Below are 61625 nucleotides of genomic sequence, written 5' to 3'. Positions count from 1 at the left end.
AAAAAAAAAAAATGCACTTGCCTGGAGGACCTTGTACATGAAGAGCAATGATTGACACGATTGAATCCCTTATATATAATAAAGGCACATGCCAAAGGATACCATATCCTGCGTAGGATTTCTAGATTTCAGTTGTCTTTTTTATACCAAGAAGGATATTTTCTTAACATGCTTTTCCCTCGTTGCTGTTACCATAGACTAGAATTACATATTGTAGACTATGAGGAAGATTTAAAGACTCCGTCTGTACTAAGCAGCGTTCCTACGTCCACTGTTATTATTATTATTATTATTATTATTATTATTACTAGCTAAGCTAAAATCCTAGTTGAAAAAGCAAGGTGCTATAACCTCTAGGGCTCCAACAGAGAAGATAGCCTAGTGAGGAAACTAAATAAGGAAGTAAATAAAAGATCCGAGAAATAATGAACAATTAAAATAAAATATATATCTTAAAAACTGTGACAACATTAAAACAGATATTTCATATATAAACTGCAAAAAGACTCATGTCAGCCTGTTCAATTTAAAAACATTTGCAGAAAATTTTAACTTTTTAAGTTCAATCGATTCAACTACCCGGTTAGGAAGATCATTCCACAACTTGGTCACAGATGGAATAAAACTTCTAAAATAGGATCCTTCTGCTTTACCTACATTCCTCAAGTTGCAACTATGGTAGCAATGCCTTACCTGGTCACAACATATGATGCAAAATCCATAAATCAAATCTAGTCTGTCCTGAAATACTCATCTTTCAGGGAAACATGGTCGTTGTTTTAACCTATTTGTTTTTACTTTAAATACGATAGATTAATAATACCCCGGTATTAAGGGTCAAAATCCAGATGTCGGGTTAATTGGAACAGGTATGCTTATACGTTGAAGGCCTTTGTCTAGAGAAATGGATTGAGTTTCAAGTCCCACGTGTTCTAGAAACAAGGGAGTTTTTTTTTTTTTTATTCCTAGAGCATTGAGGGTTTTCATTGTCACTTATCCCATACCGGATATAATTAGTATGTATTTCATCATGTGGAAATAATGAAAGAAATTATGTTTACAAGTGGTTCAGATAAAGTAAAAAAAAAAATGTATAATGGAGGTAAAAGGCACGATTCACCTATATGTGGAATGTGTCACAGAATTAAGGCCATTGCGTCCCAGTGGTCAAGGTCAACATCATCCTCACAGGCTCAGTATATAAACCGTTATATCTACACCTTCCAGTTAGAAAACCCTTGGGCCTCGTTTATATCCTAAGAGATGAAACAGTAAATTCAAGTACAACTTACCAGTAGGAGATTAACAAAAGAACTCTGGAATGTTGGGTACAACGAGGTGTGGCCAGCCAGACATTGTGAACCAGGTTCACAATGTTGGAATGGACAAGAACTTTCAAACGTCTGGAAGTAATAGTGGTGACTGGATCAATCTGGCCACTTGAGGTAAAAAAGGGGAAGGGTGGAGATTGAATATATATATATATATATATATATATATATATATATATATATATATATATATATATATATATATATATATATATGTATATATATATATATATATATATATATATATATATATATATATATATATATATATATATATATGTGTGTGTGTGTGTGTGTGTGTATGTAGGTATGTATAGTAAAGCTCACATGAACACGTGATGCTCAGGTGAAAAATTGAAAAAAAAAAAAAAAAAAAAAAACGAAAATTAAAATGTTAAGTGAATCCTTACTAGTTTCGTCTCTGATTTCCTTTTGGAGAAAAGTTGTTAGGACTTACGATTTCAATTTTCTCTGGTTTTTTTGGCATTCTCTCTCTCTCTCTCTCTCTCTCTCTCTCTCTCTCTCTCTCTCTCTCTCTCTCTCTCTCTCTCTCTCTCTCTCTCTCTCTCTTTACACGTAGTATTAGATACACCTTACTCTGTTATGCATATCTATACAAATACTGAGCATCATGATATATATATGTATATATATATATATATATATATATATATATATATATATATATATATATATATATATATATATATATATATATATGTGTGTGTGTGTGTGTGGCTGTTAAAGCAACTTGGGAATCCCTCTAAATGAAGTCACAGTTTTGAGAGCCTAACGAAGTTATAATTATTAATGCCAAAAAAAAAAGAAAAGTTTCTTTTTACCACAAACGCATTTTAAGACCTATTGTAATTAAACATTCGTAGACTGCATAGCCAATATCCGTGGACCAATAAGCATTAGTCGTAAATACATAACCTATAGGCCTAAGCAGTCTGTTGAAAATTGCTTTTAAGATATAAGACTTTTGTATCTAAGAACTTTGATATTTGCAACACGTCAATTGATAGCGAGGTCACTTTACTGCTAAAACCTTGCCCAGTAATGACATTGCCACAGGACTTAACACGTGCAGTCAAAAGAGAAGGTATACCACCGTCCTTCAAATGAAGTTCCTAATTCAGGGCATACTTAATTGGCTGTGTGTCAGTCCTTGAAGGATTGATAACCTCATTACGTCATTGCTCCAGCTGCCTTTTAAATAAGGTATTCATTAATTTAATCCCACACCTGTTGTGTCATAAATTATCATATTTTTTTTTTTTCGTTTTTTTTTTTGCAAGTTATCGAAGTCCGTTTGATCTATTAGAACATCCGGATATATAAAAAAAAATAATATTTTCAATCTTGGATTAATGCTCAGATTTTTTATTGCTATCATAGATTGTTTTGACAACGTATTTTAACATATTTCATAGTAAGGTAATTTCCTAGTATACACTATTTGACGCATTGATGTTATCAGAGATTGTTTCAGGAAAAAAAATATATACCAAAAGAAAGAGGGGGTGATTGTTTTCAAGGCTATATCATGAGTTTTTTTTTTTTTAATCACGTTGAAATAAAAAAAATAATCTTAACGTCACACCAGGATATCATGATATGTTATGACTTGCACATTCTCTCTCTCTCTCTCTCTCTCTCTCTCTCTCTCTCTCTCTCTCTCTCTCTCTCTCTCTCTCTCTCTCTCTCTCTCTCTCTCAACCTTATCTTATGATTACTTATAGTATGCAGAGAGGATAACAACGCAGTAAATAATTTCATTGATTAGATAAGCATTACAACGAAGGCTGCCATTGATCTCTGATATATGATGGGGCACTAGTACGAGATAGAGCCAAAAAATCTCTATATATTTTGCAAGTCAATTGCTTAAGGAAAACATGACTTGAATTATTGGGTAGAAATAATTATATTTTTTAACACATTACCTTTTATTTTACTATTTATTTAATTCCGAATAATTCATGATTTGACGCAGTCCGAAATTAATTACCTTGCCGAGTACTGTTCCGCTGAGATGAGCCTAACTGATCACGTGATTGATCTTGGCCAATGAGAATTCATTTGCATCTAAACAAATCATGACGTCATAAATCAAGATGCCATCTCCATTGCTGAATAAGGTAATTGATAATCTAAAATTCCTATGATTGATTATTAATTGTAGTGATGTATGTTGAAAATTATGTATAATTTATTTTATATATATTAATTTTTTCATCACTGTTATTGAAATTCTCATAAATTGATGTTTTTCAGGCCACTTATTATTCGCTTAGGTTGGCTACTCTGACCAGTATGGGACAAACCCCCTTCTGGTGTTGATGATCATCTGTTGGTACTTCGTGGCTTCAAATCACCGGATACGTAGTCGGATGAAGTGGAATCGATCAAGATTTTCTTACCCTTTTTGGTTCCCTCGCTCATTTAGGGCCATTAAGCAACTCCGCCTATTATAATTGATGTAAGTTGGACCCCTATTTTTTTTTCTTGCCTGTGTTCTGGCCAAGGCGAACGGCTACCGTAAGTCGCCTTCGCAAACCCTGAACTTTGAGCATTTGATTACGGTATTGCAGGAGCCTTGCTTATCTTGGTTTTATCAGCTGCATATTAGGTATTTATCTAGCTTGTGAGTAACAACTTGTATGGTTAAGTTACGCTGCGGAAAGTTGGTTGGTCGGTCAGTTCGTCCCTTGAGATTAGCCAGAGCTGGGTTGCTGTGTATCGAAGGAAGATGATCGTGAGTTTTTGAAGAAGTTTATTAGGTATTATCCAATCCGTGCATCAATAGGATACATTTTAAGCTTTAGTGAAGGCCATTGCAAGCTATATACATAGCTTTATTAGCTTGTACTTGGCCGTTCTGTTATCCTCCCACCTCTCCTCATAGGCAAGACTTCGAGTAATATAAGCCAAGTTTATGTGCTTAGGTTACATTGCCCTGTAATACAGTAAAATAATAACAGTTTATGTGGTAGATTTAGGCTCCAAGTTTCTGAGGCATAGGTTAAAACCTGGTAGGATCATCTGATTAAATACTCTAATTGGTTAATATATACCTTAATTTCTAGGAAAATGCACGAACCATATATTTTTCCTACCCGCTATCTGGTTTTATGCATTTCTGACCATGATTATTGGGACAAACTACCCATTCACTAGTTTTTATACCCCCTTAATAAAGAAAATTGTGGAGGACCCCAGTGGGAAACTATTTTTTTTGGGGGGGGGTTTGGGAAAGACCAAAAACGAGTGATTTGCAGCATTAATACTGGTCAGAAATGCAAAATAACTAGTTGCAAGAATGTAAAATTCATGTAAGTGGATGAAAATTAAAATATTACAATTCTCTATGGTTCACTTAACGTCCTAATGGTTTTTGTTCACCGTGGCTTGCTTCGCTCGCAAAAAGTATAATCTCACTCCTCTGTTCTGGCAAGCGGTACAAGAATGTGCTCTGCACGCCAGCCTCATGGGTAATTTCTGGGTATTATACTTTTACATGAGCAACAATAGCTATACACTGAACTGAGAAGGTTTTCATCATAATTAAGTGCCAATATAGATTAATTTACAATAAATGAGGTGTATGTATGATAGGGGCCACCTGCATATATGATTATGGCTAGCTTAGAATACGGCAGTTTAAGGGGGGTCTAGGGGCTGCACCCCCCCCCCCCCCCCTCATTAGGTAAGTGGGTAAGGACACGGCTTGTAGGATAGGTTATGGGGGAAAGTTGAGGTTAGTTGATGTCCATTTTTAAGCCTCAAGGGAGGAACTGGCCGCTGACATACAAAGGCTCCCAATAAATTTTGAACTAGATTTTACTTCTCTCTTGGAGACGTCTTTTTGTGATAGTAATGAAGTTGAAACTAAAGGGGAGGAGGGAAAAAAATGGCTGCTGTAGAACAACATCCGTGATCTTGTGCGTAAATATTTGGAACTTTATAATTGGTTAAAAAAGCCAGGTAATGATTACATCATACAAAAAACATGACACCTTGCATAAGAGAATGCATGCATAATGCCAATAACTTTCTATCAGTCTCCCAAATGTAAACAAACAATGAAGTTAGGGTGAGAAATACTTTACAGTTTAATCGACCGATCTATAAGTTATCATTCCCATTGAATATATAGAGAAAAATGCCAAACTAGCCAGCACTCGTCCATTTCTTTTAGCGAATTCCAGTTTTTCTAGTAATTAAAGTATGATATATTAACCCTTTAAGGTTTTAGAGAAACTGGCTCTTTACATTTCATAAGGTCTCCTATGCTTAAGAGCATGGATATTATGTACATTGTTCTCACCAAATTTTGTCCAAAATGCCTACCAATGTGGCTATCGAGCTTACCACAATATGTATCGATTGCTAAAAGTGAACAAGGAAATTACAGTATGATAAATTGTTTGTGAAGCCAGCCATTGCCAAACAAAGACCATTAAGTGAATAATTAGTGTTCATTTGTTGGACCAATGCATTTAAGTGTTTAATTATCTGTTGGTGATGGCAGACATAGTTCGGAAGATTTTTCGTTTTACATGTGAGCGTAAGGGCATGAGACAAAACAATTTGCACACATATCTAGCACTATCTTACAGCAGGTCACTTTACGTAGGCTACACAGAATGCAAACCTCGCCTGGTGTATTTATGTGTTGTCATATCTGAAATTTGTACTTCTCAAGGGAAATGAACACAGCTACAACATAACCTAAGGTTCCCCACCTAGCCTAACCTAAGGTTCCCCACCTAGCCTAACCTAAGGTTCCCCACCTAGCCTAACCTAAACTAAAATGCCTGTCTACATACTCGAGTGGTTATGCCCAACCTGTGAGCCCCCTCTCCACTGTCTTTCAGGGTAGGTCATATTCCCTTGTTGGCTTCCCTTCTGAAATAGGGAGAGATCATGTGACGACTGAAACCCTACCAAAGTGCAGGCCCACCAGTCTAACCAGGAGGACACGTAAACCAAGTCTTGAGCCATGGAAGCCTCCGTAGGGGAAAAGTACTCTGGGGCCGTCCTCAGCGGCACCCTGGTTCAATGTGGTAATAGCTGACTCCACTGCTCGGGGCCCTCCACGACGACCTTCTTGCACGTAGAACCTCTTCTGCGTCCTTAGCCCCGGGAGCAGCTTCAAGGAACTTTGGCTCCTAGGGGCGTCTGCCAGGCCGGCCAAGAATTTATCTATGTGCTCCATACCAAGCTTGACGTCAGGAGCTAGGGGTAGAGCTAAGGAGGGCTTCTGTTGCACCGGATTCTCTACAAGCCTACTGAGTCCGGAGAGCCAGGTCTGTTCCGCCGCGGGCTTGGGCTCATCTAGCCGATGGTGCCGTCTTATGAGGGCCAACACTTTCTGATAGGAGGAGATGTCATCCGATGAGCACTCTCCTCCTTCTACCAGGGCCTCCGTACGAAGTATCTTCGGTGACCGTGTCACGGGCGGATCCGCAGAGGCGAAGGTATCCATCATGGGATTACCTTGCCCTGCAGGGTTTCTCGTGTCAGTGGGATTATCCCGGGCGCCCTTGGTGTTTAATGTAGTCAGCCAAGGTGCCCGCGGCTGGCGCCACGCCTTCCATCTGGTGGAGCGCCTCCCTCCGCAGGGTTGATGTAGCGGAGGCCTTCGTGGACTTGGGCGCGTCACGGGGGCTTGGTTCGACCTCCCCTGACGGGACTCTGGTCTGTAGGAGGAGAAGGAAGGGCAAGGCGGTGGAGATGAGGCTCTAGGGAGCCACCCGGAAGCGGCCGCGGCTGTGGTAACCTTAAACAGCGCGCTCCGGGGCACCGTGATGTTCACCCACTCCTTCGATCTACTCCATTTAGCCTTCTTCTTGGAGGGTCTGGACTCTTTCTTGTTTTGTCTGGAATGGGAGCGGGACTTCTTCTTTTTCCGGGACCTCTCCCGCTTCCTCTTCGTGGACTTGGTTCCGTCTTCCGATGAATCCGAGGAGGAGGAGAGGGAATCCGCCGAACCGCCTGAGACGTCCAACGCTGCAGGGGGAACTCCATGTCGAATCTCTGGTGTCGCGGGCGGGAGCGTTGACGAGGGCGCTGGGGGAGACCGAGGCACCTTCTTACGGGCGAACCAATGATCAAACTCCTCCTCTAGTCTAAAGGGTGACCTGAAGGGCGCCCTAGGGGGATCCCAAACGGCGGGGTCCGAATTAGACGAATTTTCTTTCTCAGCATCTCCCCCGGCGGCCGAAGCACCTGAAACACATACCCGTGACGCTGGGGAAGAGGTAGCACCCAACTTCCCTCACATAGGGTCTTCAGTAGAGACAGGCCCTGCGGGCACCAGGACCTCGTCTCCCGCACACACTCCCGCACCTCCCTCAGGCCCCACACATGCTTGAATCACACTAGAATCTTCCCCCACAGACAATTCAGACTCCTTGGGAAGGGCAATGGGCCGCTTCCCCGCAACGGACTTACCTCGTCCCCTACTCTGGGTAGGGGAAGATGGAAGGGAGCCTCGTTCCGACGAGGCATCTGGCGACACCAAAGAAGAAGACACGTTGGCTTTCTTGGGTGACTTCTTGGCCGTCTTCTTCTTCGTGCCATAAAGGACCCATTGGATCTCGCTCCAGGTTTCGCACTCCGAACACGTGGTGGTAGGGGAGCACACCTTGCCCCTACATGACGAACACAGCGAGTGGGGGTCAACCTCGGGCTTGGAAAGGAAAGCCCCACAAGACTTACCGGTCACAGGCCCAGGGCAACGGCGGGGATGCTCTATAACGAAACACTAACACACCAAGAGACACAGGGACACAGAGGAAAGGATAAGGATATGGACACGTGGGAACCGCATGGTAGACACAAAGGGTAAGAGAGAGCGCGGCGAGATGGTAATCACATCGCGACCAGAAACTTACTGAGGAGCACGACCTGAGCTAGCACGCTCTCCGACCCCGGGTCGCCTCAGGGCGCGTATTACTCCGCCTGAGGTTACCCCCATAGAAAACGGGAATAGGGTAAACTACACAAAATTCTGGTCTGTTTGGAAAGAGTTACCAGTAACTCCTAAGAAAGTAGTTCTAGGTAAGTATGGTAGGAAAAATACAAATTACTTCGAAATTTGTGATTTTTTCAGGCATATCTACTTATCAGTTGTCATCATAACTTGAAAGTTAATGTTTCCAACAGTTATAGACGTCAAAATTGTTCAAAACACTAATAAATACAACCAGTTACACCTTATTTTCTCCAAAGGGGGAAATGGCCATTTATTTGGAATGATTGCAACAGCGACTTCCTTTCCAAACAAGAAACACAAAAGTTTTAAAATGCCAGAGGTAGTATCTCTTTAGAAGTGATTCCCCCTCCCCCAAAAAAAGAAATTTCAAGTTTCTATATCCTAAATATTACTGTATTTTCTTCTTAAGCACTACAGTAATACCATTTCTAGAACTGCGGACGCTCCCACCAATAGCAATTGACCCAGCCGAGGTAACCGAGGGGTCGTATATAGATTTACTGTAAAATTTATGGTGACAAGTGAGGATATTACTGCTGCATGAAAAATCAAATTGCTTAGGCCCAAACTTTGAGTGTAGGCCTAGCATACTGTAGTACTTCTATTGATTGCCCTAATTTTTTCAAGAGTACAGTATAGTGCAACTACTGTATAATACTAAAGTACTGCTACACATAAAATTCATTCAAGACATTTGATATGATATGTCAGTGTGATATTACTACTGTTGTGGACAATTTGGTAAACTTGAAAAATTCACAAGAAAGTTTGATACTATTCAGTCCCTCGACTTGTCTGATGTTGATGACGCAGACTTTAATTTTCATGTCATGGAAGAAACTATTTATTATGTTAGGATACCTATTACCATCTAATTCAAAGTCAGAAGTAATAATTAAAGTCATGTTGGAGTTCAGTACATGAGTAATTGACCACTTGAAAGAAAGGCCTCAGTTACTGGGAGATGGGCTTAAGCATTTGAGAAGCTTTATACTACAGTACTTGTACAGGTTATTATTAAAAAGTGGTACAGTATACAGCTACTGTTATTTTATATATATATATATATATATATATATATATATATATATATATATATATATATATATATATATATATATATATATATATATTTATATATATATATATATATATAGATATATATATTGATGGTTTGTTTGAGATGAGTCGTCATTTCTTAATGGTTTCACCATAAACTGCTTTACTGAATACCTGCATTGTATATCTAGAGTTCTGCCCGAAAAAGTAAAAAATTCTGCTTTCATATGACAAATTGCTGATTTAATATCTTTAGTCTCGATCAGATTTGAATTTTACTAAATGTTGTATGACCATAAAATCAAAGCCAAATGCTTATGGTTCATTCAATTTATGTCTTCCACTAACTGTTTTTACTCTAGTAGCCAAATAGTGATACATTTGTTGAATTTCTCAATTGATTGGTGATCCTTCAGTGCTCTGCTCTCGGATTTTTGTGATACCTAGTGTTAAACAGCTGTTGAAATCATGTTCCTATGCAAATTCGTAGTTCTTTAGTAAGGGTATTATTGTGGCAAACGCTGGAAATGGTCGATGAAGAATTATCGAGGTTCTGCCAACCGCCACTTGGTATCTGCTGGTGGTACTGGTCTGACAGCACTCGGAGCCTTCATTCTGATTCTGGCTATTAAGCTGCACAGCCATATTCTCAATGCTTTTCAGGTGGCCTGAATACTTTGAGGGTAGGCTTGGCATACTAATACTTTTCAGTATTAGTGTGAATCAACTTAGTAAAAGACAAACTTGGGGACACTTTTTTTTGGTATCGATGTCAACTTAATTCATTGAAAGATGAATAAACCTCTGTGACGAGAGCACTTAACGATCTTGAGAACCAGACTTCTCCTATGATCCTTATGTTTGTCAGCAACATATCTCTCAACACTCACCCTCACCTGAGTGCGCTTGCTCCCCAGTATCATTTTATGACCCTGACTCCTGCGAGAGTAGAAGAAAGCGGTGTTTTGAAATCCTCTGGAGGACTTGTTTGGTGATGGCACTCTTTAGCCTTGCATGCCTCTGGGAGATTCGTAATAAGATCTCTTGGAATAGAACCCCAAGGATATATAGGAGCACTCTTCTCTGGTTTAAAAGCCACCAGTATTCTCATCTGGGCTATAGCCTGAAATACTGCTTACATCCCTTTCAGAGAAGTAGGCAGAGGGAGACAAAGTCTTTGTCATAGGAGTCAATGTTGAAGGGTGGTGAAGCATGTGATGGAGCTTCTTATCCGGAACTCAGAGAGCTTCAGCCAAAACAAGCTCAACTGGGTATCATCTACAAGGTTAGATCTTCCTGTTCCTCTTGGGGAAGCAGGGACATCTACCACCTTCGGAGCTTGCCTTCAAATCAAAGGTCGTCAGTCTTCATCAGTCTGCACTCTAAAGAGTTAACCGAAGAAGGGCTGGAGCAAGTTTCAGTAGTTGGATCTCTCCAATTTTGCACTATTATATAGTCTAGGCATGGCATACTATTATAATTGCCCTATGTACTAACTAGGCTTGACTATATGAATTCAATATTTCCTGTAGCTATGCTTGCTTATTAATAGCTTGCCATAATTTGAACTTTAAATGTTTCTGAAATCAGTAAGCTATTGAAATGTACAGTACTTATTTGTTGTTTTCACTTTTTGTTGGTCTTTGTTTCTTCATTCATTAAGTGTGGTGTACATTGTATTTATTACCTTAGTATGAAAAGTATGAGGAGATTTACTACCGATGGATGTTCATATCCAAAAGATTCTTGTTGTTGAATCATCACACTAATAGCTTCCCTGTCTGGGACTGTAATTGTTATTCATTGCTTTGTACATTTGTTGCAAGTCCTGCATAAAGAATTAGCTCATTTGATTTTTCCCTGATAGTTGCATGAGATGTATTGATGGGATATCATGTCAAGGAAATTTGGGTGACCAGTTTTCTAATCCTTTTCTTAACCTTTTCCTTAAGTAATTCTGGTATATTAAATAGCTTACATGACTTAAGCAACCTGCATGAGGTTAACAGTTAGAAGAGGGTCATTAGAGGACAAGTATTGTTTTAGTAATGCTCTAATGAGGAAAATTTGTACCACAGTTTACTTCCCATCTTACTGATTTTCACCCTTTTAATACATATTCGTAGCTTCTTAACAATGACATCTGCTATGAGGATGTGGTTTGCTTTTTGTTTTATGTTTTCTTTTTGAGCTACTTGGTATGCTAGATAGGTTATTGGGTTGTCAATCTCCAATTTCATTATATTTAATGCCTGTGCCAGCTTTCTTAGGTAATGACCTGTCATATCCTCATCAGGCATAGTGTGTTTTGCAATTTTTTTAAATATGTCTTTTATAAGTGTGAGATTTTGATTAATTCATAAGATCTGTACCATTACATATTTTTTTATATACAAGTACAGTATATATCTTTAATTTCCCAAAAGTGTATATAGTTAGATTTTGTTGGGTAAAGTGCTTTTGTGAGGACACTTTGTTTTCTCTACATTGACAACTGTGTTACTGATTTTCAGAAAATGCCTGTTGAAAAGTCCGACTCAGGGAATGCTGCAAATCAGCCGTCATGCAGTGGCCAGTCTTTGAATGGACAATCTGATTCACATTCCAAAAACAGACTGGTGACAGAAGTTAATGGTAGCAATGGTCACCAAAACTCCCATGACTGTATTCCACGTAAGTACACACAAGAGACTCCTTTATATGAGAAGGAAATAGAAAATCTTGTAGAATTATTTATATATATCAAGAATTATTTTATAGGATCACTTTTAGAGCCCATGACTTTTATTTACCACACTCGAGTCTAGTTTGCTCTAACCTCATAATCATCTTCAGAAAATTTAAAAGTTTCGTTTTAATATTTATGAGTAATTTGCATCTCGCATATGGGTGACCTAAAAGATTAAGTGTATGACTTGGTACACGTTTTATTTTTATGTTAATTTATACGATTTCATCGTTTGAACACTAAAGCCAACCTATATATAAATGTCAGTGTACATGTTTTGTGAGGAGTAAGTTTTTAATTATTTGTTGAAGAGTGACCTTACGGATCCTTTATTTCTGTGAAAACTACTTAAGCTGCAAGTAATTTTAGCAATAATTACTGGGGCTGCTTACAAGTTTTACACTTTATAACCTAATAAAAAGGAAAGTTACTTGTGAATGTTAGTTGGGGGACTAGCAATGAATTAATATATATTATGTTATCAGCAATGCCGTGGTTTGGAATGGACATCGGAGGAACCTTAACAAAACTTGTTTACTTTGAGCCTACTGATTTAAGCGAGGCTGAAGAAGAAAGTGAAGTGGAGACTGTTAAGAACATTCGAAAATATTTGAAAAGTAATTCTGCCTATGGAGATGCTGGCCATAGAGATGCACATCTTCAGGTAAGTAAAGAACAGAAAAATCTGACTTTGATGGTACTGTATTATAGTACTGTACTGTATGTAAAATGAAAAGAGATAGTAAGAAGTTTATGTGAAATTCTGATTGTATTATATATTTTTCCCACTTCACAGATGGAGAAAGTTCGTGTGGGAAACCACCTTGGAACACTGCATTTCATTCGATTTCCTACCTCCGAGATGCCACAATTTTTAGAGCTGTCCAAGAGTAAGGGGATGGCTACTTTGGCATCAACAATTTGTGCCACTGGCGGTGGAGCGTACAAATTTGAAAAAGATTTTCAACGCGTGGGTATTAATATTAACTCTCACCACTCCTGCCATCCTGCAGCGGACGGGCAACCTCCTTGTGTGGGTAGAGACAGGCCGGGGTACCACAGTAATTGGCTGGTGGCGGTGACCGTGTCTTGCAACTGCACTGGTGGTGGTCTGGTTGTGGTGATGTGCGGATGTGGTGTTCTTAGTTGTAAGGGATTGGTCTTATTAATTTTGTCATTTGATGCCAGCATCTTTCACTATTTTTTTTTTTTTTTTCAAGTTCATTTTGTGTTTGGTTTAGCTTGAATATTCTTTAACCCATCAAGTCTGAAATATGTGTTGTAGTACAAGTATATTTAATATCTAGGTAGTTTTTGACAAACATTTCTCTCACCCTTAACCCCTATTAACTGACATTTATGTTCAGATATACAGTTAACCATTTCCTAATTAAGGATTCATTAGCTAACTTATTTCAAGCTGGATAGAACTTAATTTATTATGGTTTTATGGAAATGATACAGCCATTTAACATGTAGAAAGTTGAAATTTTTTAATTTTTGGCAATAACAGAAGTGATCAAAATGCCTAATTCAGTATCCCCTTAGGCTCAGCTATGTTTTTTATATTTTTGTATTTTTCCTTCTGCTCCATTTTCTCTCATCTCTAATTTGTCATGTTCAATTGTCACTGCTTAATTGACAGACTTCTTGTCAAGCTGTAATTTTTACTTCTTAAGTGAAACCTCATTTATATGATTGGTCCCATAAGGGTCCTAAAATTAAACTTGGTGGTCTGCTTAAGATGCAAAGTAATAATAATGGTAATGAGAGGGATTCTAAGGACAAGTATTTCCTCTAGTCCAGAACATACTTTCCAGTATGAGATTGACAGGTAAGAAAAGCATTTCTGCTAGTTCTCCATATGATTAGAAGAGAAGCTGAAAGATCTTAGCGTTGTCCTTTCGTCCCCTAGGTGCTCTCTATTTTTAGTCTTTTACCATCCTGTACTTCCATTCCAGTTTCCTTTCTTTAATCTTTCTTTTTAACCTCTTGACATTTAGTTCCTAATGCAACTTTGAGGTTCCCCCCACTTGTATTTCGTTGCTGAATAGCCCCAAAGGTTATTTGATTTAGTCTAAAACAATATACGTTAAAAGTGACATTTACAGGAAGTGAGATGTTTAGACTGGTAAAGTGGATGTAATTTTATGTTGGAAATTCATAAAGGGAGAGGTTTTATTAATTTGTTTTTTGCCTTAAACCGAGACCTCTGTAAACGTAGAAAATCTCCCAGAAAATTATACTATATACAGTATTGCTCACTTCACTCTTGGAGCTAAAGAAACTGCTCAAAAGAGTAGGTCTTGCTGTACCATGACATACATTAATATTTGTAAGTCAGATTTCCCAATATGCTGAAGTTTATTTTTTATTTGTACTATAGCTAGTTAAGTAAAATGGTCAAAACTTATTACAAAAGCTATTTTGTTTGATGATAAACATTAGATATAATTATAGAGCAAAAGTAAAATGATCTGGTATCCAGGCGTGAAGAAATTTGTTCTCAAACAAATGGTGATAATGTAAGCCAAAGGCTTTATTCCAGTGCAAGCAGTGAAGATTGCAGCTAAGTGAATTCAAAGTAGGTGAAGAGATTGGCAGAGATCAAAGGGAATGGATGCAAACTGGCTGAGACTGAAGGTGTCCTGTAAAGAACATTTAGTAGTAGTAGGTCAAGTTTACATGGTTAGCAGTAGGTAGTTGCACTGTATGTCCAACACTGTTTGGTTCACCAAAATATAAATCAACATGGTTGAACTTGAGATATTTTCCATTTCTATGTATAATGTAACCGTTTCACTGGTGTTATATTTCAGGAAGTGAACTTAACACTGCACAAGTTTGATGAGCTGGATTGTCTGATACGAGGTATTGAATATATAGAGGATAACAATATGGACAGGGAATGTTATTACTTCATCAATCCTCGGAATGAAGAATCCTGCCAAAAGATCATGTATGATTTCAGTGACCCTTATCCTTTTTTGGTGAGCATCACTCCTACTTTTATGATTTTCTAGTAAAAACCAGAAATTTTACACTACAGTAATTGTAAAGATGCCTGTGGAATGTTTTTTTTTTTTAGTTATTTTAATGTATCTACCCCCATTTCAATAGCTATGTGCATTTGAAGTACAGTAAATTAGTTGTAAGACTCTTTAGAGGAGAGAAATATTATTATTATTATTATTTTGTTCCGACGTAGATTCAAACCCTCCGCTATTTATAGGGTATACTTTCGGCGCAGCTGAAAGATGAGCCATGATAATTTTAGTGAGGGATAACTACCCCATCCGCTAGTTAGCGGGTGGGGGTTGGGGTAGACTGGCTACCCTGCTCACTCACACCTCTAGGCTGAGTAACCACTTTACTTTATGGCTCGGTAGAGGATGGACATCCTGCCCTTCTCTCTCACAAAGACTTGCCTTGATTGTTTTTGTTTATTTTTTTTTCTTGTGTGTTTTCATTTATCTTTCATATATATGAGTGTATATATGTATAAATGGAAATATACGTTGTTAGATATGTGTAATTTTAATTACTGTTGACAACGTATCCGACTGCCTCCGCCGTAAGGGAGTTGTCATTGCCACCCTACCCTTCGAGGCTGCGACTGATGGTCGGCAAGTTCTCAACACTGCCATGTGTTTGTTTCATTACTGAATTAAAGTGTATAACAGTTCAGCTCCCTTTCGAGGAATTATCTTACAAGGAAGGTGACTTATTCCCCGAATAGTGTATTTTGTGCAACGGAGCATGAATTGTAGTTGATAAAAACTTCTTTTTTTCACAGGTAACAGCGACGTAGAACACGAGGCTGAGTGCTATGGCCGCCCTGTTCGTTATCCTCCGCTCCATGTGGTAGCTCGTGAGCTGCCCTCATTACGAGGTAGCATTCGCTGTCAACCTTCAACTTGATGTTCCTCCTTCGAGGGGAATCTCTCTCTCTCTCTCTCTCTCTCTCTCTCTCTCTCTCGAGTGATTTTTGTTTACTCCTATGCTTTTTTCCCTTAGAGCTGGGAGAAAGCTTTACTTAGGCTATGTCTTCTTGTGGGAGGACTTCTCTCTCGTTCGCAAGAGGGATTTTTTACGCCTACGCTTTTCTCCCATAGAGCTGGGAAAAAGCTTGCCTTACGCGATGTCCTCCTTCGGGAGGACTTCTCTCTCGTTCGCGAAAGAGTTTCTTACGCCTACGCTTTTTTCCCATAGAGCTGGGAGAAAGCTTGTCTTAGGCGATGTCCTTCTTCAGGAGGACTTCACTTTCGTTCACGAGACAGATATTATAAAGCCTATGCTTTTTTCCCATAGAGCTGGGAGAAAGCTTGTCTTTGGCTATGTCCTCCTTCAGGAGGACTTCACTCTCGTTCGCGAGAGAGATATTTTACGCCTACGCTGTATTCCCATAGAGCTGGGAGAAAGCTTGTCTTAGGCGATGTCCTTCTTCGGGAGGATTTCACTCTCGTTCGAGGGAGATATAGTTTATGCCTACGCTTTATTCCCATAGAGCTGGGAGAAAGCTTGTCTTAGGCGATCTCCTTCGGGAAAACTTGGCTCTCGTTCGCGAGAAATAAACTTGTAGGAGTTTGCTGATCCACCAGGGGCGGTGGCAGAGCTTGCTCCAAAGCAGGTTATCCTCGTTCTCGAGAGAAGACCGTCTCTGGGCATCGGCGGTCCCCCGTTACGCTTTTGGTTCTCCTTCAGGGGCGGACTGAGAGCCTTATCTTAAGCGACATTCTTCTTCGGGAGAACAAACCTCTTATGCGGAGGTGTTATCTTTGAACTTGCTGGTTCTCCTTGATCCTTCGGGGTTTCATTACGATTACCCTCTCATGACAGTAGGAGTCCTTCGGGAGCGGAGACTCCGCTCGAAACCCTCGGGTTTCAGTTACGCTGAACCTTCGGGCTCCAGTAACACTGAACCTTCGGGCTCTCGTAATGATGGTAACCTTGAGCCTTCGGGAACTTGTGCAATCAATCACGTTGACCTTTCGGGGTCTCGTGACAGAGGAACCTCGGTTCCTCGTTATGCTGATCCTTAGGGATCTCGTAACATTAGTTACACTGACCCCTTGGGTTCTCGTAACTTTAGTCACTCGGACACTTCGGTGTTTGGTAATAGGGAAACCGGTTTCCCGTTATGCTGACCCTTCGGGGTCTCGTGACATCAGTTAGGCTGAACCCTTGGGCTCTCGTAACTTTAGTCACTCTGACACAGTGCTTTGTGACAGGGAAACTTTTGTTTTTCATTACGCTGACCCTTCTGGGTCTCGTAACATTAATTACGTTGAACCCTTGGGCTCTCGTAACTTTAGTCACTGACACTTCGGTGTTTTGTGACAGGGAAACTTTGGTTTCTCATTACGCTGACCCTTCAGGGTCTCATAACCTTAGTTCCGCCGAACCCTTGGGATCTCGTAACTTTAGTCACTCCGACACTTCGGTGTTTAGTGACAGGGAAATTTCGGTTTCTTGTTGCGCTGACCCTTTGAGGTCGCGCAACACAGGCTATGTTAGGCCTATGGTCTCTCGTGCCCTTAATCACGCTGATCCTTCGTGGTCTCGTGACAGAGAAACTTCCGTTTCTCGTTTGCGCTGATCCTTCGGGGTCTCACAACGCAGTTCACGCTGAACCATTGGGTTCTCGTGATCATAGCCATACTTATATGACAGAGTTTGCAGGCTCTCGTTGTGTTGACGTTCGCGCTCACGCAACACAGGCTATCATGAAGGTAGTGGTGAGTACTCTCGCGCGCAAATTGGCGCTCACGACGGATGTGGGGCACACGATCGGATTGGAGTGCACGATTATATTGACGCACCCGCATGAACAACGAGGCGCACGCAATCAGTTGAAGTGTGCGAACAACTCTTATGCCAGAGTTTTTCGGACTCTCGTTGCGCGAAGTGTTCACGAGTGCACAAGAGGTTTACTCTCATGACAGAGTTTTCAAACTCTTGTCCCGTAAATTGTTCGCGCGCGCCCATCGTCATCAAGAGTTTTACTCTGATGACAGAGGGATGCCTGCTGCCTAAGGGTTTACTAATCTCTACAGGTAACTATGACACATTTCCTTTGGGTCCTGGTCACGTAACATGATTCCTGAAAATTCCATCAAGAATCAGCGACAGAGTTCCTACAGGTTCTCGGCACAACATCCCTTAAAGTCGTGTGAAAGGAATTCACAAATAGATTCTGAACCCCTAGGTTCTTATCCGAGTCTATCCGTTTCCGCGATCCAGAGATCCAGAGTTTTCTGAATACTCTATGGTCGGAACCCCCCCCCCCCCCCTCTAGGGGATGGGTCTTCCAAAGGTGTGACTTGATGTGTCACTACACTCCCAGCTGATTACTATATCAGCTAGTCTGGTTTCGCCAGCATCGATCCTTTCGTTTTCGAACGAACCACCGTCATCTTTCCTCCACCTTCCCACTTCGACTGGTTTGGTTAGCAGATGGAAATGAGCGGGGAATGAAAAATTCTTTACATTGCAGTTCATTTCCCCTGGCAGGCCTTGCCTGACTTAGACGGTAGTTTTCTCACTATCGAGAAAACTTTCGATGGAAACCCCTTTGGGTAAGTGGTTGATGGCAATTATGTCTGGCCTTCTTGAAACCTACCCCCACATATGAGACTTCACCCTTTTTCGGGAGACTCGTTCCTGAGAAGTTTTTACAAAACTTCAATGGTTGTAGTTAAAACTTCATAAAGGCCGTAAGCCTTCCCGGAGCATGCACTCAAGCCAAGACAAAATTGCAAGGTTATTGTCTTAAATATTGTTCAACCATTTGATGGAGGCACCCTCCCCTGTCATTGTACCCTGGGTATAACGACTTGCTTTTTTACACGAAAGGCTTCCGAGACTTTTTATTTTATCCTTACAGGGTTATTGTTTCGAACAATTAGTCCCGAAGGAACATTGTTAGCTGACGTTAAAGACCGATAGCAACAGCGTGAGCATCTTTTCATTACGTTTACGAACGTTTCAAACCCCGCCCACAGGGAAACAGATATCCGTTTCTGTGTAATGAACACTGGCTAGCCCCTCACATAAAGAGGAGGGGTAAACCAAAGGGGAAATGATCACCTCTATAACTGTATATTTTGTTTGAGAACATGTTCGCTCTCATTCAAGAAAATATTACAGTTAGTCAACGATCAAAATTCTTTCAGCAATAATGTTGATATTCGTCGCACATATATTATTCCCGTAACCGGATTTGTTGCAAATGTTTCCTGGAGGCAGAGAATACGCATGCGCTAGCGCAAATGGACAAGTACATATATGCGTGAAAGCGATCTTTCTGCCAATAAGGGCTATATACATCTTCCAATTAGAACTCTATTCTATTAAGTTGTATATTTATATCCCTTACTGAAACCAGGTTATTCAGTATATTACTTGGCTACTTTCCTGTAACCAGACATGCAGCATTTACGTTCTGCCTCTTTATAATCATTTTTTCCTTTCCCCCGATCGGAAGTCTCAGTCTCTTATAAAGGCTTTGGCTGGAAACTTCTCATAAGCATATCTATTCCCTAGCAGGGAACATTTAATATAAATGCTAGTTTACCGATCGGAGACGGAGAAGTACGAACGTTTTTTATCCTGAGAAGGAGAAACCTCTGTTACAAACGTTTCCAATGTTCTCCAACTGGGTTCTGGACACGACTTTTAAGTCGAACTACGCATGTATGCTTGTCATGCGCACAGTTCAGTGTTACTACTCCGTAGTGGACTTATGCTCTTTTCCCACCCAACTATAGATTGAAGATACGTCTCAATTCCCTCTTGGGTTTGGTTGGATGCGTTTGGTGATTACCGTACAGTGCCTTGTCCGGAAAGGGATCTTTATCGAGTTTCACTATTATAACATAGGCTGTACTGATTAACTGGTTTACCGTTTGGTATCGGTCTTATTCGGCCAACCACACTGGATTAGTGGTAGTTAGAGGGAGAACAGGTTGTTTCCCTTCGTTGCAAGAAAGTGCAATTAGTTACACGTCTTGACATCATCTCGGTATGTGTTTATTGGTATGCACTCCCCCCCCCTCACCGCTGGACAATCCGCGAATGATGGGTGGCAGACGAGAGCTTCTACAAAGAGGTCTGTCTTCTCGTCGTCTTCCCTCTGTGTCTGATGCTCTCTTTAATGCATCAAAAGAGAGAGAGAGGTGTGGGGTGGGCATATGCCACACCATTCCATTCTTGTCCGTTGGCCCGATTCAGAAAGGTACCAGCATTCACCTCATAGAGAACCATCTAGCAGTATGAAGCCTCAGATGGACAGAGGACAACTAGTTGCCCCCATCTGCTCGCGTCATTCCTGGTATAGGAATGTGCTTGCAAAACCACCCAGATAGTGTGCTCCTAGTGTCTTGGAATCATCTTTTATTCAACAAAGTCTTAACTTTGTGGGGTCCCCGACTGAGGTTATGGTCGCAACGGCCCTGATCTTTAGGCTCCCACTCGACTGGTCCCCAGGCCCTTACACAAGATGTATTCCAAGATCGGTGGGGTGGCCTAGAGTTTTTTCCCCCCATTCGGACTGGTGAAAAAGTCCTCAGCCAAGTCAGGATAAGCAAGATCTTATTAATGACTCCAATAGCTTCGCTATGGCATCCCGCAGAATAGTTCCCAGACCTTCTATAGCCCCTGTTGGAACTCCAATAGCTTTGCTATGGCAACCTGCAGAATGGTTCGCGGACCTTCTACAGCTCCTGATGGAGTTCCGAGGGATCTACCTCCACGGCACGATCTTCCAAGCAGCCACATGCTAACACTTTCCTAAGCCGTAGCTTTGCTTCGACTTCTTGCCTGGGACGATCCTACACCACCCCTCTCAGAGAGGCCTTTTGCAACAAGTTACAGAAAAGATGTCTAGGCACCTCAGACACTTTTCAGCGTCGGTTTTCCAGGCCAAGTGTTCGGTCCTTTGTGACTGATGTCGTGGAAGGGGATTCTCTCCCATCAATGCCTTTACATATACAAGTGTGAGATAACTTGTCCCCCCTTGGACACTTCTTTTGTTCCCAACTACACCACAGCCCGATATGCTGAACATGCTATGAGCAAATCCAAACTTAGGTTTGTGCATATCATCAGACAGGTTTTGTGACTGCGGTCTCATAGCAGAGATCAGCTGTTGATTTTACACAAGCATTTAAACTGTTAAGGAATGAGAATATACAATAAAAATGAAATTTTCAAAGCGACACTGAATCTAGTGCAGGTAATCCCCCCTTAACTTTGGGGTTAGAAGCCACAAACCCTTCGGTAGGCAAAATTGTCATTAAATGATCTACCCTTATAATCGATATCTTGAGCAAATAATTTCCTATTCTCATAATGTCAACAATCATTAGCAGCTAGGTCTGAAAAGATCATATCTTATTTAAAGGATATCATATTATTATGTGTGCTTATATGTTTCCTTGAGAAGTGGTAATTGAATACTACGTTAGAAATCCCACTATTTCAGGTATGATTCACGTTGGCAGTCTCCTGTACCAAATACTTTGAAGCATAGTCACATTTGTGTACATATTAACAAATTTTGTTACACATTTAAACAAAGCAATGCAGGGGTAATTTGGTTCCTACATGGCATACAAACCCTCATCCTTTAATTAGGGAGATTGTTTTGTAGCGAGTTGGAATCGGTTGTTTAAATTGGATAACGAGCGGTAATCCAACTGGCAAGGGTGCGGGGTGAAAAGTCAACACCCTTTCTAGTCGGGAATGTCTCACTTTTGTTTCAACCCATCTTAAGTACTGATGTACAAACAGTTCCTGACAAAGCTGATATTTTTTTTTTTTTTTCAGGAAGTGAATGGTCGTTAGGATGGAATGGAAGCAAGAATGTTTTGTTTGCCTGGGAGAAGAGTGGATTATACAACTGATTTATGGCTAAATCAACTGTGGATCCACAATCCTTTTTTGTCTCTTGTAGGATGCATGTCTGTTTGCAGGTATCACTATGATCCGAGGGAGTTCGTGGCCTCCAGTGCAATGGTAGACATATGCCCATAAGTGTAAGAAGCAAGCAAGGCGTTCTTCGGAATTGGACTGAATAATACCCAAAAAGACTCTAGGTAAGTTTGGTGCCTCGGTTGTTTCCTCGGGGTGCGTGACTGCCTCTTACGCCTTTGGATCGGTCTCTAGAGAATACGTTGCAGGGATTAGATCTCAGATCAATGTTGGCTGGCTTTTCAGGTTTTTCTTGTGTGTGGGAAACTCCTAGTGTTGGCCACTCCCCTACGGAGGCTGAAGTCCCTCCGTGACTTTGCAAACGGCTGACAACGAGTTTGACCCAAGGAAACCTTGAGCTTCCTTAAGTCTTTCTTGTACGACCTCATCTTCAGTAGCCCCTCTTCATTTAAGTGTCTTCAGTGTCCCTGGTGATGCCATTGGTGAAGTGCAGTGGGGTTTCCCAAGTATCAGAAAGTCTAGTGATTCATCCCCTAAGAGATGCATCTGTTGTTAAGTCTGGTAAGGAGCCCGAATAGAGAGCCATGGCCCCTTCTTTGGGCCTTAAGGATAAAGGGAAGACGAGTGTTGCCCGTCCTCAATGTTACTCTGTTCCCTGATCCAGTACCAGTGATTACTATCCCTTCTATGTCCATCGTCCTGATCCTTGTGTGTCGTGGTGTTTGAGGCCTGTTTCTACTTTCTTAGTGTCAGTGGTTGTGCTTCTGTCTCTGCAATGTGTGTGCCTTCCCCCTCCCCTGTGACGGTGCATCCCAGTGTTGTAGCTCCTGTTGTAGAGTAACCCACGGGGTTTCTTCTCTCGTGGGAAGATTGTCGTCGACAGTCGTTCAGACTTTGACCACTCTGCTTGCAGAGTGAGGAAGAGGAAGAAGCATGCACGCTGTTCTTCTTCATTTTCCTCCTCCTCCTAGTTGTCCTCTTGTATATCCTCTAACTCTTTTTCCAATAAAGAATAGAGGAAGAGATTTAAGTCCAAAAAGGCCAGCCGTAATTTCCACGATAGGGCTCCCTGTGCCACCACCTCTCTTTCTAGGGAGGTGGAAGACACCAGTGTGGTTCCAGTCCCTGTGGGAGATAGAGCCATGGCACATGGGACCAAGTTTTCTGACCCTGTATCACGGACCCTGGTCTGGGCACCCCCTGTGACAGAGGACATCTGTACAATTTCTTTGTTCAAAGTTTGATGGAAGAGTTGCAGAGACCTCAATCTCCCTTCTTTCCAGGACTCTAGAAGCCCACTCTTCCTATACCCAAGAGTTCTCTTATTTTGATAGAGAAAATGACATTATTCAAGGTCATACTTGAGCACGTGCACTTTGGTGGGGCGGAGGGCTTTATTCCCCATTGGCCCTGGTTGCTCCTTTGTCCCACCCACAGTAGGAAAAGTACCTGGTACTTTTCTTGGTTCTGCTTTGTCCATGGCCAGGAGACCTCTTCCCATTCCCATTAGTCTGCCCAGGCCTCTGTCAGCCCCCGATTATGTTCACTGGTCTGTCCTTTGGACAGAACAGTGATATTTGTGGTGGGGAGCAGTCTCCGGAGCACATTGAGGCAGATTACAGAGTTGGAGAATTGCTTTTGTGAGGGCCCCTGGGCTCAGTCAGGAGTGCAGTAGCCTGGGGTAGGTGACCAGGCACTGCCTTCTGAGAGGACTTTGGTGCCATTTAAAGATCGAAGCCCTAGTTGGAGTTGACATTGGCCCCGGATTGGGTGGAATTTCAGATCTGTGGGTCTGAGAATTCACTCCAGTTCAGTAGGTGAAAGAAGATTCTGCCACCCCCCACTCTCTAGGCAGCATAGGTTCTACACATTGAAGAGCACTGCGTGTGCACCTCTGCAGTTTAACCCGTCATTGTTCGTCCTGTTAGAAGAACTTGGAGAGACTCGAGGCTTGGGGGCCAAGAGGATTGATCTTATACCAACCTGTTGATCATACTGGATATTTGTTTCCAAATGATATCCCCTTCAAGGGAAATGGAACTCCAGTTTTGATCAGGTATATGTACAACCCAGGCCCGATCAGTCCTTCATCCATATGAATGATAGAACATCATATCTCATTGTGCCAATGTTGAAACCATACGAAGGTGTTGTCGTTTGCCTCTCTGAGGTCTTGGTCTGAGCAATGAGGGTCCAATGGGCACCCTCATATAATGTGTTCCATGGTTTGTGGTTTGTTGTCTCACATGGGCATTTGGGGTTGGTAGCTAATTCCCATTTTTGGCAGTTATCTCCAGTTTTGCCTATTTGCTCTGTTTAGGGTTACTTAGTCCTTCCTGGTAAGGATTATTTTGCTGGGCAGGCCTTTGTTTTGGGCTGGGCAGTGCCTCATTGGATACCCATAGGTCAATTTCTCACCCCTCCTGTAACTGTGAGCAGCTGCCTGGATTGGTTCTAGCCCATCCACTGTTGCGAAGCTTTTGCAGGATTGCAGTCTTTGCCTTGCTTCCTGGTGATTGTTTAGTGGATGCCATGGTCATTAATTTGTTTATTCTCTTCAGTTTTTGCTAGTATTTCTCATCAGATATGGGGTGGTGCGATACGGGCTATTTTATATAAACATGGTAGAAGTGGTGATTTTAGGGTACCAGTAATAATACAACTGGACTTACTTAGCTCTGGGTCTACCTTATGGGCATGGCATGATCTTGTCCACACTGGTGCATAGTACTCTTAGTAGAGTACCAAAGTGCTAGGGCTGTTTCTCTTAGAGTCTCAGGATCTGTTCCACAGCTGGTGTTGGGGGGTTGCTGTGGAGGTTTCTAGATGCTTTTTCATAGATTAAGTGTTGGTCACATCCAGGGAGGAAAATTGAACCTTCCAGTTTTGGTTCCAGGGGACTTCCAGCCCATTAAGGTGCAAGTCTTCCTGATTAAAGGACAAAGGTTTATATAAAGCATAGGAATAAATGACAAGACTGCAAGACGAAGCACACTTTCAATGGATGAAGGAAATTTTAATAAGTTTAAAGTCGGTAAATAATGGGTTAAGGGGAGAGTGGGATACCCCCATCTTCACACTACCGAGCCAAAAAACAAAAGTGAGGGATCTTGCTGGGTGAGTGTGTATGAACAGGGTGGTCGGTCTACCTCCTGCTAACTAGTGCGGGATCATTGACACCTTGTGTAGAAGTTTATGGCTATATTACAGCTATGCTGAAAACATATATGCATAGTAAAGAAGTCAGGTTTGTTTAGTTGGGAAAATACAAATTACTTCCAAATTCTATATTTTTTCTAGTTATAGGAAAGATATTTGATATTTGTATGATTTCCATTTTTTTTGTGTATAGATTATCCAGTGCTCTTTATAGATCAGATGTTTATCCAATGAAAACTTTCATGAGCTGTGATTTTCTTTTTGTCTCTCATTGTTCATTTTATATGTTTATTTCTGCACAGTATATAGCTGCTCATATAAAAGTGGAAATGCATATTTAGTCCTCAAGAAATTTTCACATAAGGCAAGCTTTCCTTGTGCTTGTTATACCTGGAGGTTTTAAACATGACCATGCATAGAAACCTAACATTACATTTTATTTTCAGGTAGTAAACATTGGTTCAGGAGTGAGCATCCTCGCAGTGGATGGTCCAGACAATTATAGAAGAGTTTCTGGTACCAGTCTGGGAGGTGGTACATTTTTAGGACTTTGTTGCCTCCTCACAGGGTGCAAGACGTTTGAAGAAGCTATTGAGTTAGCGGCTGTAGGCAACAATGAAAATGTGGACAAATTAGTGAGGGACATTTATGGCGGTGACTATTCAAGATTTGGACTCAGCGGCAGTGTTGTTGCCAGCAGGTACTATAGATACTTTCTTGTATGTGTTCTTGTGCATTATGATGCTTAGTGGATTTTGCTTTTATTTACAAGAATTGCTAACTAATTCATTTAATCAAGCTTTCATTTATTACAAATTGTATTTGATTAATATTGTGAATCTTGTAGGAAAACAATGGACATCAAGTATTTAGATAAATATTAATGCTCCCAGACACATAGTCCTTGACATGCTGGAGAAAACTTTAAAAGCTGAACTAAGCTTCCCAGTTTTTGTATGTTTACAGATGTCTCATACTTTGCTTTTTTACTCTTTTCATTGTCAAATAAACGTATGGTAAATACAAATCAAAACTTGTAATATGGGTCATCTCATGAGAGCTGAAATTGTAAGCCCAATTGATGATAGGATTTTGTCCTACTTTTTCTTTAATATTAAGTAATGCTTTTCTGAATGCAATTGCTTTAACTTCAGTTAGAAGTCATTATCAAGATTCACAATCTCATACTCAATCTCTTTAGTATTATCTTATTCAGTAAAACCTTGTTAACTTCTGATTCTCCAAATGCGGCTTTGAGACTATATTCTATTGAACATTTGATACTATTTTTTAGAAAATATACGCTGAAAATTCACTCATGTACTGCAGCTTAAATGGGGAGCACCATGCAGTTTTTTTTTTTTTTTTTTTATTTAAATGATGCGCCATTTCTTCAGCACTCAGTATTATTATAATTATTTCTCTCTATATATTCTATGTTTTGATTATTTCTGAACCTTCTATTAGGATGCTTGGCATTTACCCCTAAAAAGGAAAAATATCCTGTTTTCTTGCCTTTCATGGGTAAATTAGACAACGTACCAGTTAATGGCAGCCACTGAAGCTTGAAAAGCCACAGGTACTTTATCTTTTAAGTTGTCACATCAGTTTGTTGTTAGGTTTTTAGCAGCCACAAAGGTGTCTTTCTCCAGATTTGTTAGCTACTACTTTGTAGATTGTTCAAGGGATTTTTTTTTTTTTTTCTTGTGGGATCCTGGTCTCCATTCTCTTTCTCATGTCTTGAATAGTTTTGTGATATGATTAACTGTTGTGAGTAGTGTGAAGGCCTTGCTGTAGAAAAATTGTTTTAATGGTTACTGACCAAATTTAAAGTTCCGAGAAAACTTACTCCTAGTTTAGGGGGGAACCAAGAGGAGACTAGCCTAGTTGATTATAGCATGGGTGGTAACAATAATGTTACACCAGTACTGGATTCCAAGGCTGTAATAGCCTGTTTATATTTTGATTAAGAGTAGATAACAGGTATGTATCTTGAGGATGGGGCAAAAACATCCATTAATTTCTTCCCCTGTTTTGGATGTAGACGGGATTAACCCTTTCACTACGATGATGACTTTTGATGTCAAAGTATGCCTTGTGATACACGCCAAGATGTCCGGGATATGTCATTTACAAATATAAACTATATGGAAGTTACCATTCATATATCATAGAAATGAGTAAGCACATGGTCATGTATCGCACAGTTTGCACTCAGGAAATTTCACTAAAAAAAATCTCTCCTCCCTAATGTTGGCCCCTTCTTCTTTCTTCAGCCAACCAACGAAGTCTTTGGGATTTTAGCCTTTATTCCTGATTTTGTAAGAGCTATTTTAGTCTATTTTTATGGGGCCGTATAGAATCACACCACTCTAGCCAGTGGCAACATACCTACCTGAAGCACTACTTAAAAGTACCCCCGACGCCTCCAGTTAAGAGACGTAGGGATACTCACATCTCGCACCACCACCAACAGAAATACTTGTGATTCTAGTCCTTATTCAAGATTATATAAGGTCTGTTTTAGTGTATTTTTATGTTGCCATATGTATTCAAATCATACAGAAAGTACTACGTAGCGTTTTTCAACCATCATCGGTTCTCTGCTTCCCACATCACCGAAACATTTTACCAGTAATACAAGTTGTTGACACACAATTAGATTTTTTTTCTTATTTTATTCATTTTTTTCAACTGTTGTTTCTACAAAATAATATATTCATGTCTTACATATTTCGTATTAGTATTGTTCATTGTTTTCTTGAGTAAAAGTTAGCCTACTGACATTATTTTCATTTATTGACATGCCATGCAGTATGTCACGTTTTTATATGCGCAGTCTTTATTTCCAAGCTTGTGAAATACCCAAAATAGGAATTATTCAATTCATAGTTACAGTCACACCAGGTGGATTACAGAAGAATAAACAAATCTCATGTCTCAGTTTTTTGTTCATTGTATACCTTATAATTATACATTATATACTACTTTTTGTGTCAAAGGAAACAAATGGATATTTTCATTACATTTATATATAACATGAGGTCCATTATTACTGATGAGTAGTTTTATAAGGGAAAAGTTAATAAGAAAATTGCTGAAGTGGGTATCAGGAGTCGAGGAGATGCATTGAAGTCTTTTTCAACCTTCTTAAAATGGTCACCAGGGAATTCTTTTCGTAACAGTGGTAGAACATCAGGATTCTGCTCTAGTAGACATTCTGGAAGAGTTCTAACAGGGCTTGAAGATCTCATCAAAGAATGCTATGACAGTCCCTCCCTTCATGAGAACTTTTGGTAATCTTTTTCTACAAAATTTTTTGGTTTCATATATTTTTAGCATTTCCCTTATTTTACTATTTTACTCGAAACAAAAGGTTTGTCACCCTGTCCTTCCTCCTCCTCAGATGAACTCTCTGCATCCTCTTGTTGCTGCTCCTTATGCAACTCTACCAGCTCCTCAGATGTCAGATGCCTGCTATGCTGATTTAAAAGATTATTGATGTCCCTTTCCAACTCCAACTGCATTTTCTTTCCCAAGGGCACAGTTTTATTGTCAACTGCCTCTAGGATGCATTCAGGTTACAGTTTCCTCCACGCAGAATTAAGGGTTCTGTTTGTGACCCCTTCCGTGGCTTTTATGAGCATTTGAAGGCTGCTGACAATGTGTAAGCATTCCATGGTTTATAGTATTTTAGTGGTGTTGGGCAGCAGGATCCTGATTCTTATGAATTTAAAACTTCTCCATTAGGTAGTCTTCAATGGCTGTAAGATGGGAAGGAACATTGTCCATAACCAACAAAGCTTGGGAGGTTCTTCTCCATGAGGTACTTTTTGACTTCAGGACCATAAACCTCATTGACTCGTTCCACAAAAAGATATAAATCGTCCAACTTGTTGTTTGACATCTAAATGTTCAGTTGCTTCTTCTGCACTTTGTCCTTTATAAAAACTAATGGATTCTCCTAATTATACTCCAGGAGAGGTTTGATTTTGCAATTCCTTCTAGCATTAGCGAAGAACAACAAGATTAGACAGTCTTTTATGGGCTTGTGGTTGGGAATTTCCTTTTCTGTTGTGAGAATGAAGGATCTCCTGGGCATCATCTTCCAAAACAGACTAGTCTGATCACAATTGAACACTTGCTGCTGCATAGAAGACTCAGAATTCACAAACTTTTTAGATTATGCAGCAAATGCCTTTGCTGTCTTGACATTGGAGCTTGCTGCTCGCCGTGTCGCACAAATCTATGGATTTCAGTTCTTCGCTTGAAATATTCTAACCAGCCTCATCCTCAACTTACCTTGAATGTTTCTTTATCTTTGTATGCTGATGTACTTGGCTCTTTTATTATTATTATTTTTTTTTTTTTATCAATGTCAATAAATGTTCTTTGTAACTGTATCTCTTGCTAACTGCTTTTCATTGATCCAGATAAGCAGCAACTTTTCTATGTTATCAAGAAACAATGTGGGCATTGTTTCTTCATTTTCAGCACCCCTTAGCCCCAAATGATTTTATTTTTTCTTTATTTTGAGAGTTGTACAAATTTTCAATGTGGTATGATTGTACATACATGGAAGGTCTACTAGACGCTTACGTAGTTCATGCTTCTCGATATTTTCATTTTCACTTTTATAGTAATCATCTCCTTTTCATCTTACCATCCTTCTTAATCATCTTTGGGGGCCATTATCTAGATGCTCTAATACACTGTTACTGTTAACTTGACAATGAATAATAGCAATCACTTTTAAATATTTAACTTAGCCGGGGAATATATAATAGCTGCTGCTCCAGCGGCTCGACAGAAAAACACACAAAAACTCGCGAGCGATCGCTATGAAGGTTGCGGGTGTGCCCACCAGCGCCAACTATCGGCCAGATACCGCATATGCATGTAAACAAGCCTCAATTCTTCTCTGTCGGCCTTAATGACAAGACGTATCAATACTCGCTGTATAACCTGGAGTTTTCTCAACATATTTGGTGAAGTACTTCATTTTGGTTTGAGCTTTCGCAGTGCAGGTGTTTTTCCTCAACTTAAACTCTTGAACTCTGTGTTGGACAGATTTAATTGTTGATGACTTGGATTGTTTTTTGGACTTTCTTTGACTAATTCAAAATGGCTGACGCTTCTCAAGCCCCTAGATTTCGTAAGTGTAATGCTAGGGATTGCAATAGGCGTCTTCCAAAGGCCTCTCTCGACCCACATACTGTGTGTTCTAATTGTCGGGGTAAAACCTGTCAATTAGGAGATCGGTGTGAGGAATGCGTGGGCCTTTCGGAATTCGATTGGCTCGAATATGACAAATATTCTCGTAAGCTAGAGAGAGATAGGGTGAGGAGGAGTTCCTCTAGATCAGTAGATTTGTCCTCTCCCCATGCCCCTGAACCTAATCCTTCCCCTGTAGTGGTTGTGCCTGAACCCCCTACTGGCACTCAGGAACCATCAATGCGAGACATGTTACGTGCCATTCATGCCTTGGGTGAAAGAGTTGAGTCGTTAGCTACAGATCGTAATCAACTCATGGCTGACGTTAAAGAGCTAAAGTGTCAGAGTGCCACAGCGGAAAATCGTGGGAAAGTGATTAGTGCGCAAAATGTTTTCAGTGTTGCGACCGAGGATTCGTCTGTTCGTGCCTGTCGTTCGCCTAGTCCGAGACCTCTTGCAAGCTCCCAAGCCCAGGGGAGAAGTAATGTCGTACGACTTATGGGTTCGAGAGGCCTTGATCAGCGAACAGACGTTCCCTCTATGGTAACAGGCGTGTCTCATCAAGATCGCGCCTACCATAAGACGAGAGAGACCATTTTCTCCTCGTCATCTGAAGGCTTTTCGCATAAGAAACCGTGGAGCAAGGTTTCTAGGCCCCTTAAGCGAAAGTCGGTCCCTTCAGGACAGGTCCAGCGTCCTGGTTGTAGCCATTGGGACAGCTCTGACCCTTTGCAGTCATCGGAAGACTGCTCGCTGCCTAAGCAGCAACGTTACACAGGCTCAGAGAGTCTTGGTGTAGGCAAGGTTGTGCAGTCTCAGACGTTAACCCCGTCTGTTACCACACCCATTCCCGTTGATCCTAAATGGGTTGTACTGCAGGACATGCAGATCAAGCTCGCCTCCCTTATGGAAGACTATTCTGCCGCAAAGGTTCACGATGATCCTCGCCGCTTAGCTGATCGAGATCCTGGCCTTCAGCCGCCAAAACGAGCCTTTGCTCGTCCTGTTGACGTTGGCGTTGCTAAGTCACGTCAATCACGCTTTGTAGAGCCTCACTCGATGCAGTCACGTGTTGACTTTCAGCCGCATATGGACGTTCAGCCACTTCCTAATGCTCTTGTTGACGTTCAGGACGTTTGCCAACCAGCGGAGTTGACTTGTTTTGACGCTGAGCGTCAACCACCGCAGTCTAGAGTTGTTTTGACTGCTCAGTCTAGGCAGTCAAAACAGTCTCGAGTTGACGTCGAGCGTCCTCCCGCTCCTGTTGTTGTTGACAGTCAGGCTGTTAAGCAGTTACATGACGTAGCGTCCTAGACTGCTACTAATGCACCAGTGCGTGTGGACTCTGCGTGTCAAGCATTGCCAACCCCTTTGCTTGTTACTCAGCAGTTGTCGGATGAAGATCCTTCAGATGAGGACGTTGCTGACCCTCATCATGATGATCATCCTTCGGATGTAGACGAACCTAGAACGGTTCTTCCTTCAATGGACCTTAAGAAAGTCATGTTAATTTTCAAGGAGCTTTTTCCCGATCACTTTGTCACTGTTGCTCCTCGTTCGCCACCGTCTGAGTTTGCTCTAGGCTTACCTGCTAACATGCCAACCTTTACTAAGCTAGTGCTCTCTCGCTCTTCCAAGAGAGCTTTACGACTTTTAGGCGACTGGTTGGATACCAGGAGGAGTTTGGGGAAGACGGCCTTTGCCTTCCCTTCGTCAAAGCTCTCGTCTAGATCGAGCGTCTGGTATGCCACGGGAGAAGTTCTCGGCTTGGGAGTCCCTGCCTCTGCCCAGGGTGACTTCTCAAGCCTCGTAGACTCTCCCCGCCGCCTAGCCATGAGACGCTCGAAGATTAGTTGGTCCTCCTCGGACCTTGACCATCTGCTGAAAGGCGTATACAGGGCCTTTGAAGTTTTCAACTTCCTTGACTGGTCATTGGGAGCTTTAAGTAGGAAAATCTCATCGGCTGATAGAGATGTTTCCTTACTGATAATGTCATGTATGGATAAAGCCATCCGCGATGGTTCCAATGAGCTCGCCTCCTCTTTTACGTCGGGAGTCTTAAAGAAGCGAGAGTCCCTTTGCTCTTTTCTTTTGGCAGGAGTTACTCCCTGTCAGAGATCAGAACTGCTCTTTGCTCCCTTATCAAAGTTTTTGTTTCCGCAACAATTGGTTAAGGACATAGCTTCTTCGCTTGTGCAGAAGGACACCCATGACTTGATGGCGTCCTCTGCTCGCAAGGGGACTCCTTCTACATCATTTGCTGTAAGACCCAGGATCGACACTCCGGCATCCAGATTTATCCCGCCCTTTCGTGGCAGAGCTCCCAGCAGGGGAAGTACTCGTGCCGAGGGAAAGAGAGGAAAGAAGAGAGGAGCCATGTCCTCACGTGGCAGAGTCTGTCTGCCCACAACCTCAGACAGCAGTAGGAGCCAGATTGAAGAGCTTCTGGCAGGCCTGGGAGAAGAGGGGCGCAGACCAACAGTCTGTTCGGTTGCTCAGAGAGGGGTACAAAATTCCGTTTGTACGCAAACCTCCTCTAGCGACAACCCCCTTCGACCTCTCTCCCAGGTACCAAGAGGAGTCAAAGAGACAAGCCCTAAACCTAGAAGTGTCTCTGTTGCTAGAGAAGGGAGCGGTGGTGAAAGTCTCGGACCTTCAATCACCGGGGTTTTACAACCGTCTCTTCCTAGTCCCAAAGAAGACATGAGGTTGGAGACCGGTGCTAGACGTCAGTGCGCTCAACGTCTTTGTTACGAAAACAAAGTTCACTATGGAGACCACGAAGTCAGTCTTAGCAGCGGTCAGAAAGGGAGACTGGATGGTCTCTCTCGACCTACGAGATGCGTACTTCCACATTCCTATACACCCAGATTCCCAACCGTTTCTGAGGTTTGTTTTCAGGAATGTGGTATACCAGTTTCGGGCCCTGTGCTTTGGCCTAAGTCCTGCTCCTCTCGTGTTTACGAGGCTTATGAGGAATGTGGCAAAATTCCTCCATTTATCGGGAATCCGAGCCTCCCTGTACTTGGACGACTGGCTTCTCAGAGCTTCGTCCAGTCATTGCTGTCTGCAGGATCTTCATTGGACATTGGATCTGACCAAGGAATTGGGACTTTTGGTCAACCTAGAAAAGTCCCAGGTGATTCCATCCCAAACTATACTGTATTTAGGGATGGAGATTCGCAGTCCAGTTTTTCGGGCTTTTCCGTCTGCCACCCGAATAGATCAAGCCCTGCTCAAAGTCCAACTAATGTTGAAGAAAGAACGGTGCTCAGTCAGGAATTGGATGAGTCTAGTAGGAACTCTATCATCCCTGGAGCAGTTTGTCTCGCTAAGAAGACTACACCTTCGACCTCTCCAGTTCCATCTAGCCTTTCACTGGAACAAGGGCAAGACGTTAGAGACGGTCTCAATCCCGGTCTCCGAACCAGTAAAGGCATGCCTGAAATGGTGGAACAACAATATCAGTCTGAGAGAGGGACTTTCCCTAGCAGTTCAGAACCCAAACCACGTACTATTCTCAGACGCGTCGGATTTGGGTTGGGGTGCGACCCTGGACGGTCGGGAATGCTCAGGTCTGTGGACCTCAAGTCAGAGGAGCATGCACATCAACGGCAAGGAGCTTTTGGCAGTCCACTTAGCCTTGATGAAATTTGAAAGTCTCCTTCGAAACAAAGTGGTAGAGATCAACTCCGACAATACCACAGCCTTGGCGTACATCTCCAAGCAAGGAGGCACACACTCCCTCTCGCTGTACGAGATCGCAAGGGACCTGCTCATTTGGTCAAGAGATCGAGGCATCTCCCTGTTAACGAGGTTTATCCAGGGCGACTTGAACGTCTTAGCAGACTGTCTCAGTCGGAGGGGTCAGGTAATTCCTACGGAATGGACCCTCCACAAGGACGTGTGCAAGAGTCTTTGGGCGACTTGGGGTCAACCCACCATAGACCTCTTTGCCACCTCGATGACCAAGAGACTTCCAATCTATTGCTCTCCAGTCCCAGACCCAGCAGCAATTCACATAGACGCATTTCTCCTAGATTGGTCTCATCTGGACTTATATGCATTCCCACCATTCAAGATTCTCAACAAGGTACTGCAGAAGTTCGCCTCTCACGAAGGGACAAGGTTGACGTTGGTTGCTCCCCTCTGGCCCGCGAGAGAGTGGTTCACCGAGGTACTTCGATGGCTGGTAGACTTTCCAAGAAGTCTTCCTCTAAGGGTAGATCTGTTACGTCAGCCCCACGTAAAGAATGTCCATCAAAACCTCCCCGCTCTTCGTCTGACTGCCTTCAGACTATTGAAAGACTCTCAAGAGCTCGAGGCTTTTCAAAGGAGGCAGCCAGTGCGATTGCAAGAGCGAGGAGAGCTTCTACCATCAGAGTATACCAGTCGAAGTGGGAAGTCTTTCGAGACTGGTGCAAGTCAGCATCTGTATCCTCGTCCAGTACCTCTGTAGCCCAATTCGCAGATTTTCTTTTACATCTGAGAAAGGTTCGCTCCCTTTCAGCTCCCACGATTAAGGGCTACAGGAGCATGTTGGCTTCGGTCTTTCGGCATAGAGGCTTAGATCTTTCCAACAATAAAGATCTCCAAGATCTCCTTAAGTCTTTCGAGACCTCTAAGGAACGTCGTTTGGCAACTCCTGGATGGAACTTAGACGTGGTCCTAAGGTTCCTCATGTCAGACAGGTTTGAGCCATTACATTCAGCCTCCCTGAAGGATCTCACCCTCAAGACACTTTTCCTAGTGTGCTTGGCTTCGGCTAAAAGAGTCAGTGAACTTCATGCCTTCAGTAAGAACATCGGCTTTTCTACAGAAAAAGCCACTTGTTCACTTCAACTTGGTTTCCTGGCCAAAAATGAACTGCCTTCTCGTCCTTGGCCTAAATCTTTTGATATTCCTTGCTTATCAAAGATCGTAGGCAACGAACTGGAAAGAGTATTATGTCCTGTTAGAGCTCTTAAGTTCTATTTAGCTCGTACTAAGTCATTACGAGGTAAATCTGAGGCATTATGGTGCTCAGTTAAGAAACCATCATTGCCTATGTCAAAGAATGCTTTGTCATACTTTATCAGATTTTTAATACGAGAAGCTCATTCTCACTTGAATGAGAAAGACCGATGTTTGCTTAAGGTTAAGACGCACGAAGTTAGAGCTATAGCAACCTCCGTGGCCTTCAAGCAAAATAGATCTCTGCAAAGTATTATGGACGCGACTTTTTGGAGAAGCAAGTCATGTTTCGCGTCATTTTACTTAAAAGATGTCCAGACTCTTTACGAGGACTGCTACACACTGGGTCCATTCATTGCAGCGAGTGCAGTAGTGGGTGAGGGTTCTACCACTAAACTTCCCTAATTCCAATATCCTTTTTAATCTGTCTCTTGAAATGTTTTTAATATTGTTTTTTGGGTTGTACGGAAGGCTAAGAAGCCTTTCGCATCCTGGTTGATTTGGCGGGTGGTCAAAGTCATTTCTTGAGAGCGCCCAGATTAGGGGTTTGATGAGGTCCTGTTTGTATAGGTTGCAGCCCTTGATACTTCAGCTCCTGGGAGTCTTTCAGCATCCTAAGAGGATCGCTGGGCTTCGTGAGGAAGACAGACTTACAAGGCATTGTAATCGTCTAAGTCAACTTCCTTACCAGGTACCTATATATTTGGGTTTTGTTATATTATAACTGTCAAAAACTCTAAGCATATACGCTGTAAACTTAATTAACTCTGGTCTCTACCCACCACCTTGGGTGTGAATCAGCTATTATATATTCAGCGGCTAAGTTAAATATTTAAAAATGATATTTTGATTATAAAATAAATTTTTGAATATACTTACCCGGTGAATATATAAATTAAAGGCCCTCCCTTCCTCCCCAATAGAGACGCAGCGGGACGAGAAGAATTGAGGCTTGTTTACATGCATATGCGGTATCTGGCCGATAGTTGGCGCTGGTGGGCACACCCACAACCTTCATAGCGATCGCTCGCGAGTTTTTGTGTGTTTTTCTGTCGAGCCGCTGGAGCAGCAGCTATTATATATTCACTGGGTAAGTATATTCAAGAATTTATTTTATAATTAAAATATCATTTTTCAGTAAAGAACACGTGTTCACAACTACAAAGTTCCTCTAGGTAGTGTTCTTGTCCTATTACTTTTCATACTATGTACAGTACACATGACATGTGGTTTAGCCTAGAAAGCAAGCTTATTGCATATGGAGATAATGCTACTCTTTGCATTAATTCCATCTCCTGATTGTAGGTCTGGGGTTGTTTAATCCCTTAATAGAGATTTAGCTAAAATTAGTGCATGGTGCAAATTATTGGGAATGAAAAGTATGATTGTAAGTAGGTCGAGGACAGTGGCTCATCAGCATCTGGGTCTCGGCATTGAAAATATTTTTAACTGTATGACTTTAAAATTTTAGGTGTGATAACTGATAGCAAATTTACTTGTAGGAAACACATTCACTCTTTCTTCTCCAATTGCACAAAAAATTTGCTTATTGAGAAAGTCTTTTAAGAAGTGTTATGATTCTGTCGTTCTGCCTTGTTTCAAGTATTGTTCTCTCCGGTCTTCAGCTGGTGAATCTCATTTTAATTTGTTGGAAAGAAAGTTATGGTCTATTAAATTTCTTAGTCGTGATCTAGATATTAATCTCTAGCCACGTCATTCAGTTAGTTCATTATGTATGCTGTATAAGATTGCTCATAATTCTGACCATGCCATATGAGTACCTGAAAATATGAGGCATTACCTGTGGGTAGACTATTCATTAGTAGAGATTATCATTAACTATACAATCCTGTCATGGTTACTTTGCTTTCTTAGTGTACCTGAAAATATTAGAAACCATAATTTTACACATGTTGCTATCCTCAAGTACTATGTTATTTTTCCTAATAGTTTCAGCAATTTGAAAGTTAAACTTGTTGAAATCAGGATCAAGTACTCTATACTTACAAGTGTTAAGAAAAATCTTTTGAGAAGGAAATTTATTTATATTGTAAGATTATCACCTCATTCATGACGTGCCTTAAAATTTAGTGTCAAAGCCTGGGAGACCACTTCTACTAATGGTTTTCTTACCATACAGTGCACCATTTTATTGGAACAAATATTGAATCAATTGTTTAGTATCTAGAATATTCACTCTTGAGTTTTTATGATACTGGGAAAGATTGAATTTACATTAATTATAGTTTGATGTCCAGATTTCAATTTACATTTGGCAGCTCACTGATAACAGCATGGCATAAACTTCAGATAATGGCACTTCTTCTCACTTTGTTGTATTTAGCAGTAAAATTCCTATTACCTTTGATGTGAGAACTGTTTTTATTTTTTTCTATTTTTTGGTTTTTAGATATTAGCCTAGTGCTATGTGAAAACTTAGAAATGTTCAGTCTCATAGACTGCTGTACTATGATTACTGATCCCTACAGTCCATGTTATTTAAGAAACAGTGGCAGAGTAGGTGCAGTAGCTGGGCAAAATTTTATACCTATCTACCAAGGCAACCTCCCCCAGTTTTGGGAGTTAGCTGACATCCCAAAATAATGAACAAAAGAGGACTTACCTTCTTTCAGCTCCCGTTATCAACCACAATGAAGCTTTATATGCTGAATCCCCAACTGCTGCTACTTGAGCAGTCACCAAGGTGACCAGAGGAAGCAGCAGGGCCTATCGGAACTGCATGACAATAGCTTGCCATTCATTCCTATTTCTTACATGCACTTTTGCCTCTCGGATTTATCCTATCACCTAGAGCTTTCTTAACTCCATCCATCCACTCAAACCTTGGCCTTCCTCATGTACTACTCCCATCAACTCTTGCATTCATCATCCTATTCAGCAGACAGCCATTTTCCATTCTCTTTACATAGCCAAATCACATCAACACATTCATATCCACTGTAGCTGCTAAATCACTTCTTGCACGCGTTCTCACCCTCACTACTTCGTTCCTAACTCTATCTAATAGAGATACACCCGCTATATTCCTCAGACACTTCATCTCGAACACATTCATTTTCTGTCTCTCCATCATTTTCATTCCCCACAACTGCGATCCATACATCACAGTTGGTACGATCACTTTCTCATACAGAAGTCTTTTACCCTCTGTTCTTTACCACTCCCTTAACTGCCCCAAAAACTTTACATTCTTCATTCACTCTGTGACGTACATCTGCTTCCACTCCACCATTTGCAGCAACAACATACCCCAAGTACTTAAACTGATCAACTTCAAGTAACCCCATTCAAAATTACATTCAACTTAGCAGCACCCTCCCTTCTCATGCACCTCATAACCTTACTCTTCCCCACATTAACTCTCAACTTGCTTCTCTCACACACCCTCCCAAACTCTGTCACTAATCAATCCATCTTCTCCAAGTCTGCAATCAATATCTTATCATCCACAAGCAACAACTGATTCATCTCCCATTCATGATCACTCATTTATCAGTTTCAATCCTCGACCAGGCACTTGAGCATTAACCTCTCTCACAGCTCCATCAACAAACGAATTCAACAACCATGGTGACATCACTCATCCTTGTCTCAGCCCCACTCTCATTGGAAACCACTCACTCACTTCATTTCCTATCCTAATACTTGCTTTATTGCCTATGTATAAACTCTTCACTGCTTGCAACAACCTTCCACCAATTTGGTATAACATAATATTCCCCATCGCTTCCCTATCAACTCTTATAAGCTTTCTCCAGATCCATAAATGCGACATACACCACCTTACCTTTTGCTAAATATTTCTTGCATATCTGCCTAACTGTAAAAATCTGATCCAAACATCCCCTATTTCTTTTAAAACCACCCTGCAATTCTAATATTGCATCCTCTATTTTATCCTTAATCCTATTAGTTAGCACTGTACCATATACTTTTCCAACCACACTCAAACTAATACCACTTGAATTACGACTCTTGCACATTTCCCTTACCTTTGTACAGCAGAACAGTACACGCACAGGCTCAGTCCGCTGGTACCATTGGCAACATAAAACATAACAATCTCACCAACCATTCAAGTACAGTCATACCCCTTCCTTCAACATCGCAGCCCTCGCGCCATCCATACCAGGGGCTTTTCCTGCTCTCGTTTCATCTAGTGCTTTCTTCTCTACCTCTCTTGTAATATCCTATTCTCATCTTCCATCACTGGTACCTCAACATTTAGCAAACTTTCAAAATATTCAGCCCACCATTTCGCTGCCTCCTTCTTTCAACAACCTTCCATTTTCCTCTTTCACTGTCTTCACTTCTTGATCCACCCCTCCTTACTTCTTTCCAAAACGTCTTTTTATTCTTTCCATACAAACGACCTAATTCCTGACTCCACCTCCAGTCAGCCGCCCTCTTTGCTTCAGCTACCTTACATTTTACTTCCACATTTTCTCTATACCTTACCTACTTCTCTGCAGCCATCTCTTCCTTTTAACCTGTCATATGCCACTTTCAACTTTCTTGATGTTCACTTTTTACCTCTGGTTTTTTCAGCTCTTCAATCTTCACTACTTCACTTTTACAACCCCCCCCCCCCCCCACTTGGTTTCTCGAGTCTTTTGCTACAGCTGATTTTCCTTCAACTAAAAAGTGATCAGACGTACCTTTTGGCATACCCCTAAACACATGCACACCTTTCAATTTTCCAAACATCCTTCTTGTTATCAACTCATAATCCATTAATGCCCTTTCTACTACTATTCCATTTGCCACTCTTACCCATGTCTACTATTATGAATAAAGAAATAGTTTTCACAACATTGGAGTTTAGTGAAACTACTTAATGATTAGAATAATGCCAAGGTGATTCTTTTTTCTTTAACTACTGTCTTGGCATTATTTACTTTATTATAGTTTTCTGAATGTCCATGTTCATTTTCTCTTCCAGGACATATCTTTGCGAGTATTTGCCCAATATTCAAAAGTTAATTTTGCTCTAGCATAAGAATAAATCCCAGGGCTCTTTTTACAAATTACGAAAGATTTTGCAGAACATTATATGTAGATATTTAGTCATTTCTCAAAAGGGGCATGGTCACCACCATTATTACGCAGTATTGAACTAATATAGGAAGCAGTCTTGATTGGTCTGTTGCCTGTAGTTCTTCTTAAGGATATCTGGGGTGCTTCTGCCCCAAAAGGGTCTGGGATAAGGGGTGATTTTTTGGGGACTTTAGTTTAGGGGCACTACCCTTTGGTGAAGGTGTTGGTGATTATCATATTACTTTTCCATAGGTATTTGTAAATATGTTGGCTGAAGGTGTATCCTGTTTAGCATATAGAGAAGTTTTTTTTTTTTATCTCATGCAATCTTTTATTTAATTTCCTGATTTAAAAACTGTTTCTAATGTATTAGCATACACTAAGATATATTCTAATTTATAAAAACCTTGAGATTTAACCTTAGTAATTGTTTTTTCCAAGGTTTTTACTGTTGATTCGTAGCGAAGGTATATTGTTTAATCAACGTCCTGTATATTCTTCGTAGAGTCTTATAATTCTAATTTTATTTCAGCTTTGGTCATATGAATAGTGCAGAAAAGAGAGCAAAGGTCTCCCGAGAGGATCTGGCTTGTGCAACTTTAGTGACAATAACAAACAACATTGGCTCGATCGCACGTATGGTTGCTGCAAATGAAAAAATTGAAAAGGTATATCAATTTAAGTGTTTTTAAATATTGATGGCTATATCATATTTGATTTATCTTTGCAATAATGTATTGACGTCTTTGTATTGACAACAGCTTAAAAAGAGATTTATCTTGTGTTCTGTATTTATTCTGGGAATGATTGATCTTAATGAATAATGTGTAGGTCTAATACACAATTACTTTTTGCAAGAGTGCAGTATTGTTGTCACTTATTTTATTTTTCATTTTTAGAACTTATTTATATTATTATTTGAATGGTCGTTGGCTTTTAACCCTTTTACCCCCAACGCTATTTGGAACTTTCCAACCCTTAACCTCCCGGCGTTTTTTTTTTTTTCTAAGCACATTTTGCAATATATATTTTTTCAAATTGCTCTAACAGCCTTAATTTTCATCATAGGTCAGGTTGGTCTCATTATTTTGGGAAATGCCTGAAGTTTCTCTTAAAGTTATCAAAAATATGCAAAAAAATGTAAATAACGGTTTTTTGCAAGGACGTACCTGTACGTCCATGGGGGTAAAAGGGTTGAATTAAAGTAAATTCAAGAAGACATCTAGTTGAACTATACTAAAGAGTTGTGTATTTCATAGGTGTTGTTTGTTGGAAACTTTTTGCGTGTGAATCCGATCTCAATGAAGCTTCTTGCATATGCAATGGATTTTTGGTCTGGTGGACAACTGAAAGCTATCTTCTTAGAGCATGAGGTCAGTCAATTATTTTTATTTTCTTATAAATTACACATTTTTTTTTTTATTGATGACAAGAAACCTAAGTTCTTTTATGTATATGGATTGTTTAAAAAAGAAACTACAATATTGAAATTCTTTTTCATGCATTTTAGATCACTTTCAGTAATTTGTATTTTTTACTGTATTACTTCTATGACTTTTACCTCTTGAATAAAAAATGCTATAAGCTGGAAGTGAAAACTTGACAACTGAATAAAAAACAATATAAGGAATTTTTTAACCCTTACGATTCTCTTCCCACTCCATATCTACATGGCTAAACACCCACCAATAATAGAGAAGCAAGTGATATACTCTTTGCCTGAGAAAGCATATAATACTTAATTTGTTCCGACACAAATACTCACCGAGAACTACTTTTCTTGGAGTCACTTGTGATCCCTCAATCTCGACCAAGGTTTTTCCCGCCGTTACCCCCCCCCCCCCCCCCTACTCCGCTCTATATAGGCTGACCCCCGCCGCCAGAAAATGCGCCCTGAGGGCAGGGTTAGGGCAGGTCACTGCATCTCTGGGTCAGCGTCCCCATTAAGTTCCTTGGTCGTGAGCAGTACACAGCTCACTCTTTCGTCTCTCTCGATCCTTTGGCGCGTTTGTGTTCCACGTGTTTCCAACGTGGGGACTTGTGTTTTTTGCGTAGTGCGTTATTCGCAAGTGTTACAGTGCGTTCTCCCTGTATATATCACAGTGTACTTATAGCTCACTAGTGTTGTGCCATTCGTGTGCTAACGATGGAGCATGTGCGCTGTTGCCCTGGACCTAGAGCCGAAAAGTCGTGTGGGGCTTTCCTCTCTAAGCCAGAAGTAGACCCTCACTCCCTTTGTTCCACGTGTAGGGGGAAAGTTTGCTCCTCCGCGGACACGTGTCCGGAGTGCGTAAGTTGGGATGATATACAGTAGGGTCCCGAATTATGCGAGAATTTGGTCGATTAATGACCTCGTGTAAATGGAAAATCGCGAATTTCGAAACACACACCAGAAATAATTCCATTGTGGCCATGGCAACCAGCAATTTGCCTATTCAAATGTGTTTACTACCTATTTCCAATACTTTCTTTGTACTATACTGTATTTCTTTATATCAAATTGTTTTTGTAAATAAATAAAACATTTAATATACTTTAAAGTTCTAATAACTTGAAAAATGGTTAAAATTACAACCAGGATAGGTGTAAACACCATATATTTCCCGTTATAACACAACCCAAAATACAGACAAATTTTAATGTTTGTCATATCTATTGTATAATACAACTGGTGAATAGCAAAACCATCACTCTATAGACTAGCTTGTTGTATGATTGAAAATCCAGAATTATCAAAATAAAGGCGATTTTATATCATGCGTTTCCTAAACATGCTAAAAAGCACAATAGAAAACGACAACCAATGTTTTGTTTACGTTTATCTCTGATCACAACGAAGAAACAGACGCATTTATACATCTGTGTTTTTGAATTGACAGCAATTTTACCAAGTATAGATTATATGTTAAATTTGTTATTACCAATGTTCTAATTATTTTTTATTAGAACTTTCAAATAAATGAAATGAATGCCATTTATGAAATGTTTTTCTTTATGACGCCGCCTGAAACGGAAACCTTCCATTTGTTTACGCTCCATCTTCGATCATAATAAACAAACGAATGTATTAAACACACATGATCTAAGTCATAACAAATGATATTACAAACATTTAGTAAACATTATGTTATTACAAATATTTCACTTACCGTATCCATATAAATTCCTAAATTCGTAGCAAAGCTGGAAATTTTTTTTTCCTTATGCGTTTAATCCACAATAGCAAACTGCCGCTAATGACAGAGTGATAACTTACGATAATTCTAAACTGTTACGAAAGATAATTGTCCTTTCCATATCCAAAATACTTTTCCTAACTTCAGTTATAAGTCAACTTGTACCCACCTCAATTATGGATCCATTTACAAAAAAGGTAAAAGAAGAAAGTACTAGGCCTATTTTTAAAGTCACCAAACAATTAGGTTACCGCTATAACGTTCGATGTGAGAGAGAGAGAGAGAGAGAGAGAGAGAGAGAGAGAGAGAGAGAGAGAGAGAGAGAGAGAGAGAGAGAGAGAGAGAGAGAGTGGTTTTAAAGTACTAAACAATAAATATGATAGGTTATAACACATTGGTGTTTATGTAATATTAACTGTATAGATGGTTTGAATAAGTTAAGAAATGGTGTAAACAATTCTTTGTTATTGTATTCGCGCGGAAGCTAAACATCAGCTGATGTGATCACAGCCAAAAGTAAAACAAAAATAAGTTAGCAATACTCGATTTTTAAAACACACCCGAAATTTAACAACATAAGTACATGTTTTATTATAGCGCAATTGACATTTAAAGAGTAAAAATTTTCTGGAATAGAATGGTGTTTCCTAAAAAATAGTGGTTTGCGGACGAAATCGGTTACCGTATTTTAAGCTATGATTGAAATGGATGTATACACGGTATAATTTTTTCGTTTTGTATTTAATTGACACTTCAAGAAAACCAATTTTGGTTTCTTCATCTATTTGTAAGTACTGTATTGTATAACGAGAGAGAGAGAGAGAGAGAGAGAGAGAGAGAGAGAGAGAGAGAGAGAGAGAGAGAGAGAGAGAGAGAGAGAGATATTATGACGCAGAAGGTTACAGACCTAGAACAGGGGAGGATGAAGGTGGGGGGAGTGATGAGATAGGCTGGGTGGACTCGCAGGGGAGACGGTAGGGGACGGGGGAAGGGGGGATTTGGTTGCCAGTGGCTAAAAATAGATTCTGAAAGACGGTAAAGGGAAAAACGAAACCCATTGAATAAACAGAATAAGGAAAGGGAATAAGATCCACAGGAATAATAGATATAATGGAATGAAAATGACTAGATGGTGTTAGTTGTGATAAGAATAATTTAGATATTTGAACTAAGAGTGTCTGAGGAGGTATAGAAGGAATTCGTGATAAATATAGAGGAATATCAAAGGATACAGTTAGTTTGCATTAAAGGGTTTGTTATCGTTTATCGGCAGTGAATAGCCTAAACTTCGGTAACGAGTCGTCAATATTTTGTCATATTTTAAACAGTATACATTTGATTTGCAAACATTGATCTCTCTCTCTCTCTCTCTCTCTCTCTCTCTCTCTCTCTCTCTCTCTCTCTAGATTTTATTTTACCGTCTACTCTACAAAACCAATGTTTGCAAATCAAATGTATACTGTTTAAAATATGACAAAATATTGACGACTCGTTACCGAAGTTTAGGCTATTCACTGCCGATAAACGAACCCAGTCTACTCGTGAAAACCTTGAACGCCCAGAGGGAAAGATAAGGCTTTTAAATATACTGTACTAAACAAAAATAATGCTTTAATATACCATCATTAACACTACCATTACAATTATCGTAAGGTTGGAGAAAGATAAAGATTGCCGAGAACGTAACCACATTTCTGTTTACATCTTGTCAGCTGGACTCGCACAGTTAACAGTTGATTTCATTGTTGATGTGGAATTTTATCCTTAAATAGGCTATTCATTATGAAATTATGTTAATGAAATGTAATGTTGATATTGTTTTGTAACATTTATTATAAATCACCGTATTTAGGGCTACCAATATACTTAAAAAGACAATAGATTTGATACATTTTGTAGTGCTTGACTCGCGAACTTTGAACAGCCTCGCAGATACAAAAAATTTATTTTTGAAAAATAGCGATCGCGGAAAAGGGGAATCGTGTAATTCGAACACGCTTAATTCGGGACCCTACTGTACAGTGGGTACGCTATGGTACCAAAAAGAAGAAATCTTCTAAGCGTTCCCCCAGGAAGATTAGTGTCGTTTCTTCGTTACCGTCGGCCAGTGATCGGTCCGACGAAGCCTCTGCTTCTCCGTCTCCTTCGCAGAGGAGAGGGCAAGAAGCCCCCAGTGTTGTGGATAGTCAAGGCGTCCTTCCCAGTGCGAGGGAAGAACCAAGGGCAGGCCCCTCTAGGGCTAAAGAAGGGTCCGGTAGTGCTTCAGGTGAATCAGGCCTTGTGGTTGGGGACCACGCGTCCTCTGAAGACCCCGTATGGGGCAGTGTTGTTGTTTCAGAGTCTCCTCCGCCCTCGTGGGCCGGTGCGTCGGGCTCTCCCCCGCCAGGGGACAGCCAAACTAGAGTTCGCCACCCGAGTAGCGATGCCTTCGGGTGGAAGTTGCCGAAGACGCCGGGGAAGTCACCGCTAAGAATGGACGTGCCCCTAGACCCCTGGCCCCCTAGCATGGATAGATTAGACTCTGTGCCGACAATCTCCACGGCAGTTCCCGAGGACTTCCTCCAGCATTCGATCTCGGACGTCTGGCGGCGAGGAACTTCCCCTGCGGATCACACGCGCAGCCGTTACGCGAGGAACGTGGCGCCGTCGGACTCGTCAGAGGTAGCCTCATCCTCCGAGGAATAAGTCAGGGGGAAACGACGCAGGAAAAGGGAGCTGTCCGAAAGCGATCATTCCCGCTCTAGGTCAAGGTCGCGACCTAACAAGAAGCGCTCCCGCTCCCATTCCCGTAAGTATAGGAGAAATGTCTCTCCAGGCGGCGCCTGGGTCTACGTCCCTTCAGGAGAGTCCAAGAGGCTCCACTCTCCAGACCCTCGTTCCAGTGAACGTGCGTCTAGGCTGCTGCTCCCTACGCACAGCCTAGAACCGCACGACCTGCCACGCAGAAAAGACCTCTCACAGAAGCGTAAGTACTCAAGGCCTCCCGTTCACGCTTCTTTGAAGGCAGCCTGACCGAACCAGCCCAGCTGGTGCGGTCATCGAGTAAGAAGGAACGGTTCCCGTTGTCGGGTCAGCCCACCGGGACCGTGACTTCCGCTTCCAGAGCCTTCGGGCAACCGAGGACCCTCCCTGAGCCGGTGGTACCCACCTTGCAGCGAGATCCACCCTCTTACGGAGCTCCCTACGGTTACAGGTCGGCCCCCCTGGAACCAAGGGCGGGACGACCGGTCTGTCGAACAAGCATCCCGGCGCCCCCACTCCAGGCCGAGACCTCGGCTGACGGAGAAGCTCCCCTGTCGGAGGACTCCGCATACAGAAGAGTGGTGGGCCTCATCAGGAGGCACCATGGGATTTCAGAACCCTCGGCACCTAAGGGGAATTCCTGGAGATCAAGCCTCCTGAGAATCACACATCACGATGCCCTTCCGAAGTCCTCTCTGGCCCTTCCTCTTGCCCCAGACCTAGTACTGGGGCAAGAGTACATAGACAACTTGGTAGCCAGCAATGCAGAAGCCCCCAAGTCCCAGAGTGCCTCGAAACTGCTCCAGGGCCTCAAAGCACAAGGGAAGGTATACATCCCAGAAGGGCGGCGCCCGGGCCCCTGTAGGGTGGACCCAACCTTGGACATCCTGGGACAAGGCGGCTCGGATGAAAAGGCCGCGTCAGCCCCGGTTTCCTTCTCTCCTACGGAAGCCGCCATGATGGAGGAGATGTCGAGGGACCTGGTTAACGTCTCCTCATGGCTAGACTGGTGGGCCTCCACTTTAGTAAACGTGCAAGCCTCCATGGACCCCGAAGATCCGGAGCAGCAGAGCCTCCTGACGGACCTTCTCACCTCCGGGGGGAAAACTCTGAAGTTTCTAGCGTACCAGGCGCTCGCCCTGACGGCCAACTGGGTACTAAGGAAACGAGACACGCTTTTAACTAAGGTGTCGAAGAGGATCCCAGACAGAGAGGCCCGAGCTGTTCGTAGCCTACCCTTGTGGGGTGAGTCTGTTCCCATTAAAAGAGCTGGAAAATCTAATGGAGAAAGTGTCCAAGAAGAAAGAGGCCAACGTCCCCAGACAGGCGTCATCTAGAAGGCCGCCATACAGGAGGGCCGCCTCGGATAGCGCCGTGACTCCTCAGGCCGCCCCCAACACTTCGAGGAGGGACGCCCCTTCCTCCTCCTGGACAACAACTCCTCAGCCCTCCCGCAGAGGAGCACCAGCTTCTTCCAGCTCCTTCAGGTCGGGTTACTCCGCCTCGAAGAGAGGCAGATAAGGCCGCCCCTCTAGGAGAAGGTAGAGGGAGAGGCCCCCTACTCCCGCCCAAGCCTCAGGTTGGGGGATGCCTCGGACCTCATTGGCAAGCATGGAAAGCACAAGGAGCGGATCCTTGGACGGTGTCCGTCCTGAAAGAAGGCTACAGGCTCCCCTTCATAGCGGACCCACCCCCTCTTATTCCAGCCAGCCAGACAGAATGGTTGGCCCCCAAGGACCCGATGAAAAGGACCACCCTTCAAGAGGAGATTTCCTCCATGTTAGAGAAGGGGGCCATGGAAGAGGTCCTTCTCCCAGGCCCAGGCTTCTACAGCTGCCTGTTCCTGGTGGAGAAAGCAACGGGGGGGTGGAGACCCGTGATAGACCTGTCGGCCCTCAACAAGTTCGTCAAGAAGATGGACTTCAAGATGGACACCCCAAAATCCGTCCTGATGTCCTTGAGGGAGAAAGATTACATGATGACGGTCGACCTCAAGGACGCTTACTTCCAGATCCCTGTCCACCCGTCGAGTCGGAAGTTCCTCCGGGTAAAATGGGGTTCCCAGATCCTGCAGTTCAAGACCCTTTGCTTTGGTCTGTCGACGGCCCCTCAAGTGTTCACGAGGGTCTTCGCGACAGTCTCAGTGTGGGCTCACGAACGGGGTATCCGTCTCATCAGATACCTAGACGACTGGTTGCTCCTTTCCAACTCAAAGGCCCTCTTAGAGGAACAAGGGAGAAACCTCCTCCAGTTCTGCAGGAATCTGGGAATCATAATCAATCTGGAAAAGACGAACTTAACACCATCCAACAGAATGGGATACTTGGGGATGACGTTGGACACCGTGCAGGGGAAGGTTTTCCCCTCGGAAGACAGGATACGGAACCTCAAGCGCATCATTCAGCCGTTCCTGTCAGAACATTCCAGGAGGGCAAAAGACTGGCAGAGACTGATAGGTCACCTGGTCTCATTGGAGAAGCTGGTTCCCCAAGGGAGGATGAGGCTCAGGCCCATTCAATGGAACCTCAAGAGCCTCTGGTCCCAGACAGGCTCTCAGAAGGCGTTAATTCCAATCCTTCCAGACACGAGAACCTCCCTAGAATGGTGGCACTGCCAGTCGAACTCCCTCAAGGGGATGCCCCTCGGGTCCTGTCCCCCGAGTACCTCCTGTTCACAGACGCCTCTAACCAAGGGTGGGGGGCCCACCTTCTGGAAGAGACAGCAAGCGGTACCTGGTCGGAGAGCGAAAAGCGTCTCCACATCAATGTCCTAGAGCTAAGAGCTGTCCAGAAGGCATGTCTTCACTTTGCAAGTCGGCTAAAGGGAAACACCGTGGCGTTAATGTGCGACAACGCCACGGTAGTGGCCTACATAAAGAAGCAAGGGGGCATGAGATCGAAGGAACTGTGCGACCTCGCCATAAGCATCCTACATTGGGCGGACGAGCAACAAGTGGTGCTGCTAGCAAGGTTCATCCCCGGGAAGAAAAATGTGCCAGCCTACGGCCTCAGCAGAATGGGTCAAATAGTGGGGACAGAGTGGTCTCTACACCCAGAAGTAGCCAGACTCATCATTCAACGCTGGGGCTCCCCGGTGATGGACCTCTTTGCAACAAAGCTCAACGCCCAACTACCGGTCTATTGCTCCCCGGTCCCAGACCAAAAAGCAGCCCTAGAAGACGCCTTCCAGCACAAGTGGGACAACTTGGACGTGTACGCTTTCCCCCCCTTCACGCTGATAAGGCAGGTACTCAACAGAGTAAGGGCCTCCCGAAACCTAAGGATGACTTTGGTAGCGCCCTGGTGGCCGGAGAGAGAGTGGTTCGCGGATCTAAAGGACCTAGCGAGCCAACCACCTTGGCCTCTGCCCGCCAGGTCAGACCTCCTGCACCAACCGCACTTCCTCAGGCTCCACGACAACCCTCTCTCTCTTTGCCTTCACGCCTGGAGACTATCGAACGGGTCTTGAAGAAGGAGGGATACTCCTCCTCCACAGCTAAGAGAATGTCCCTATACCTGAGAAAATCCTCTACCGTGGTATACCAGGCAAAGTGGGCCTCCTTCACGAAGTGGTGCTCGGAGAAACACATAAGACATCTTAAAGCTTCAGTCCCGGACATAGCTGAGTTTCCAGTGTACCTTAGAGATGAAGTGGGAATGTCAATCCCAGCCATTAAAGGAGTTCAAGCCGCCTTAGGCCAAGTCTTCCTCCTGAAAGGCATCGACCTGGGGACCTCGAGGCACATAGCGATGCGATTAGGAGTTTCGAGCAGTCCTGCCCTCCTCAAGCTAGGAGAGTGCCCAGGTGGGACCTAGCCAAGGTCCTGAAGATGCTAAGTCGTCCTCCCTTTGAACCTCTGAAAGATATCGGGGACAAAGACCTCACCCTCAAGACCGTCTTCTTGCTAGCCTTAGCTTCGGCTAAGAGAGTGGGCGAGATCCATGGTCTGTCGTACAACGTTGCGCACTCCAAAGGGTGGAAAGAAGTGTCCTTCAGGTTCGTACCCTCCTTTGTGGCGAAGACTCAGAACCCAGCAGTCTGGGACCCGAGGTTTGAAGGTTTCTCAATTCCAGCTATTCCCAAGACAGGCATTACGGAAGACTTGAAGTTATGCCCAGTACAGACGCTCAGAAAGTACCTGGAAAGGACAGCTCATCTCCGACCAGGTACCAAGAACCTCTTCGTTTCCACAGGTGTTAATAAGAAACAAGTCTCCAAGAACACCATTTCCTTCTGGCTGAGACAAGTCATCGCTAGAACATATGAAGAGGATAAAATGGCAGTGCCAGGCACTCCCCGCCCCCATGACATCAGGGGTCTGAGCACCTCCTTGGCCTTTGAGAGAAACATGCTGGTGGGGCAGATCCTGCAAGCAGGCACTTGGTCGCACCAGTCGACCTTTACTGCCCACTACCTCAAGGATTATTCAAGAAAATCCTTGGACGGGTTCTCCATTGGGACAGTCATTGCCGCCCTCCAAGCTGTGTAGTGGTAGGCCGGAAGATGTCCCCAACGGTGAATAAATTCTTCGCGACTTCATCAGGAGAAAATCGCCAGAAGAAATTTTAAGAGGTGAGTCTTAGATTATAGCGTAAGGTTCCGCAGTTACCCTCACTCCGCACTCTGTTAGGCCCCGCATTCCATAGCCCTCTAGGCACTATGTGCCGAGTCAAGTGGCAGAATAGCACTCCCGCCTCCTAAAGTATAAGTCTCCAAGAAAAGTAGTTCTCGGTGAGTATTTGTGTCGGAACAAATAAAAAATTTTAAATAATTTTTATTTTTCTTAACATACTCACCGAGAACTACTTTTCGGGTAATGGCCCTCCCTTTCGTCCCCGAGTGCCATCCTTCCATTGCCAAGTTGGGCTAAGCGACGAACTTGATGGGGACGCTGACCCAGAGATGCAGTGACCTGCCCTAATCCTGCCCTCAGGGCGCATTCTCTGGCGGCGGGGGTAAGCCTATATAGAGCGGAGTAGGGGGGGGTAACGGCGGGAAAAACCTTGGTCGAGATTGAGGGATCACAAGTGACTCCAAGAAAAGTAGTTCTCGGTGAGTATGTTAGGAAAAATAAAAATTATTTAAAATTTTTGATTTTCTGCCATTGATATTTAGTATTCTTATTGTTTTCCTTTTCTACAATATTCTGGTATATGTGCAGTTAATCTTTAACCACAATATTGCCTTAAATGTAAAATAAACAGGTTAATTTGAAATTGGTTAATCCTCTCTTAGTGTCCCTTGCCATGGCATCAAATATTCTTCACCTCTTCATTGACCTCAATTTACATATTTTGGTGATGATAAGATGCATGCATATCTTATATTGGCCAAATCGAGTTAGAGGAGTATAATGAAAACAAAGGACATTAGATCAGTCGTATGTATAGAAACATTTTTGTTACACCATCAAATGTTTTTGAAAATTTGCTCATGGATGCTTCCAATTTTACATTAAATCAAATAGATTTTAATGATATCCAGGTTTTTTATAATAGAATAGCCAATCTTTCTGCTCAAAAAAGTCCCTCATTTTATTTGATGAATATCTTATATCCTCAGCAGTTACACTATTACGCATTTGGTGTCCGATGAGTGCTCTGATTCAGCACCTAAATCTGTCAAGTAATAGCCTAACTCAACATTGCCTGTACTGTATATGTTAATGCTTCATTGTCTAATATACATGTGTTAACATTTCTTTTGTTAATTATTTACTTCATACCATAAAAGTGGATTTCCTTTAATATTCAGCTACACTCTTCCATCTCTCCCTATGTCTAGAAAAATTTACTATCAGGGTTGGTAACCATGTTTTCCCTCTCTCAGCTAATGATGGCAACACTGGCCATCCCATGTAACTATTGCTTACATAATCATATGCCCATTATTTTAGACTGGGTAAGACAAAAAATGCCTTCTCTGTGAAATTTTTACCCATGTCAATTACTCTTATGTCCAAGATTTACACCACAGTCTCGAGACTTGGTTAGACCTTGAAACACCTAGCACCAGATTCTGACTGTAAGTGATTAGTGACCAATTAGATAATAAAACAGAAAGTGTCAAGTTTTTTTCTGATGAATCCTCCATGTTCACCGGAAATATATCTTATGTCCACATGACAGAAGAGGCATGTATTGGAACAAAGTATAGTCCTTGTTTATGCGTGAAACTACAGCAAGTGAATTGAATAAGTCTAAATTGTTATCCAGTTACTCACTTGATATCAAAATAAAGTAGATTGGGTAATTTTAGGAACCACTGACTCTTGGCAGGGCTTAAATAACTTACACTTATTGGAACCTTTAAAGGAGTGGAGAACCAAATTGTCTCAAAACATCTCTGTTGTGTCTGGGGAAGAAGCATCTAGTTTAAGATAGCAGTTGCATTATAAATCTAAGTTATGATAGTGAGAATGCGTGGCCTTCTCTCCTCTTTCCTTCTTTCCCTCTCTGAGGATCAGTCGTTGTGATCCTTTGGTGCTGGAATTAACACAGGTGCAATTGAACACACCAGTGAGGGATAGTTATTTTACTGATATAGTAAAAGTGTGAAAGCCCCACACTCCTTACAAGGGTGAAAGTGACAGTCAAGGAAAACCCAATAATTGTAGTAGTCCTTAATGGGAACATTGTTCCCACTGAACCCTATCTTCAATGGGAACCTTGTTCCTATTGAGGGCTAATGTAATTATTGTATTAAAAAACTTCCTGGGCTGTGTAACAGTAGGTCATTCAACCCTGGGTCACAGGATGCAAGGATCCTTTCCTCTACTGTCATTCCCAGACTGAGCATTGTGATCCCAGGGTGCTAGTCAGTGAGCTGGGTGATCAGGACTTTCTCCCTCCTAAGGATGACTCCCTTACTATAGGACAAGGGTTTGGATTCATGTAAGAACAAATCACAAATTTTAAAAGTAATTTGTCTTTTTCCTAGCTATACAATCCTAAGTCCTTTAGGTTTCACTTCCCACTGCATCCTACCCATAAGGTGCAGTCAACTTTTGCCAGAATCTTACCCCCTACTAAAGAACTTAGTTGGTATCGCTTGGAAAGATAAAAATCACTTTTAAAATATTTTATACGGTATTCAAAGTTTTCATAATCCTAGAGCCGCCACCAGATAATCTGATTAAATGAATTTGTATGTTGTGATACTACTCTTGAGAAGTCCAGTTTATGAACTTTGATACAAATTTATATGAAGGAGTTGCCTGTCAAAACTTTTTATTAGCATTAGAACCAGCAAATTGAATTGGCTTTACTAGCATTCTTGAAGAACATTGTTTTTTGTCACAGTAAAGCTAGGTTTTGCTCGAAATAGGAATGAATGGCGAGCGATTGTGATGCAGTTCCGGTAGGCCCTGCTGCTGCCTCCGATGCCTTAGATGACCGCGGAGGTAGCAGCAGTAGGGGATTCAGCATTATGAAGCTTCATCTGTGGTGGATAATGTGGGAGGGTGGGCTGTGACACCCTAGCAGTACCAGCTGAACTCGGTTGAGTCCCTTGTAAGGCTGGGAGGAACATACAGTGTAGAGGTCCCCTTTTTGTTTTTGTTTCTTTGTTGATGTTGGCTACCCCCCAAAATTGGGGGAAGTGCCTTGGTATATGTATGTATGTAAAGCTATTTTTTCTTTTGCTTCCTCAATTTAAAGTCAAAAAGTTTATAAAAGGGAAACTTTCATAAGAGTTGTATCCTTCCTTTGGATGATATATTTAAAAGGGATTCTGAAGACAACTTTTTATGTCCCATAGACCAGTTGAGGTTTATTTGTCTAGAACTGCTAATATTATATAGTAGCTAATTTGTTTTGTGAGATTTGCTCATATAAGAGACCAATATCAAAAAGGAAGATATTTATCTTTAGAAAATTTTTCACAGCAGCTCAATGGGGAACTAACTTGGTATCTAGTAATCATTGCTAAAAGAGAACCTTATATGAATTTAAAGACATTTAGTCTTGACTCTATTTCAGCAGTGGGTGTTTGAAATACTTGTATTGTTTGTATTGTATTGCACTGATTTGACTTAATATATTTGCTATTCATCGTCAACTCACGAACTTCACACATTTCTGTTCAATTAACCCCTTCGCTACAATGACGTCGTTTGACGTCAAAACATGCCTGGTGATACAGACGAAGACGTCTGGATACGTCATTTACAAAAATAAATCATATGGAGGTTAAAATCACTTGTATAACTTGTATATCCTACAAAAGAGTTATAGCACAGCGTTTTATATCTCACACAATTTGTACTCAGATAATTTCACAAAAAAAAATCTCCTCCTCTCCCTGATCTTAGTCCCCTCTTCTTCAGCCAACCAACAAAGTTTTAGGGATTCTAGCCTTTATTTCAGATTGTGTAAGAGCTAGTTTAGTCTGTTTATATGTTACTATATAAAATCTTACCACTCTCTCTAGCCAGTGGCAAAACTCCGTACCTGAGGCAGTACTCATACCCCCCCTGGCACCCCTGATTAGAGACATAGGGATCCTCACATCTTACGTCACACCATCTGAAACACTTGTGATTCTAGTCCTTATTCATGGTTATGTAAGGTCTATTTTGGTGTATTTCTATGTTGGCATAAATGTTCAAATCATACAGAAAGTACTATAAACTTCAACCATCATCAGTTCTCCGCCTCTTAACTCCAGTCCTACCCACGTCACCAGAACGTTTTACGGATACTGTAATACAAGTTGTTGACACATGACAAGATTTGTTTTTTCTTCTTTTATTCCTTTGAATATAGGCATTGTCTTTAATGATAAATAAAAGCATTAGCTTATTTTGTAAGATAAAGGCTTTTAGGTCAATTTGTTTGTGTGTACGGTACCTCCTTCCATCTGTCTAAGGAGCATGTTAGTTTGTTCTATTAAAAGATAAGATTCATAGAAACAAACAGGATTATTAAACTAATATTTCCATACTTATGTTTGGGGTGGAAATAATATCCCCTTCCTACTCCACTTTCCTTATTCAACTTCATTGATCACAAGCACTTTAATTTGAAGGTATTGAGGGTTTTCCCCTATGCTAAGACTACATAGATGTATAGGAGAGGGAAGAAATGACTGAGCATTTCAACTTTATAGAAAGTTGTATTCGGCGGTAGGTATGGAAATAATAGATTTTAGTTAAAAAATCTTACTTTTAGTAAATTGCAATACCAAGATACAAGGTTTGATACTCAAAATTACTCTAGTTTGTAGAGTTAGTTTTCATTAATTAATCATTGACAGTGATTTCTTTGAAGTGTTTTACTTTATATAAATAGAGCAGTATTGATGAAAGATTGCTGATTTATGCCGCATAATTTCTGTGCTATATTTGCCAATTCTTTTATCTTTTTCACTTTCCATCTTTTACAAATGTCCATTGTTCTGTGGTCACGGGCTTAGAATTTTTCTATATGAAAACGGGCATATTTAAGAAAAAAAAAATCATGAAAACAATGGATTCATAATTGTCATGTTTTCTTGTGGAGTTTATGTGATACGATCTGCAATGTTACCAATTAGTAATGTAAATTCAGCCCTTATTATCTTTTCTTTGCAGGGCTATTTTGGTGCTGTCGGATGTATGCTGGAGTTGATGAGAACAGGGGATGCGATAACGTCATAGCATTTAATTTTAATGGTTTATTTATTAAATATAGGTCCAGTTGTATATGAATACCTATAAAAGTTTTTTTATATAGTTTTATTATTATATACAAAGCATTATGAGTACTCAATTCTTGGAATTTTGTTATTCTTCTCTAATGATCATAGTGAGTTATTTGTTTTTGGTGTAAATGTTTATTTTGTTATTTGCAAGTTAAGCACAAAATATTTACAAAAGAGAGAAAAGCAGGAGGTCCTTATTTTGGGTGTAAATGTGTTTTTATAGTACAGTAATCACTCCTAACTCTAGCACAAATAATCTTTTGAGCAGCAAACAGTAGTTTATTTCTAATGTAAACGTATATCTATATATATCTTTAGTTATTGTTAGCACAGATGACTTTTAAGTATATTTTAATATTTTCAGTAGCATATTTTTCTATGAATTTTCAATGTGTTTTTGTAAGAAAAATTTAGTACAGTTCTTTCCAGTTCAAGTTCAGTTTGAATATGTTGCGGGACGGTGTGTGACTGTTTGCTTATTCCTGGTAGGCCAATAACGTATGGGAGAGTGTGATTGTGGGGGAATTACGTGCCTTCTCGTGGAGCGGATGGATTGTTGTCTTGGATGCCAAAATCCATATTGTATTATACGATAGAAAATACTCCTAATCCCAGGACTTGGATGCATGTCAAATTATATTTGTTACTGAATACTGTACTTTATAAACATTATTTTGCTTGTTTTACAAAGAGTTTATTTATTATACATATCTAGCATGTTTACAATGCAATCAAACTATTCTCTTATGAAATTAAGAAACCCAGGGAAAAATAAAAATTTTTAAAGAAAATAAAGTTCTGGTTAACCTTTTGAATGTCTTTGACCACTTAAGTATTTTTGTCTTTCCAGATGTATTAAAAAGAAGAAAATTTTTGGCCATAGAGGTGCCTTTTCCCTTTTCCTGTCTGATTTTTCACCACAGTATTTTAGAAGAAAAAATTCCCATTTTATTTTCAACCAATGAAACATTACATACTTATTCCATTTAATGTGAGATGGGTGTAGGTCTCACACTTTAATATAGATTCTGAGTTGAAAATATAGGGTCAAGCATTCTGTGAAGTTGACCATTGAATGCCTAGCGTTGAATGGTTTCAGCAGCCAAATAACCATAGAGTAGAAAGATGATTTTGATGATTTATCCAGAAATAGTGATATTGTATTTACAAAAGAAGTCAAGGAAGGAGGGCAATAGGAATACTACTTATATGGCTTTATGAAGCCTTACTACTCAAGATGTATTTGCAGCTTATGCCATCTAATTACCCCTCTCTTCATACCTCTTCTTCCAGCTCTGACCTTCCCTTTGTAGATACAGTATTGGTCTTGGACACTTAATTTCCTCCTCATTTAATGTATTATGTAGGAGTATTTCAGAAGTATTGATGAATATACTGTACTCTTTAGTATTTAGTGTGTATACTACATGTGTATGTGACATGAATGGGCAGGATTCATCATGCATATTTGGATTATTATTTTGATTTTTTCATCTGTCATGGTTTGAATTGCATTATTTTTCATGTACAGTATAACTTAGTACCTATTTATTTTTGCAAATATGCAAACTATACAGGTTTCTGTACAGTATTTTCTCTGGAATTTGATTCCTATCCTTTCTTCACAGATGGTTATCCAGGGAAATTTGTTTTTACAAGATTTGCAGGAGTGGAATTGGATTTTATGAATTCCAGGGGCATTTACGTCGGAACTGTTTTGAATAGGTTCACCTTCCTGTTTTTAATATAGGCTTTGTGTTGTACCAAACTTTTGACAATTACCAAAAATTTCTTGCTATCTTACCTATCTGTCCAGGTGTATGCTTCATTAATCAGATTAAGGCTTAAAGAGAAATAGCACAAGTTAAATGAAAATATAATTCTAATGGACCTACTATCAGAGTTGAAATTCAATTCTTGTTAACTTCTTGATGAATTGCAAAAATTCTTTGCTAACACTAGTGAGACCAAAGAGTTTGTGTCTTCAATGATATACTAGTTAATAGTTGATAAGAATGTAACATCATTTACAGTAAACATATTTTTGTCCACAAAAATCGGCTTCTGAAAAATAGATTTCTTAAAAAAGCATTCTGATAACAATCTCCCACCTTTTAATATGCAAGTGGATTCAGTTCTAATCTTCAAATACTTGATGTAACAAGGAGGAAATATATAGTGTTTATACAATAAGGTTGATGCCACCACATGTCCCACATCTTAGAGCTAACTCATTTGACTTTCCTTCATATTCGTGTGAAGGGATTTTATAGTTTTTGAATGAAGTGAGTGGACTACCAAATATTTCAGTTCTTAGATTCCTTTTTTACTTTGCAGATATTCTTCTCAAGGACTGAAAATATACTGTAAAGAGGAACGAATACTTCATAAAAATAATTTTTGAAGAGAAAGTTTTGTTTTAAATCTGAATGTGTTCTCTCCAAGTGACTGTAATCTTGGTGTAGTATGCATGGCCAAAAGTTTCATTGCTCCTTTAAGAAAGGACATAACACTTCAATGTACAGTATCTCGAATAATAAGTTATTGTGAGGTACTTATCTATAATTCTTACATAAAGTACTAGAATATTTTAGCATTTAAGTACTGTAATGGTTAGTGAGGCGGGAGAAAGTACACATTAGTTGAATAAACTTCTTGATGGCCTGAGTATCTATTCTAATGAAGAGTGGCAGAGACAGATAGGTATTCCTTCTTTCAAAATTGCATTTCAAGTGTAGTTCCAAGTTTCATTTTCCCAAGGAGCTTTTCAAGAATCATTTGAATAATGTTTTTTTTTTTCATGAATTTCTTTGTAGCAAGAGGTGTAGCTTCAACATTACTTGGAAAAGCAGGTTGTTACAAGCTCAATGGCTTTAACAGTAAAGTAGCCCAGTGAGAAAAGGAAATAAACTACATTATATGAAAAGTAGTGAATTAGAAAATATAAAATATTTTCAAGCTCAGCTACAATATTAAATTAAATCTGTCATACTTAAAACTATAAAGATAGGCTTATGTCAACCTTTTGAACACAAAATAAATTTGCTGCAAGTTTCAACTTCTGAAGGTCCACAGATTCAACTGTCTGATTAGGGAGATCATTCCACAATCTGGTCACTTCTAAAATGCTCTGTAGTATAGAATCTATAGCTGGAGAATGCAAGACCTAGAATTAACTGGATACCTAGTACTGTGTGCAGGATAGTACAGTCTGGGAAGATGTAAATGCAAAGGATGGTCTGAATTATGAAAGATCTTATGCAACGCATAAAGAACCAACAGGTTGATATCAAGATAAGGTATTAGAAATTTACTAGGCCGTAAGTTTTTTCTAACATTAAAATGGGAGAAGAATACCCGAAACAATGTAGGATGGAAGAATTAAAACATTTCTTTTGAATGTAATGATCACTGATAATCTTAAAAGACTCAATAAGCCAATTTTTTTGTGCATTTGGTGAGAACAAGAAACTTGGTCTTGGTTCTTAGCAATTTCTTTACAACTTCCTGTTCACCAGTTCATAATTTTTTCCTTTGTTTCCTGTTTTTCATTATGTGCAACTTTGGTAAGCCTTTATTGCCAATAAATTCACAGTTATTAGTGCTGCCAAATGTGAGTATCAATTCATCTGCATTTTGCTCTTTAACATACATTTTATTTTTGTTATTACTCAAATACATATACCATTTCTTCTTTTGCACAGGGATGCCTTCCTTATCAAGACCATATGGCTTACAGTATTCTGCTCTTCCAAAAATGGTAGCAGATTGGCTTGTAATGCTGTAGTGGAACAAAGTTACCATTTTCTCCCATTACTTTCTCAAGTGTCTCATCCTTTGCTAACTTTGTGAAGATGGGAACAAGATAGAATTCAATTGCTTTGTAAAGTTTGAATAGGTGTGCATCTTGTCTGTCCAGGTGTCAAAAGTACTGTATTTTTTACTTGCATCAAAATAATTGGAACCCCTCCAAAGTCACTCAACTACAGTAAGATTTGTCAGTAGGCAGCAGATCCATAGATAAAGCTAAGAAATTAGTGTTGGGAGCCCAGCAGAGGTAAGCAGCCTATTATAATGTTTGGATTGATGTGGAGATAAGCAGCATTTTGTGGTGAAATTAGGAAAGTACAGAACTGTGAAGGATTCCCATCAATTGGATAGTGTTTTTTTTTTCTTGCCATTTTTAACAGACCTCACAAAACTGATGTGATGTTCGTGGAAAAGTATGTTGTGAGTTTTTTGGGTAAATGTGACGAATTAAGACAGTCATATGCAGGGCAGATTAACTTGAGTTCCCTTAAATCTTAATTATTAGTTTTTCCCCAGTCTGTGTTATACAGTACTCGGTTACTTGCACTTTGTTGATTAGATTGAAAACTTGCTATCAATGTTTTCATATACAGTACTGTGAAAATGTCAATGACAACTACTGTAAACATAAGGTGTATCAGTACAGATTGAGATCTCATTATTGGATGGGTTTTAAGTGACAGTTGTGTGTGCTGTATTAACTTGAGTATTTGTTAGATTATCTGCTGAATATGAGGTTCATACAAGAAAAATTCTTCAGGACCTAAGAGTTTACAGGTTTCGAGTAACTTGAAGTATGGCAACCAGCACCTCTAGACTTCGGTCCCAAAGTCCCTCTCATCATCATCCTGTCCGTCCTCTTTGTTCTCATGCTGATCCATCTTTTAATATGGAAAAACTTTGTAACACTCAATCATGTTTGTATACTGTCTTCTCAAGGGCTAACAGCACAAGTGCCCCTTGCCCCACACAAAAGTAGGATAATCATAAATAAACAAATGGAAAAATGTGCTGAGAATGTTGAACAAATAACTTATCACAAAGGTAATTTTAAGATCTTTTATTTATTTCAATTTTTAGTTTAGACAAAATGGACAGCTTTGAACAAATTAAAGAAATGGGATGTAATGAATGTAAGGCTTTGAATAAGGGTGGTAAAAGTGTACAAGGCAAAGGAACTGAACCTGGAAGAAAATTATGAAACGGTAATTTAAAATATTTATGAATTTAATGATTTAACATTGCGACAGTGGTTTTCATCCTCAGCAAAATCATTATTTGTTAAATGTCAGAGTAAATGTAACTACTGCACCATAGATCATGTTACTGCACTGTACACTTTTAAGAAATTTGATATTCAGCTTAATTTTGTTAAACTATGAACTATGTGTAATAAGAATTGAGATTATCTGTTATTCAATGCAATTTTGAAATATTGTCTGCAATCTTTGACTAACTACTACTGTTGAAGCATATTCTGTAGTTGTGCAGAGAAACTTAAAAAAAAAATTGTTGTAAAGTAGATTCTTTAGAAAAAATAATTACCCTTTGAAAAAAAAGTTAATTAAAAAAAAAACTGAGAATTAGGCCCACTAAACGTGCAAATTCGAATTTCAATGATAGGCTATTCCCTGATTTTTGTTTCTGGGTGTTTCTCCTGTTCTAATGGTGGTTCAATCTTTCTTCATTCCGTTTGTGTTATGCTTGTGGAAACACCATTCTTACTAAAGCATTCCTGACCCGACAACTGTTGGACAAATGAAGCAATCTACTTC

General features: G+C 40.9%; 1 protein-coding gene across 4 annotated transcripts; it reads left to right on the top strand.

Annotated features, from left to right (window-relative positions):
* Positions 1–3635: 3635 nt before the first annotated feature.
* On the top strand, positions 3636–56847 carry fbl (pantothenate kinase 3 fbl). 4 transcript variants are annotated; one of them, XM_068362206.1, is made up of 9 exons: positions 3636–3816; positions 11910–12069; positions 12610–12788; positions 12921–13157; positions 14944–15114; positions 25663–25916; positions 40974–41109; positions 41701–41814; positions 55931–56847. In XM_068362206.1, the coding sequence occupies exons 2-9, from the start codon at positions 11913–11915 to the stop codon at positions 55994–55996; spliced, it is 1314 nt and encodes a 437-aa protein (XP_068218307.1). In that variant the 5' UTR covers positions 3636–3816; positions 11910–11912; the 3' UTR covers positions 55997–56847. The 4 variants fall into 4 exon arrangements, with proteins under 4 accessions (XP_068218307.1, XP_068218308.1, XP_068218309.1 ...); XM_068362207.1 differs by lacking the exon at positions 3636–3816 and adding an exon at positions 3945–3966; XM_068362208.1 differs by lacking the exon at positions 3636–3816 and adding an exon at positions 3964–4092 and having other exon boundaries at positions 12921–13094.
* Positions 56848–61625: the final 4778 nt, after the last annotated feature.

The sequence above is a fragment of the Palaemon carinicauda genome, chromosome 38 (assembly GCF_036898095.1).
Source record: "Palaemon carinicauda isolate YSFRI2023 chromosome 38, ASM3689809v2, whole genome shotgun sequence".
Classification (NCBI taxonomy): Eukaryota; Metazoa; Arthropoda; class Malacostraca; order Decapoda; family Palaemonidae; genus Palaemon; species Palaemon carinicauda.
Note: the sequence above shows the minus strand (reverse complement) of the source record. Positions and strands in the feature narration are given on the sequence as shown.

What these genes read in the sequence shown, in the direction of transcription:
- fbl (XM_068362205.1), top strand. An exon ending in ATAGAGATGCACATCTTCAG is followed by an intron (nt 12,789 to 12,920) that starts GTAAGTAAAGAA and finishes CCCACTTCACAG; the next exon opens with ATGGAGAAAGTTCGTGTGGG. An exon ending in CGGACGGGCAACCTCCTTGT is followed by an intron (nt 13,158 to 14,943) that starts GTGGGTAGAGAC and finishes GTTATATTTCAG; the next exon opens with GAAGTGAACTTAACACTGCA.